The sequence below is a fragment of the Lolium rigidum genome, chromosome 1 (assembly GCF_022539505.1).
Source record: "Lolium rigidum isolate FL_2022 chromosome 1, APGP_CSIRO_Lrig_0.1, whole genome shotgun sequence".
NCBI lineage: Eukaryota > Viridiplantae > Streptophyta > Magnoliopsida > Poales > Poaceae > Lolium > Lolium rigidum.
The window spans coordinates 330,646,988-330,719,076 of NC_061508.1; the positions used below are offsets into that span (position 1 = coordinate 330,646,988).

Consider the following 72,089-nt stretch of genomic DNA (forward strand, 5'->3'; position numbering starts at 1 on the left):
AATGTTCATGGCGAAGGTTGAAACTGCTTCGTTCATTGTTATATGGTTGGAAATGGAAAATGCTACATGTAGTAATTGGTAAAATGTCTTGGATAATGTGATACTTGGCAATTGTTGTGCTCATGTTTAAGCTCTTGCATCATATACTTTGCACCTATTAATGAAGAAATACATAGAGCTTGCTAAAATTTGGTTTGCATAATTGGTCTCTCTAAGGTCTAGATAATTTCTAGTAAAGAGTTTGAACAACAAGGAAGACGGTGTAGAGTCTTATAATGTTTACAATATGTCTTTTATGTGAGTTTTGCTGCACCGGTTCATCCTTGTGTTTGTTTCAAATAACCTTGCTAGCCTAAGCCTTGTATCGAGAGGGAATACTTCTCATGCATCCAAAATCCTTGAGCCAACCACTATGCCATTTGTGTCCACCATACCTACCTACTACATGGTATTTCTCCGCCATTCCAAAGTAAATTGCTTGAGTGCTACCTTTAAAATTTCCATTCTTTACCTTTGCAATATATAGCTCATGGGACAAATAGCTTAAAAACTATTGTGGTATTGAATATGTACTTATGCACTTTATCTCTTATTAAGTTGTTTGTTGTGCGATAACCATGTTCCTGGGGACGCCATCAACTACTCTTTGTTGAATATCATGTGAGTTGCTATGCATGTCCGTCTTGTCTGAAGTAAGGGAGATTTACCACTCATTTAATGGTTAGAGCATGCATAATGTTAGAGAAGAACATTGGGCCGCTAACTAAAGTCATGAATCATGGTGGAAGTTTCAGTTTTGGACATACATCCTCAATCTCATATGAGAACAATAATTGTTGCTACATGCTTATGCATTAAAGAGGAGTCCATTATCCGTTGTCTATGTTGTCCCGGTATGGATGTCTAAGTTGAGAATAATCAAAAGCGAGAAATCCAAATGCGAGTTTTCTCCTTAGACCTTTGTACGAGCGGCATAGAGGTACCCCTTTGTGACACTTGGTTAAAACATGTGTATTGCGATGATAATCCCGGTAATCCAAGCTAATTAGGACAAGGTGCGGGCACTATTAGTACACTATGCATGAGGCTTGCAACTTGTAAGATATAATTTACATAACACATATGCTTTATTACTACCGTTGACAAAATTGTTTCTTGTTTTCAAAACCAAAGCTCTAGCACAAATATAGCAATCAATGCTTCCCTCTGCGAAGGGCCTTTCTTTTACTTTTATGTTGAGTCAGTTCACCTATTTCTCTCCATCTCAAGAAGCAAACACTTGTGTGAACTGTGCATTGATTCCTACATACTTGCATATTGCACTTGTTATATTACTTTGCATTGACAACTATCCAAGAGATATACATGTTATAAGTTGAAAGCAACCGCTGAAACTTAATCTTCCTTTGTGTTGCTTCAATACCTTTACTTTGATTTATTGCTTTATGAGTTAACTCTTATGCAAGACTTATTGATGCTTGTCTTGAAAGTACTATTCATGAAAAGTCTTTGCTTTATGATTCATTTGTTTACTCATGTCATTACCATTGCTTTGAATCGTTGCATTCATCTCATATGCTTTACAATAGTATTAATCAAGATTATGATAGCATGTCACTTAAGAAATTATCTTTGTTATCGTTTACCTACTCGAGGGCGAGTAGGAACTAAGCTTGGGGATGCTTGATACGTCTCAAACGTATCTATAATTTCTTATGTTCCATGCTTGTTTTATGACAATACCTACATGTTTTATACACACTTTATATCGTTTTGATGCATTTTCCGGAACTAACCTATTGACAAGATGCCGAATTGCCAGTTTCTGTTTTCTACTATTTTTGGTTTCAGCAATCCTAGTAAGGAAATATTCTCGGAATTGGACGAAATCAACGCCCAACATCTTAGAATCACACGAAGCTTCCAGAACACCCGAGAGCCGCGCAGGAGGGCCCTGTGGGCCCCAGATGATAGGCTGGCGCGGCCAGGGGGTGGGCCGCGCCCCCCTACTGTGTCGTCGCCTCGTCAGCCCTCCGACTCCGCCTCTTTGCCTATTTAAAGGTCCTCGACCTAAAACCTCGAGACGGAAAAGCCACGGTACGAGAAACCTTCCAGAGCCGCCGCCATCGCGAAGCCAAGATCTGGGGGACAGGAGTCTCTGTTCCGACACGCCGCCGGGACGGGGAAGTGCCCCCGGAAGGCTTCTCCATCGACACCACCGCCATCTTCACCAACGCTGCTGTCTCCCATGAGGAGGGAGTAGTTCTCCATCGAGGCTCGGGGCTATACCGGTAGCTATGTGGTTCATCTCTCTCCTATGTACTTCAATACAATAATCTCATGAGCTGCCTTACATGATTGAGATTCATATGATGATGCTTGTAATCTAGATGTCATTATGCTAGTCAAGTGGATTTTACTTATGTGATCTCCGGAGATTCCTTGTCCCACGTGTGTAAAGGTGACAGTGTGTGCACCGTGTGGGTCTCTTAGGCTATATTTCACGAGAATACTTATTCGACTGTTATGAATGGCATAGTGAAGTGCTTATTTATATCTCTTTATGATTGCAATGTGTTTTGTATCACAATTTATCCGTGTGCTACTCTAGTGATGTTATTAAAGTAGTTTATTCCTCCCGCGGTGTAATGGTGACAGTGTGTGCATCGTGTAGTACTTGGCGTAGGCTATGATTGTGATCTCTTGTAGATTATGAAGTTAACTATTGCTATGATAGTATTGATGTGATCTATTCCTCCTTTCGTAGTGTGAAGGTGACGGTGTGCATGCTATGTTAGTACTTGGTTTGGTTATGTTGATCTCGTTATGCACTCTAAGGTTATTTAAATATGAACATTGAATATTGTGGAGCTTGTTAACTCCGGCATTGAGGGTTCGTGTAATCCTACACGCTTAGTGGTGTTCATCATCCAACAAGAGGGTGTAGAGTCTAGCATCTATTTATTTATTCTGTTATGTGATCAATGTTGAGAGTGTCCACTAGTGAAAGTATGATCCCTAGGCCTTGTTCCTAAATATCGCTATCGCTGCTTGTTTCTTGTTTTACTGCATTTATCTTCACCTGCAATATTACCACCATCAACCACACGCCGATCTCGGACAGACAAAGCACTTTTCAGTGCCGTTGCTACTGCTCGCATTTATTCATACCGCCTGTATTTCACTATCTCTTCGCCGAACTAGTGCACCTATTAGGTGTGTTGGGGACACAAGAGACTTCTTGCTTTGTGGTTGCAGGGTTGCATGAGAGGGATATCTTTGACCTCTTCCTCCCTGAGTTCGATAAACCTTGGGTGATCCACTTAAGGGAAACTTGCTGCTGTTCTACAAACCTCTGCTCTTGGAGGCCCAACACTGTCTACAAGAATAGAAGTGCGCGTAGACATCAGTATTCTGGGAAAATAGGACCTTTCGCATAAATTCCGAGCATTTTCCTGAAAGTTGGATTTCTGCACAAAAATGAGACACCAGAGCTGTTCTGCTGAAAACAACGTTAGTCCGTGTTAGTTGCATCCAAAATACACAAATTAGAGGCAAAACAATAGCAAAAGTGTTCGGGAAAGTAGATACGTTTTGGACGTATCAGTCATCAACAACGTTACTGCTGCGACATCATCTGCTACACCTCCACCGCCACCTCCACCAGATCGGTACGTGTGACATATCTCGATCTGTTTAGCGATGGATGCTTTACCGTTTGTGCTGCTGCTACTCATGTTGATTAATGCATCTAGTATGTTTGAGTTTCACATGTTAGTAGTTGCTGCCATCATGTTTTATATTCCGGAATTAATCATAGAAATTGTGCCTAATTATCCAACAATCCAAAAACCTAATTGTAGGCAAGTTCCTGAGTTAACAATGGCTGGTTTTGCTGATGCACTGAGGCCGGATAAGTTCACCGGTGTGCACTTTAAGAGGTGGCAAGTTAAGGCCATGCTCTGGCTTACTCATCTGAAAGTGTTCAAAGTTAGTGATGGTTTACCTGAAGGAACTATATCTGACCAAGATCAGAACAAGTTCAAGGAAAACAATACTCTCTTCATCGGATGCGTTCTGAGTATTCTTGCTGATCGTCTGTGTGATGTGTACATGCACATAACGAGATGGTAAAGAGCTCGGGATGCACTCGAATGCTAAATTCGGTGCAACCGATGCGAGCAGAGGAACCGTACATCATGGAGAGCTTCCATGACATAAGGATGGTAAACAACCGTTCTGTAGTCGAACAAACTCATGAGATACAGTGCATTGCGAAAGAGCTTGAACTCCTTAAGTGTGCCTTACCTGACAAGTTTGTGGCTGGATGCATCATCGCTAAGTTGCCCCCTTCATGGAGGAACTTTGCCACAACTCTCAAACACAAGAGACATGAGATATCGGCTGAAAATCGATAGCGTCTCTTGATGTTGAGGAGAAAGCTCGGGCTAAGGATGATACCGAGAAAGGAGAGGGTCGGTCTAGCGCCAACATGGTGCGAAGAAACCCTACAAAGCAAGAACAAAGGGAATAACAAGCCCTCCTTCAATAAGCCTATGAAGACTACAACCTTCAAGAAGAAGAAGATGATAAACAAAGCGAGATCCGAGCTGCTTTACCGTGGAGAGGCTGGCCACTTTTCTAAGGACCTGTCCGGAGAGGGCAGACCGCAAGAAAAAGGGGAGGCAAGTCAACACGGTGACCGCTAGCAATGCTGATGGGTACGGTAATCTCTTTCTTGTTCTTTCGGTATTTCAATCTCCATGTTGGTGGATTGATACAGGTGCTAATGTTCATGTGTGTACTGACATATCCATGTTCACTTCTTACCAGGTCGCCCGAGATTCTTCCGTCTTGATGGGGAATGGGTCACATGCTTCTGTTCGTGGTGTTGGCACGGTAGATCTGAAGTTCACTTCGGGGAAGATCGTGCAGCTGAGGAACGTGCAACATGTCCCTACTATGAACAAGAATCTTGTTAGCGGCTCCCTTCTATGCAGAGGTGGGTTTAAGGTTGTTTTAGAGTCGAATAAAGTAGTTGTTTCCAAGTTTGGACAATTTATTGGTAAAGGCTATGAGTGCGGAGGCTTGTTCCGCTTTTCGCTTTCTGTTCAGTAATAAGTCTGTGAACCATATTTGTGGCAATGTTAGTGATGATACCAGTGTTTGGCATTCTCGTTTGTGTCACATTAATTTTGGTTTAATGTCTCAGCTATCCAGTTTAAGTTTAATTCCGAATTTCACCATTGCCAAAGGTTCTAAGTGCCATAGTTGTGTGCAATCAAAGCAACCTCGGAAGCCTCACAAGGCGGCCGAGGAGAGAAACTCGGCACCTCTAGAACTCATACAGTCTGATCTATGCGAGATGAATGGTGTGTTAACAAAAGGTGGAAAGAGATATTTCATGACATTGATTGATGATGCGACTAGATTCTGCTATGTTTATTTGTTGCGAACTAAAGATGAAGCTTTAGACTACTTTAAAATTTATAAGGCCGAAGTTGAAAATCAACTAGAGAGAAAGATCAAGCGTCTTAGGTCGGATCGTGGTTGAGGAACATGGCATTATTCATGAGAGGACGCCTCCCTATTCACCCCAATCAAACGGGGTTGCCGAGAGGAAAAACCGCACGCTGATTGACTTGGTGAATTCCATGTTAACCACTGCTGGTTTATCAAAGGCATGGTGGGGGGAGGCTTTGTTGACTTCATGTCATGTCCTGAATAGAGTTCCTAACAAGAATAAAGATAAAACCCCTTACGAGGAGTGGGCTGGGAGAAAACCATCACTTTCGTATTTGCGCACATGGGGATGTTTGGCGAAAGTCAATATTCCAATTACTAAGAAGCGCAAACTTGGACCAAAGATCGTGGATTGTATCTTTCTAGGTTATGCTCCGTGAGTGTAGGATATAGATTTTTAGTAGTTCAATCCGAGGTACTCGATATGCATGTTGATACTATTATGGAATCTCGTGATGCAACATTTTTTTGAGAATATGTTTCCTATGAAAGATATGCATAGCATTGCTAGAATTTCTACTGAGATAATTCCTGAGTCTAGAACATCTAATGAGCATTTTGAACAATCACATGAGAATGTTACTGAGAAGGATGACAATGAAGCTCCTAAACGGAGCAAGAGACGAAGGATTGAAAAAACCTTTGGTGATGATTTCATTGTGTACCTTGTGGATGATACTCCCACATCCATTGCAGAGGCATATGCATCTCCAGATGCAGATGACTGGAAAGAAGCTGTTCATAATGAGATGGACTCGATTCTTTCTAATGGAACTTGGGAGTTGTCGAACGACCCCATGGATGCAAGCCGATAGAGGCTGCAAATGGGTGTTCAAGAAGAAGCTAAGACCCGATGGTACTATTGAAAAGTACAAGGCACGGCTTGTAGCGAAAGGCTACACACGAGAGAAGGCGAAGATTACTTCGACACCTATTCACCTCGTCGCTAGACTTACCACCATTCGAGTACTACTATCCATGGCTGCCTCCTATGGTCTTATCGTTCATCAAATGGACGTAAAGACAGCTTTCCTTAATGGAGAGTTGGAAGAGGAAATCTATATGGATCAGCCTGATGGGTTTGTAGTAAAAGGTGAAGAAAGAAAGGTGTGCAAGTTGTCGAAATCTTTATATGGCCTCAAACAAGCACCTAAGCAATGGCATGAGAAGTTTGACAGAACTTTAACTTCTGTAGGCTTTGTTGTCAATGAGGCTGACAAGTGCGTTTACTATCGCCATGGTGGGGGCGAAGGTGTTATACTATGTGTTGTATGTGGATGATATTCTGATCTTTGGTATAAACATGAAAGTAATACACGAGGTCAAGTCTTTCTTGTCAAAGAGCTTTGATATGAAAGATCTGGGAGAAGCTGATGTGATTCTGAACATCAAGCTGATTAAGAACGAGAGTGGGATTACTCTAACGCAATCCCATTATGTGAGCCGGTTCGGCTATATTGATAGCAAGCCTTCTTCAACACCTTATGATCCCAGTGTGACACTACGCAAGAACCGGAGGATTGCCATAGATCAATTGAGATATTCTCAGATCGTTGGCTCACTCATGTACTTAGCGAGCGCGACTAGACCCGACATCTCTTTTGCTGTTAGCAAGTTGAGTAGGTTCATGTCAAACCCGGTACTCGATCATTGGCATGCACTTGATAGGGTCATGCGCTACCTATGTGGTACAGTGAGTTATGGGATTCACTATGCAGGGCAGCCAGCTGTGCTTGAAGGATATAGTGATTCGAATTGGATCTCGGATGTAGCTGATCCGTACGCCACAAGTGGGTATGTATTTACCTTTGGAGGTGGCGCAAGTATCATGGAGATCTTGCAAGCAATATTGACGAGGTCAACTATGGAAGCAGAACTTATCGCTTTAGACACAACCACTGTTGAATCGGAATGGTTGTGTGAGCTCTTCATGGACTTGCCTCGTGGTTGAAAAACCTGTTCCGGCAATCCTTTTGAATTGTGACAATCAAACCGTAATTGTCAAAGTGAACAATTCTAAGGATAACGCGAAGTCATCAAGACACGTCAAGAGACGTTTGAAGTCCGTCGTGAAATTGCGAAACTCCGGAGTAATAACTGTTACATATATTCAAACAGACAAAAACCTGGCAGATCCCTTTACAAAGGGACTATCACGTAATGTGATAGAAAGTGCATCGAGGGAGATGGGTTTGAGACCTGTTGTGGGTATACTTTATGGGTATATCAACGGCATGGCCTAGATCCGGCAAGCCCGGGTGGCCCATAGATGGTGGTGAGGCGTGTGGCCCATCGGGCGGCCCAGTTGCTGTAGATCCTGAAGGATGAAGTCCAGCCCGAGAACAGGAAGCCGGATCTCTACCGACCTACGAAGGAGGCCGGATCCGTGACGGCCCATGAAGTATCCGGATCCAAGCACGTACTTGGAGGAAGGCGGATCCTTGACGTACACGGCAAGACATTGTACCGTAGTTAGGCAACTTGTATTCCGGCTAGGACTCTCCATGTAAACCCTAGATCCGTGCGCCTTTATAAGCCGGATCCTGGGAGCCCTAGAGGCACAACCACAACTCATTGTAACAACGCGAAAGCGCCCAGATAATTCCAGACAAGCAGCAGTAGGCCCTGTCATCGTGCGGGTGTTCCGAAGCCGGGTAACTCGCGTACCACCGTCCCGTGTGCACTCCGCCCTATGGCCCCTACTTCTTCTCCCCTCGTGAGGATCCCTCCTCCGAGGTACCGTCGATTAGGCAACGACGGCTGGCGCCCACCGTGGGGCTCGCGGCGTCCGGAGGCCGGAATCGGGAGGGTTCCGCCATGGGAAGCTACGACGACACCATCGCCGTGGGGCGTGTCCTTTACGCCGGAAATCTGCCGATCGTCCCTCCGGATGAGTGTTGGATTCCGGCTAAAACCGACCCCGTCAAGCTCTCCATCGTCCCGGCTTGGCGGCATACACATCTTCATCGGGGAAACCGTCGATTCCGACGGAAACCCACTGGTAAGTAGCGCTGACGCGACCGCCGCTGAGCAGGACGCAGTCGCAAAGATCCGATCTGAGACGCAGGAACTTCCTGGCGAAGATTCCGCCTTAGATCTGAAAAAATCAAATCCCACCCAATCCGCCCCTGAGCAGGAAATAACGGTGGAAGACCAATGCAGATCCGCCTGGGTCTCCCAGGTGTTAGAAAAGCAAAGGTGTCACTTCGTGCACTTCTTGGCCCATACCGCCGGAACCGCCCCTCAAGAAGCCGGAGCTGGTCCCGAGCAGGTCGAGGCCCCGGAAAACAACGCTGCTCCGGATCAGCAAGAGGCTGTCGGAGAAAGCGGAACTCCGGTCGAAGAGTCAATTTTGGGAAACCTAAGCCCAATTTCCGGAGACACCCAATCCATGGACACCGAAGAGTTCGATCGCAAGGTGAGGGAATATGGATACGGTGATCAGCCCGAAGTTGATTCCGCCCAACCAAAGCGGTACTTGCAACCGTAGCGGCGCCGGGAGAAAACGGATCGAAGAGGCAGGCACCCAATCCGACCCCCGGCCATCCCATCGTGGATCTCCAATGTCGCGGGAGCGACCCCGTAGGGATTCTTCCTCGGAGAGCCTCATGTCGCCCGAAGAGATGGTCGCACAAGCAGGCATGGATGCGGTTTATCGCTCGGATATTCTTAACAAACCCATCACTCCCGAAGACGTAGAAGCTTTAGAAGCTAAGAGAGTGGAGCTGCCGGCCACAGCCAAGAAATTTAAGGACACCGCAGCCGCCATGCTGGAGGAGCGGAAGCACGCCGCAGTTTTTGTGGAAGACTTCATCCAGCGTGAGCAGGAAGTGGACGAAGGACTCGCAAAGGTCAAGGAACTCCGTAAGCATTGGGAGGACAAGATCGTTGAAGCTCATCACGAGGTCGAAAGGGTCCGGCGTGACTTGATAGCTCCCCGCAGGATCACCTTCGCAACTCCAACGGAGCTACAGCCGTTCGCCACCCCAAAGGACAATATGACGAAAGCTGCAGAGATCTTGAAGAAAAGTAACGAGGAGATTGACATCGACTACGTTCGCACGCTCGTCGCTTCAGCGGTCAAACAGCAGAGCAAGGCAGACACTTCGCGCAAGTTGGAATCTAACCCGGAGCATTGCGTCTCCACTGCGCGAAGGACGCCCACGACAATCGCCATCGAGATGACGAATCGCGAACCGGATCCTCGGAACGCGGAAGGAAAGCCGGGGAACACCCAAATCCGATCCCCGTACCATCAAAGACGCCACCGTCGGATCCGAGAAAGGGAAAGGATGCAATGTACTCCGGACGAGACAAGTACCGCAACCCCTCTCCTCCACCTAATGGTTACCCGCGTCCCCTCGCCGCCGTAGTCCAGCTCGGAAACACCAGGCCTCGGGGGCATGGTGGAATCGTTATCCGCGACAACGTGCTGCCCTCAAGAAACGAAACGAGGAGCGCACGCCGGAACCTCGCCGGAATCGGAACAACGATCGTGAGCCCGAGCCTAGGAGGAGCCGGAATGAGGAGCGCGACCCGGAGCCCCGCCGGAGCCGGAACGACCGGGGCAGCCAGCGCCACGGCGAAGGCAGCCACGAGGCCGGAGCCAGCACCGGGAGGGCCGGGGAGAATCCGAAGGCGGAAGCAAGAGGTCGGATCGGCCCCCTCGCAGATCTCCCTCACCACCACCTAGCGGTGGCGGCGGAGGTGGAGGCGGAGGCGGCGGCCGGAGATCTCGCTCTCGCTCACAGTCTCCCCGCCACGGCTCGCGCGACGCGCGGGAACGCCTCAACGAATACAGAACCGACTACATCGGACCGAAGTGCTTTGGCAGGATGATTCGAGAGGAACCAAAGCCAAGGATGAACCTCAAGCTACCCGGAAACCTGAAGCATTATGATGGCACCGAAAGGCCGGATACCTGGATTGAGGATTACTATAATGCAGTAACCTTTGCCGGAGGAACCCCTAATATCGCTTACCGCATGCTCCAGCTTGTACCTTGTAGGTCCAGCCCGGATCCGGCTCGGCGACCTCGAGAAGAACTCCATCTTTTGTTGGTTTGACCTCGAAGACCGCTTTCGAGAAACACTTCAGAGGCACCTACAAAAGACCTGCCACGGCAAGCGACTTACAAGCTTGTATCCAGAAGAAAGGAGAATCCTCAAGAAACTTCCTCACACGATGGTTGGCATGCAGAAACGAGTGTGAAAACGTTGACCACACCACAGCCATGTACGCCTTCATTGGTGGACTGCAGAGAGGAGGATTGCTGAGGCATAAGCTCACTTGTTTGGCTAACGCAAATAAACTGACTTTGGATGAGATGATCTCCATTGCCAGCGACCATACTGCCGCCGATGATGACGCAGGCGGTGATATCGCAGCTACAAGCAATCCCCCTACACCAACAAAAGAAGAACCGTGATAACGGCAACAACAGCGGCCATAAACGCAAAAACCCTGATGACCAAAAGAGTGGCGGATCCGACAAGGTCGCCATGGCGTTCCAACGCGGAGGTTCAGGAGGCGGAAGAGGACGCGGCCGTGGAGGCGGAGCCGGCAGGGGTCAGAAGCATGGCACTGAGGTCACGGCTGGCGGATCCCGCGCCCCGCAAACCTACGAAGAGTATAGAGACATGCCCTGCCTGGCCCACTTGGATCCGGTTACAGGGAAGTCCACTCACACCAACCGCAACTGCAAGTGGGTCAACGATCTAAAGAACGACCCGGAAGCAGGATACAAGCGAGCCCGGAAGCACCGCCCTCGTGGCAAAGGAGGCAAGGGCAAGAACAAAGACAAGGAGGAGGACAGTTCCGAGGCGATGGACGAGGATGATAACTCGCCGGATCCCAAAGCCGGATCCGCAGGAAATCCAACCCCTTCGAGAAAAAGAGCGTGGGGGCTTACCACACCTTCCTCGGAACCCCAACAGTCCGCGCTACAAAGTCAGCTACCCGGATCCCGAACGCCACAGCTTCCGGCCGTGCCGCAGTATGTCGGTGGTCGGAAGTTCCATGCACATTTGACAGGGAGGATCATCCCGCCATTGTGCCAAAAGAATACTACGCCTTGGTTGTAAGTCCCCGCATAGACGGGTATGACTTCTCCAAGTGCCTCATGGATGGTGGAGCCAGCTTGAACATCATGTACCTGGAGACTCGGAGCGGATGAACCTCACCAAGGAACAGCTCAAACACAAGCAACACTGAGTTTCACGGCGTGGTTCCGGGTAAGAAGGCGAACTCCCTCGGCAGCATCACACTTCCCGTGGCCTTCGGCGATGTTCACAATTTCCGCGAAGAAAAGATCACGTTTGAAGTTGTGCCCTTCAAGAGCTCCTACCACGTCATCTTCGGCAGGCCCACCTACCACAAGTTCCACGCAAGAGCGTGCTACATCTACAACAAGCTCAAGATTCCGGGTCCTAACGGTATGATCACCATAACCGGAGACTACAAAAAGGCTCACGAGTGCGAGTTAGGCGAAGCCGCCTTCGCAGAGTCTGTGATATCCGGAGAAGAGCTGAAAGGCTACAGAGCCGCGGTGGATCCGACTGAAATGCAGACCACCAAGAAGCAGATCTCCGAACGTAAAACTCCTTCAGGGCCGCGATAGAGACCAAGAAAGTCAACTTCAAGGAAGGCGACGATTCCAAGCAAGTCTCGATCGGAGCCAACATGGACCCCAAATAGGAAGACACGCTCGTCGAGTTCCTCCGCGCTAACATGGATATCTTCGCATGGCAACCTTCTGACATGTACGGAGTACCAAGGGAACTCGACGAGCACTACCTCAACATAAACCCGGGGCTAAACCGGTGAAGCAAGCTATGCGACGCTTTGGAGATAAGAAGCGCCGCGCCATAGGAATGGAATTAGCAAAGTTACTAGAGGCAGGTTTTGTAATAGAAGTAATCCATACCGATTGGGTCGCAAATCCCGTCCTTGTACCCAAAAAGAACACCGAAATACTAAGAATGTGCATCGATTACTCCGGCTTGAACAAACATTGCCCGAAAGATCCGTTTCCCCGCCGCGCATTGACCAAGTCATTGATTCGACTGCAGGGGCGGAACTTCTGTGTTTTCTTGATGCGTATTCCGGTATCACCGGATCCGGATGAAGGAGTCCGACCAAAAGGCGACCTCATTCATCACCCCATTTGGCACTTACCGCTATGTTACTATGCCCTTTGGCTTGAAAAACGCAGGTGCCACCTACCAACGTACGATGCAGACGGTGCTTGAAGGACCAGATTGGCCGGAACGTACACGCCTACGTCGACGACATCGCGGTCATGACTCGGAAAGGATCCGACTTGATCAGCGACCTCACATAAACCTTTGAGAATCTCCGTCGGTACAAGATGATGTTGAATCCGCTGAAGTGCGTCTTTGGCGTACCAGCCGGAAAACTCCTTGGCTTCATTGTCTCTAACAGGGGCATTGAAGTGAACCCGGAAAAGATCAAGGCAATTTTGTGCATCAAAAGGCCAACTTGTCTCAAAGATGTGCAACGACTCACTGGTTGTGTCGCAGCAATCAGCAGGTTTGTTAGCCGTCTTGGCGAGAAGGCACTTCCCCTGTACAAGCTATTGAAGAAAACAGACAAGTTTGTCTGGGACGAGGCAGCGGATGCAGCACTACAAGGGTTGAAGGAGATACTTACCTCCCCACCTATCCTAGCAGCTCCAGGAGAGTCAGAGCCTATGCTCCTTTACCTGGCAGCCACCAACAGGGTCATCAGCCTCGTCATCGTGGTGGAACGACAGGAAGAAGGTCACGAATATGGAGTCCAAAGGCCAGCTTACTATATTAGCGAGATCCTTACGGAATCCAAACAGCGCTACCCTCACTTTCAGAAGTTAGCCTACGGAGTATTCCTGGGCAGCAGGAAGCTGAGACATTACTTCCAAGAACATCCAAGAATGGCCGTGAGCAAAGCTCCGCTGTCAACGATTCTCAACAACGCTGACGCAACAGGACGCACAGCAAAATGGGGCATTGAATTATCCGCCTTCGATATCGGCTACAAAGCCAGGACCGCGGTCAAATCACAGGTCTTGGCGGATTTCGTTGCAGATTGGACAGAAGCTCCGGATGCTAGTCTGGAGCCGGAACCAGAGACATGGGTTATGCACTTCGATGGATCCAAGCAGCATCAAGGCTCGGGAGCCGGAGTCACCCCGAAGTCCCCTACCGGAGAAGAACCGCAAGACGCTTTGCGGATCCACTTCGAAGCTACAAACAACATGGCGGAGTACGAGGCTCTACTACACGGACCGCGCATCGCTAAGGAAATAGGGATCAAGCACATTATCCGCTGCGGAGATTCCGACCCGGTGGCACAAGCAAGTAGCCGGAACCTGGAACGCCAGAAATTCCGTCATGGCGGCTTACCGAGACGAAGTTGACGAGATCGCCAAATGCTTTCTAGGATACGAAGTCAAGTATGTCCGGAGAGACGACAACGCAGCGGCAGACATGCTATCCAAGCTCGGATCCGGCAGGAAGCCAATTCCGCCCGGAATTTTCCTGGAGCATCTCCGGATACCCTCGGTGAAGGGCGCTAACCCGGAAAACCCAGAGGTGGCAGTGTCTCCGGCCAAAGAGGTGATGGCTATCATTCCGGCTTGGACACAGCCTTTCCTGGACTACCTCATCGATCAGAAGTTGCCGGAGGACGAGGTCCTCGCGCGACAGATCATCAGACGAGCAAGATCCTACACAATTGTTGATGGACAGCTCTACAAACGAAGCGCAACAGGGGTATTTCTCAAATGCGTCTCCAATCAAGATGGCATTGAAATCCTCGAGAGATCCACGCAGGGGCTGCGGGCATCATGCCGCTCCCGTGTCACTCGTTGCAAAAGCTTTTCGGCTAGGCTTTTACCGGCTCACAGCCTAAAGAAGATGCCGACAAGATAGTCAAGACCCGCCGAGGTTGTCGATACTACGCTACTCAACCAAATGCTCCAGCCCAAGAGCCGAAGACCATACCTATCACCTGGCCATTTGCGGTCTGGGGGCTCGATATGGTTGGTAAGTTAAAAAGATCATCTCCTGGCGGTTTTGAATACCTCTTGGTCGCTGTTGACAAATTCAGCAAGTGGATCGAGGCAAAGCCAGTGAGAAAAGCCGACGGTGCTACGGCACTAAAATTTGTCTGCAGCCTCGTGATGAGATTCGGCATCCCACACAGCATAATCACGGATAATGGCACAAACTTCGCTCAGTGGAGAATTGAAGGATTATTGTGAGACAATGGGGATTCGATTGGACCTTGCATCCGTGGCTCACCCACAATCCAATGGTCAAGTTGAAAGGGCTAACGGTCTAATATTATCGTGAATCAAGCCACGCCTTGAAGAACCGCCGCGACGAGCAGCCGGAGCTTGGGCCGACGAACTGGACGCTGTCTTGTGGAGTTTGCGAACTACCCCTAACAGGTCAACAGGGTTTACCCCATTTTTCCCGGTATACGGATCCGAAGCCGTGATTCCCTCCGACATCATCCACGATTCGCCGCGAGTTTCCGCCTATAATGAAGAAACAACCGACGAGGCCGCACAGCTATCTCGTGGACCTCGATCGAAGAAGCTCGGAATTTAGCTGACCAGCGCTCCGCCATCTACCAGCAGAAGCTCCGACGTTATCACAGTCGTCGAGTCCGGAATCGCTCGTTCATGGCCGGAGACCTGGTTCTCCGCCTTCGCCATGTGAAAGATCACAAGTTGCAATCTCCATGGGAAGGACCCTTCGTCGTTAGCAAAGTGCTTCATAACGGATCGTACTACCTTGTTGATTTCCGAGAGCTGAGGGACAGACCTGCTAATTGGCGCCGGAAACGCAAGCGTGAGGATCCGGATGACATCTACGACGAGACAGATCGCCCTTGGAACATTGCACAGCTACGTCCTTTCCACACTTAGCATAGAATTGCATACCTTGTAACAATATTATACATGATCAATGAAATAAAGCTTTTGGTTCACTCTATGAGTCATTTACCTCCTTTACTTGTTCATTTTTAGATCGTGTATGTTTTCCGACTAAAACCGCAGAGCTGGATATTTCCGCCTAGGCGTGTATGAAAGTTGTGATTTTCAAAAATCGTCCCTCAAGACGTAAGCTTAAGTTTTCTGGTCGAAATGTTTTCTCGTTGCGAACTCGTGGATTCCTAGTAGCGATTTCCGGCACCTTGGCTCGGGGGCTTGTTTCCGCGGTTATTGACGGATTGCCACTGGGTTTCGTCGCCGCTGGCGAGCGTTTCCGGCTAAAGGTCTTCCGGCTCGCGGAAGGTCAAGCGAGTAAGCCGGAAAACATCAACATCAGCACTTGCTTTCCAACAAAAACGAAACATGCAGAATAATATTAAGGGATAGCAGGATAAGTTGTTTCCGCCCATGCATAGTTGTTTCGTCCCTAGCTACTTAAGAATTTAAAGTCTTATTACAAACCCTCGCTGGGGCCAAAATGATGCATTGTTTTTCCGCAGGACTAAGTTTTTACTTCCCCTTAACCGGAGAAGTTTCCACATTGGCATCAGCTCCTGCGGCATCAGTTGGAGCTTCCTTCTCCGCGTCTTTGGCAGGCGAAGAGACATCTTCATCTTCTTCCGCTCCAGTTGCAGCCGGAGAAGCAGCGCCACCTTGGTTCTTTGAGCTCGTCCAAGTATACTGGCTTCCGGATTGGGCAGGCCTGGTTTCCGCTTCGCGATCCTTCAAAAGCTCAGCTTCGAGAGGCTCGTCAGCAGGAAGAACCACCTTCTCATAGAATTCATCGTGGCGGATCCTCCGAGCAATGCGTGTATCATAGCCGCTAACCGCGTCAAGCAGTGCATTGACATCAGCATCCGGAGGAACGCCAGAAGTCACCCGGTCTAGGTCCAAACTCGGATTATGCGCTAAGCACATAGCCAAGGACATGGCAGCTGCACCCCGTGCCGAAGAAGATTGCAGATCCACAACCAGCTCCGGAGCAAATCCATCCTCTTGATGAGCTTACGCACTTCGCAGGTTCGGCTCTTCTTGATGTTGAGGTTGTGACAGATTTTCCTGGAGGCGGAGATGAGATCCTTGCAGTCTTCTCCGGCCAGCTGTAGCAGGTCATCGCGGGAACTGGCTCCGACGTTCCTCATCATATCCAAGCGGATCTGAAAAATACAAGTTTTGTTAAAAACAACAAGTTACACGTCTGCTGCCATATGAGTTTCGAGGACGTACCCATGACGTCGGAATTGAGCAGGTCCCAGCAGCTCTCTGCTGTCTTCATATATTTGCGAAGACCTCCAATTTCTTTTTGCCGCTTCCGGATGATGTCGCCGTCGGTCTGTCTTTTCAGCTCAAACTCACCAGCTTTTGCGAGCAAGCTCCGAGTTCTTCTCGTAAATTTTCTCGTTCTCGCTCTCGCGAGCTTCGCCTCAAGATTTTTCTCGTGAAGCACGTAGAGTTTCCAACTCGAGGAAGCCGCAGCGAGAGAAGAGGAGGCACCTGCTCATAGTTACATAAAGCGTCAAGTTCGGAAAAATGCGGAACATACCCACAATCGTCGCAATCGGAAACCAACCTTGGGCTTCGATAGTTGTTTCTTCAAATCCGCATTCTCTCGCTTGGAAGCGCTGGATTTTCTCCGCCCGGCTGATGGTCACACGACGTTGCAGCGCAATGTTTTTATGCAACTCGTAGTGCAAGGCTTTTTGCTCCTGCAAACACAGCCAGAAACGGAGTAAGTTCCGCCATCATGGTTTAAGTCTTTCTAAAGCATTGTGGCTGGAAATTTTTTCCGCCATCATGCTTGGGGGCTACCACGACTTTTAAAATTTCCTTTCGGATTGTTCTCTAAAAGTATTCGGACGCTAACTAATAAAGTTTCCGCCTAAATACTTGGGGGCTACCGGGGAGTTACCTTTTGCTTGCAAACAAGCTTGTCGAAGAATTGGCCAATGTTTTTCTTGGCGTCCCGGATCTCCGACGTTTCAACGTCCGGTTTGCCCTGTGCGTTGTTCAAGCATAGCATTGAGCAAATCTTGCTCCAGCTCCCACTTCTCTCGCCTCCGTCGGTTTGTTAAAAAACTTTGTGGCATAGGCTTTTGGGGTGGAGGTAAGATCAGCCGGATCTCCAAAGTTCTTGGGAAAAACGACCATATCGCCTGTGGCGGCTTCAGCTTTGCCGGAGGAGATTTCTTCTGCTTCCCCTTGGCTTCGTCCTTCAAATTCATCATTGATGGGACCCTTGTCGTTGGAATCATCTCCGCCCGCTCTGTCGCTACTAACCGGAATTACTTCCGGTGGAGTGGGAGCGGCAGGAGCTGGAGACTGGTTCGCGGGAGGAGGAGAAGGCTGCAGGGGGCTTGTGGAGCGCTCGGCGGAGTTGGCGTCAAAGGACCAACGGCGGGAGATTTCTTCTGCATATACTTAGTGATATGCTCCTGAACGTTGGTCCGCGCGATGGGAGGGTTCGGATTCCTGTGAGCAAGTGAAAGGAAAATATGCATAACACAGCTCACCAATATAGATAACGCACATTACTCGGAAACTTACGTTGCACCCGGAATGTTGGGACGTGAGGGTTTTCCTGCTGTCGAAAGCATCTTCAGGCGTTGGCGCTCCGCCTTCCTGGAGTCAAGCGGAGGTGGTTTGACCACCCTGGGTTTCTTGGCGGAAGCCTCGCCGCTGCCTCCGGCGTCGGAGCCGGAGACTTTGGCGCGGGAACGCTTTGTAGGTCGAGGAGCAGCCTTTCGAGGTGCTTGTTCCTCTTCCTCCTCGTGGTCCTCCGGATCCTCTTCCACCGAGTCACCGCTAACGGGAACTCGGAGTATGGTGCGCAGGTTTTCCTCCGCCAAAGAGTCAAGCTGCGAAAAGAGTGAGCAGAACAAGTTAAACACTTAGAAAATTGTGAAAGGATAAAGGAATGCGAAGGTATAAGCGCTTACCGGAGGACATTTATCGTGTGTGCCGATATCCTTAATCAGCTCCGGACCTGTTGGCCTCTAGCAATCTTCACCAACGTTTTGAACCTCCTCTTGAGGGAGTCGGCCGGAAGATCGTGGCGGGTGACTCGGAGGAGATCGTCCGCCCCAGTGTACGCGCACATCAGACGTGCGTTGTAGCGCAAAGGTTGGATCCTCCGCGTGAACCAGCTGAGGGTGAGCTGGGCTCCGGTTAGTCCATCATGAACTAACCAGGAAATCCTCCGCGCGGCCTTCTCCAATATGGGCGTTTGGGCAAGTGTGGGGATGAAGCTCCAGCTCGCCAATTCTTCCGGAGGCGTGTTGCTGAAGGGCGGGAGTCCGTCGTGGACGCTTGGAACTGGCGCGTTCTTCACATAAAACCATCCGGCGTTCCAATACCGGACGGATTCGTGGGAGTCGTGAGGAGGATACATCCGACCGGAGCGGAGCATGAACGTCATACTTCCGCAGCTTAGCATGGCCTTGTCCTTCGTCTCCTTCTTCACTCGGAAAAGAATTGCCATAGTTTGATGTCGGGTCGAATTCCGAGATGCCCCTCGCAAAGAGTTGCGAAGTTTGAGAGCAGGAGGTAGGAGTTGGGGCAGATGTTGTGGGGCTGGAGCCCGTACGTGTCGAGGACGGAAAGGAAGAACTCCGAGCAAGGGAGCGATAATCCGCGCTCGACCCACGCCTTTGTCATGACACGTTCATCTATGTCGGGCTTGGGAACGTCGGAGTCGCGCGTGAAACTCCAGTGTTCGGAGATCATGCCTTCATTTTGAAGTTCCCGGAGCTCCGCGTCTGTTGTCTCGCAGGGCCACCATTGACCCCGCACCCCTTCACGGCTCCGGGCCTTGGAAGCTTTTTTGTTTTCCACCTCTTGTACCTTGGCTGCCATTCTAGCTTGGCCTTGTAGCTCCTCTTCGAGCTCCTGGGCTGTTGGGATCCGGCCTAATAAAGTACTGGAAGAGGCGGAGAACGGTTGAGCAAGCCTAACGTCGGAAACATATGGTGGTAGGTACGCAATGGGATCCGGGCAAATCGGTTCCACGGCACCGGGATCCGGGTTACTCGGAGAACTACCAAGTACCGTGAGGAGAACCGTGAGGCATGCTTCCGGCTGCACCCATGCGAGCTAAGTTGAGTAACCGGAAAATCTATACTACAGCTACTTCTTCTTCTACAAGTCCGGTGCACGTACCGGCAATGGCGCGACGGTCCGGCGAAGTTCCGGCGAAGTAGAGGTCAACAAACTGGCGGCTTCGAGCCTCCGATGACCACGAATCGGCGGCGGAGTTGATTTCTTGGTCAACCGTAGCGATCTTGGTTGGAGGAGAGGCTTGAGGCGGCGGCGCGTGAAGCTCCCGCGTGGAAGGTTCGCCGGAGTTGAGATCTGTCGGGCGGCGCGGCGCGAGGAAGAAGATGAAGTGGTGAGGTGCGGTGAAAGAATGAAGAGTTACCGAGCCGCGGGGTATTTATAGGCCACGCGCGGAGATTCGGGATTCGGATCCGACGGTGGAAACGGAACGGTCGCACCGTTGGATGGATGACACGTGTCTTAGGTCAAGTGCGGTAAAACGACGTGGAGGTAACTTAACCATGCACTCCCGAAATTTCCGGCTAAAGATTTGCATCTGCGAAAATTTAGCGCGGGAAAAAAGGAGGTTGTGCGCGGGAAAAGCGGAATCTCCGTTGCGATACCTAATCTGAAGACGAAGGATTTCCGAGTGAATGAACCCGGAATCAAGTAAAAGTTTTGAAGCTCTTCAAGATTCTCTTCGGATCCGAGCTGAATGAAGTCGGAGGAATGATGAATCTCGGAGAACTTCGGGGCTACTCGTTGTGGGTATACTTTATGGGTATATCAACGGCATGGCCTAGATCCGGCAAGCCCGGGTGGCCCATAGTTGGTGGTGAGGCATGTGGCCCATCGGGCGGCCCAGTTGCTGTAGATCCTGAAGGATGAAGTCCAGCCCAGAACAGGAAGCCGGATCTCTACCGACCTACAAAGGAGGCCGGATCCGTGACGGCCCATGAAGTATCCGGATCCAAGCACGTACTTGGAGGAAGGCGGATCCTTGACGTACACGGCAAGACATTGTACCGTAGTTAGGCAACTTGTATTCCGGCTAGGACTCTCCATGTAAACCCTAGATCCGTGCGCCTTTATAAGCCGGATCCCGGGAGCCCTAGAGGCACAACCACAACTCATTGTAACAACGCGAAAGCGCCCGCATAATTCCGGACAAGCAGCAGTAGGGCCCCGTCATCGTGCGGTGTTCCGAAGCTGGGTAACTCGCGTACCACCGTCCCGTGTGCACTCCGCCCTATGGCCCCTACTTCTTCTCCCCCTCGTGAGGATCCCTCCTCCGAGGTACCGTCGATTAGGCAACGACAAGACCCGTTGATGTTACGCCATAGTGGTAACCCAACCTTTGTGATCGGAGATCCCGTGAATTAGGACCTGGGAAGAACAAACTAGTGGTTTAATTGAGGAGAGTATTAAGTAACCCTCTCTATGTGAAGATGCACAACTCTCAATTGTCTGTAAGGCAGGTTGGCAACAAGCCTTAATGTGTTTATGTTGGCTATTTTAGCAAAGATGCTTTGTCCTACAGAGCATTCTTGAAATAACACACCTATATGAGTCCGATTGTTAAACGTCGCAATCTATGAGATTTGGGTGATCTCTAGTAAACTCATGAAGAGACCATGAAGTATGACGCATATGCTTCACCCGCGGGGTAGGCTACTGGCAACCATGTACTGGTCATGACTTTGAATGAAACCCTGTTCACGCAAAACTTGCAATTCAAGGCTTAGTCCATTGTTCAAGTGTGAATGGATGTAGCTTAATGTTCTAGGCGGAAGTTCAACTTAACAGTCTCCGCTGAAACACTGGTATATAAACAAGCAGCGAGTATTGGTAAATCTCTAAATGGGGATTTGAGATCTGGTGGGGGATTGTTGAAATATTGGGCCCACATTTGGTGGCCCATACTAGATTTCAGATTTTCCCTATAAATCTCAAATCCCACTTAGTGGCAGCCTTGTGAGTTTGAGCCCGAGTGGCAAGAGGTGGGAAGTTTAGTCCCACATGGAAAGTTGAGAGGAAGTTAGACCACCTTATAAGGTGGGTTGTTCCACCACTAGTAAGTGAGTGAGAATAGGAGTGCTACACGCGCGCTCCTCCTCCTCCTCCTCGCTCGCTCGTCTCGACTCGACTCGACACGACACGTCACATCACGACGCGCGCCGCGCTCGTGGTGAGTGGATTGAGCCTCGAGCCGAGACTTTCCTTACTTTTTGCAGCTCAGGAAAACGAACAGAGTCCTAGACGGACGCTGTCGCGATTGAGTCGGTTCGGGTCGCTCCCGGATCGTGGGCTATCCGTAACCGACTCGAAACGTTCGTGCGACGTGGGCGTGGCCCACGTTGCCTAGGGTTTCCCGAGCCTATATAATCTCCCTGCCCGGCTACCGCGTAAACACATCCAATACACGAGTTAGAGTTTCCATCTCTCTCTGCTTGCGCCGCCATCGTAGCCTACTCCATCCCGCGAGCCGACGTACATCGGCGAACGGGAGAGCAGGTCTCCGGAACCTCTCGTCCTTGCTATCCTGTACGGGAGAGGGCGAATTAGGTTTTTGGGAAGCGCTCTGCGCTACTGCTCAAGCTCTTCATCACGGGTCGCCTTCCGTCCAAGTCGGGCGGTGCTGCCTACCGTCGTCTTCAACGCCGTCTACTTCGACCCGTCGTCCCCGTCGTCAACAACGTTGTCATCAACAACGTTACTGCTGCGACATCATCTGCTACACCTCCACCGCCACCTCCACCAGATCGGTACGTGCGACATATCTCGATCTGTTTAGCGATGGATGCTTTACCGTTTGTGCTGCTGCTACTCATGTTGATTAATGCATCTAGTATGTTTGAGTTTCACATGTTAGTAGTTGCTGCCATCATGTTTTATATTCTAGAATTAATCATGGAAATTGTGCCTAATTATCCAACAGTTCCCGCCCTCGGCGGTTGCGCGCCATTGATGTTTCCCACAAACAAGTCTGGTTGCACGGGTGGCCATCGACTGGGATGGCCTCGACGGCGGGGAGGAGTAGACCTGTTGGGGCCAACGTACTCGCAGCCGTCTTCATTTATTTTTGGTTAAATTAGATGCGAGCCTTTTTGTAACTGAGATCCTAATGAATCATGAACTAGTATACTATGACACTTACGAGCCAGGCCCATCGACCGATGAGTAGACACTCGCGATGTCCGCGCGCTGTTCGATCCGTTCCCCAAATTTGGTAACAAATGGGTCACGTTGGACATGTCGATATGTTTGGATTGCGTGGCTAGAGCGTGCGTCGGCTGTTAGACTGTCTGTGCATACCGGCCATGACATGCGTCGGCCCGCTGAAGATGTTCTAAGCCCCTCCAAGAAATTATTATGATCCACGATAATGCTGGTAACGAATGGGTCGCGTCGGAGAGGTCGATATGTTTGGATCGCGTCGCTAGAGCGCGCGTCGGCTTTTAGACTGTCTGCGCATACCGATTCAGACATGCTATGACATGCGTCGGCCCGCTGAAGATGTCCTAAGCCCCTCCAAGAAATCATTATGATCCACGATAATGGACAATGTCTTCACTTTTCTTACAACCATCATTGCAACTATATGAGCATCATTCTCAATTAGACATAGGCCATCTGTCATGTCATATCATAAACACATCAAAAGAATTTTGTTTTATCTACAATCTCATTCCCTCCTCGCTAACAAAATCTCAAGCCACAAAATTGAGAACGTATCAGTGCTGCAATTGTCAAAAAAAAAAATCCAGAGTCCCACTAACATACTCTAGATGCTCCTTCGGACCACAAAAAAACAATTGTGATCAAACTCCACTGTAAACCCGTCAGGATCATCTGAAAATATGTAAAATCATGCCATAAAATGTCTTGTGTAAGAAACCTTGAAACTTTATTAAATACATTTCATTACCCATGTACTATACATGCTAATTCATCCTACAAATGTACAACATACCGTTCAAATTCAGTTCACACTGCAACCGTGAAAATTCAATTAACACTCGAAACTTGATATTCAGTTAACTTGTGCATCTTCAATTTCTTTTTTTTTGCGGGAATAGAAAATGGCATTAAAGCTTGAGTCTTACAAAGAGGAACAGAAGAAAGCAAAAAATTACACATAGGTCCCTCCAGACCCCGATGTCAACGCCGACAAGGACGAGCCGGTGGCGCGCCGGATCCGCCGCTGCTCCTCTAACGCCTTGGAATGGAAGCAGCCCCCACGCGGCCGGGAAGTCGCCGGACAATGGCCCCTGAGGACCTACATCCAAAGCCGTCGTCTTCATCGCCAAGCTCCACGCCATCTTCATCTTCAAGATCGGCCGGTACCGGATCGGCCGCCTCCGATCCGCACGGGGAAGAAGAACTCGGCCGATCCGCGAACGCCGAGCTCGAGGAAGACACACGCACGCCGCCGGAGCTCCAGGGAACACCACCGACGAAGGAGAGAGGCGCCGTCTTCAAAACCCGCATCGCCGGCGTCTCCTCCTCCACAACACCGACGAGCGGAACCCTAGGAGAGCCTACACTATGTACAAACGGGGAATCGGCGATTCGCCGTCCTCCCGCCGCCGGAGCGGCCGCCGGAGGGCGGAGAATCACCGACCCCTTGCTCGCGAGGTGGAACCCCTGGTGGATCTCAAGAAATCGCCCTGCTCACTGTAGCGGGAGAGGGGAACGGTCCAAGCTCCGTTCATCTTCAATTTCGACCTAAACTGTAAAACTAATCCTCCATTACTACAACATTGTTGCAAACACAATATCAGCAATGGAATAGAAGCATTGCAAGATTCCACTGGTAGAAAATTGGCCTATGGTTCCATTCTTGTTATTGCTGGAGGTTGAGTAATGGTTGCCTAAGCACTACATTGAAGTTTCTGACTGATTTGGCACATCTAGTCATTTGCAGATGACCTAGAACTTGAGGGCGACATCAATAGCCACGGCGCTCGCTTGATGGAGAGAACACAACAAGGAGAGAATAAGGGCGTACCATGGTGCAGACGTTCTTCGCGCCACTGTCGCTGGCGAGGATCATCGGCCATCAGCCAGAACTCCGCTGGCGCCTACGAAATAACGCCTTCCTTCCTCGCCAACGTCTTGTCTACGTTTTGTACCACCAGACCGCATTTTGTAGCATATTGTATGAAATTGCGTCCACATAACAAGCTTTTTTTATAAAAAAAATACGTCCACATAACAAGCTGGTGTAGTACATTACCTCAAAAGAAATCGCATCCAAATCCAGCATCTATCTTGCGCAGTTGCGCGCACACAGACACAGTCACAGCAGCGCCGGACCGGGACGTCACATCTCGAACCACTCCTAGACTAGAAAAGTCACCCTGGGAAATAATTTCCGAGCCAGAAACCGCGGCGCCGTGACGTCACCCCCGCAGCGCAGCCCGAGACCGCCGGCCGGTGACCCACCACCCACCCGCAATCGCAATCCCCATTCCGCACCCCAGTCAAGCCCACCGTGCTCGCAGGACACTCCAACCCCAATCCTTCCTTCCTCCGTCCCTCACGCCTCCTCCAGGCGCGGTCGCACTTCGCCGCGATCCCCACCTCCGTGCCCGCCCGTCCGCTCTCGGATCTCCCCGCCCGCCGCCGAAGCGCCAAGGTAACCTCCGCCGACACCACTCTCGCCGTGCCTCTTCCGAATTTCGTGCGGAGGGACGAGATCCACCCCTGGCTGCGCTAAGGTAACATACTCTAGATGCTCCTTCGGACCACAAAAAAACAATTGTGATCAAACTCCACTGTAAACCCGTCAGGATCATCTGAAAATATGTAAAATCATGCCATAAAATGTCTTGTGTAAGAAACCTTGAAACTTTATTAAATACATTTCATTACCATGTAGTATACATGCTAATTTATCCTACAAATGTACAACATACCATTCAAATTCAGTTCACACTGCAACCGTGAAAATTCAATTAACACTCGAAACTTGATATTCAGTTAACTTGTGCATCTTCAATTTCGACCTAAACTGTAAAACTAATCCTCCATTACTACAACATTGTTGCAAACACAATATCAGCAATGGAATAGAAGCATTGCAAGATTCCACTGGTAGAAAATTGGCCTATGGTTCCATTCTTGTTATTGCTGGAGGTACACATACCTCTTCTCGGTGTGGTGGAGCGATATACGAAAAATAAATGTTAAGCATGCGCTCTCCAATAACAATCAAAGCTTCAAAGCTTTTCTGAGCAACTTTAATTATTGCCGAAATAGAGCACCAACCAAATCAATCTCAACCTAGGGAAAATGGTTGCCTAAGCACTAGAATGAAGTTTCTGACTGATTTGGCGCATCTAGTCGTTTGCAGATGACCTAGAACTTGAGGGCGACGTCAATAGCCACGACGCTCGCTTGATGGAGAGAACACAACAAGTAGAGAATAAGGGCGTACCATGGTGCGTACGTTCTTCGTGCCACTATCGATCGCTGGCGAGGATGGATCATCGACCATCGGCCAGAACTCTGCTGCCGCACACAGATACACTCACAGCAGCGCCGGAGCGGGACGTCACATCTCGAACCACTCCTAGACTAGAAAAGTCACCCTGGGAAATAATTTCCGAGCCAGAAACCGCGGCGCGGTGACGTCACCCCCCGCAGCGCAGGCAGCGCCGGCCGGTGACCCACCACCCACCCGCTATCGCAATCCCCATTCCCATTCCCATTCCGCACAGCACAGGGAGACCCAACCCCAGTCAAGCCCACCGTGGTCGCATCAGCAGCACACTCCAACCCCAATCCTCCCTCCCTCGCGCTCCTCCTCCTGCCGGCGCCGTCGCAATTCGCCGCGATCCCCACCTCCGTGCCCGCCCGCCCGCCCGCTCCCCGATCTAGCGCCAAGGTAACCGCCGCCGACCCCCCCTCTCGCCGTTCATCTTCCGAATTTCGTGCGGAGGAACGAGATCCACCCCCGCTGCGCACAAGGGCGTGTTCCCCTTTCGAAAAAAGAATACGGTTATTCGTATGGATCACTTGGACTTTCCATTAGCATCACATGGTTATTTGTACAAGGTCGCTTACCACTGGACCGAATATTCCAGGGTGGGAAGTTCTCCATGTAACGTTAGTCGTAGAGCTTGATTTGCCGTTTGCAGAGGTTTGTTGGTACTGCTTTTGACTAGTCTTGCTCTGTAGTCTGTACTACTGTAGCTTGTTCACGCCTTCAGGAATCTGCTGCTGCCCGGTGAAGCTCGAGCGGATAAAGGAAACAGGCGGATGTTGTCTTGTACCTTGTTTCAATCCAGTGGCGCACGCTTTAAGGAAACCTGTGGTTGGCTGTAGTGGGGTGGGCCTTTTTTTTTTCGAGACATTTCTGTTTGTGTTTTTCATACCCATCCATATATGATGATCGTTAGCTTAATCCACGTGATCGTTATGTGTTTCCATGGGATTGGACTAGTTGTGTTTTTCTGTGAGTAGGAAAGGAGCTGATGTTGTGTAGTTGTTTCAATTCCGGTGGCGCACACTATAAGGAGACCTGTGGTTGGCTGCAGTAGGGTGGGCCTCTTTCCGTGCGTAGGTTACATTCGAGATATTTTTCTCTCTGTTTTTCATACCCATATATGAAGATTGTTACTAGCTTATACCACATGATCGTTATGTGTTTCTATGGGATGTGACTAGTTTTGTTACATGTCCGTCGCTTTTTTCCTTTTGTCACCACAAAACCATCATACAGACTTGCACTTTCCTTATGCCTATTTGTTTGGAAGATTTCTGGTGCTCTACTTATATACGGAAATCAGAAAACTATATATATGGACTGAGTGGGCAAGTTTTGGGAACATCACCTTCTCTGCTGATATGCTCTCACTTTTTCCTCATTTTCATGCTGCGCAGGGACTTTCGAGACATTATTGTCTCTGTTTTTTTCGTACACATCTATATATGATGACTAGCTTTACCCACATGACCGATATGTGTTTCGATGGGGTTGGACTAGCTGCTACATGGCCGAGGTTCCGCGCTTCCCTCTTGCGATCAGAAAAGCATCGTACGCTTATTAAGATGCTGTATGCATCAATCCACGCAGAGGCCGGGGCGTCTTCCCCTTTTCGAAAAAAGAATACGGTGTACTTGGATTTTCCATTAGCATCACATGGTTATTTGTACAAGGTCGCTTACCATTGGACCGAATATTTCAGGGTGGGAAGTTCTCTGCGTAACCTTAGTCGTAGAGCTTGATTTGGCGTTTGCAGAGATTTTGCTGCTGCTTTTAACTAGTCTAGCCGTGGGAGGAGTTTTCGGTGAAGCTCGAGCTGATAAAGGAAACATGCGGATGTTGTCTAGTAGTGGCGCACGCTTGAAGGAAACCTGTGGTTGGCTGCAGTGGGGTGGGCCTTTTTCTGTGAGTAGGTTACGTTCGAGACATTTTTGTCTGTGTTTTTCATACCCATCCATAGGTGATGACCGTTAGCTTAATCCACGTGATCGTTATGTGTTTCCATGGGATTGGACTAGTTGTCTTCTTCTGTGAATAGGAAAGGAGCGGATGTTGTGTAGTTGTTTCGATTCCGGTGGCGCACGCTATAAGCCTAATAAGGAGATCTGTGGTTGGCTGCAGTAGGGTGGGCCTCTTTCCATGCGTAGGTTACATTCAAGACATTTTTGTCTCTGTTTTTCATAACCATATATGAAGATTGTTAGCTTAATCCACATGATCGTTATGTGTTTCTATGGGATGGGACTAGTTTTGTTACATGGCCATCGCTTTTTTCCTTTTGTGACAAGAAAAGCATCATACAGACTTGTACTTTCCTTATGGCTATTTGTGTGGAAGGTTTCTGCTGCTCTAGTTATGTTGGAAGATTGGCAAACTATATATGTACTGAATAGCAAGTTTTGGGAACATCACCTTCTCTACTGAATTTGCAAGTCTTGGGAGATTGGCAAACTATATATGTACTGATTTTGTGCTTTCCTTTTCGTGATCAGAAGAGCATCATACGGTTATTTGGTTGCACTTTCCATTAGCATCGAATGGTTATTTGTATGGAAGGTTTCTGATGCTCTAGTTATATGCGGAGCTTGAAAAACTATATATGTATACTGGATGGGCAAGTTTTGGGAACATTGCCTTCTCTGCTGATATGTTCTCACTTATTTTTCTTCCATTTTCATGTTGTGCAGGGACTTTGGAGCACAGAACATATTGGCCAAAGAACTTTGAGCGATCCATTGGCATGTTAAGAAGAAACACTGAAGCTACTTGCTGTAGCTATTATCAGATGTGCACATTCCCAGTTTTATGAGCTTATGAGGTACTTCCTATCAATCATAGCGCATAGTAGTTCACTATGACAATCTTAATTGGTTACGTAATAGATCTTGCTTGTCTGCCAGCTATTTGCTCCACTGGTGAATGCTATCCTGTCCACATTTACGTTAATTGCTGCCATACTTAATTTGATGAAACCAAACACCGAATTACATCACTGTATGTCTAAGGTCAAAGAAACTTACGGCGGTTACACGTGAATCGCTATCCATAACCGTGCTAACAACCTGTTTCCCTATTTGATGCAGGAGTTACTGAAGTTACGTGCGTAATCTGTCTCCAACCTTACTGGTTTTGGGCCTGGTATGTTATCGATCCGTTAAAACCCTGGAAGGCTGTTACTCAGCTGAAAGCTGTGGATTTACTTTCCTATTGACATGTTCTTTTATCAGGTATATATATTTTCAAAAATGGGAGTTTACCTTAGTACCCCCAAAACTGAGAAACTATCTGAAGATGGTGAGAATGATCAACTTAAATTTGGACTTTCATCTATGCAAGGGTGGCGTGCAAGTATGGAAGATGCTGTAAGTTTCTGTTGATCACTGTTCGATGTAGTTTAATGAAAACTTGCAGAAAGTTTTGGAAATGCAGAGATATAAAATGAGCAACATACACAAAGTGAGTGTATTATGCTTCATTCAGTAGTAAAAATGCCATTAAGGTACTTGGGGGACTGTGGACAGGAATACTAGGAATACATATCTGAATGTTTATTCGTGAGTTAACGGTATATTTGGCAAAGCTGTGCACATCAGAGCTTTTGGTGTCTTATGTCTTGCTAATTTTCTGGACTTCCAAAACCATGAGTTGAATGGTGATGTTTGATGAGTTGTTTGATTGTTTCTCTTCTTGCAAACTAGACCTGGTGTTAGATGACTGCTAAAAAATGGTTAACTGTACTTGTGGCATTATACCGAAATATCTTTTGAAGAATACGTTTGGTTTTGTTATTTCAATAGAGCCTGCATTATGCCCCTATTTGTAAAAGAAAAGCTTTGAAGAATATTAAATGAAAAGCTAGCGTATGCTGGAACCAACTGATTGAACAGAATGGAAAATATCAACAACTTAGAAGCGATGATCCTCAGTGACTTGAAGCTTTAGCATAGTACTAATAAAATCTAGGCGATTGAATTTCATCAAATATTATTTTGCTATAGTTCCAGTCTTTGTTCTTTGTGAAATCTCTAACCCATTCAGCAATCTTCCAGCATTCAGCTTTGCTAGATCTTGACAAGGACACATCATTCTTCGGTGTTTTCGATGGACATGGAGGTAAGGTTAATTGAGAAGACCAACACCTTTTCTTTGCCCACGATGTTCTCCACATGATACCAAAATGGTCATTTACATCGTCATACCATTACCCCCTTCTTGCCTCAGGAAAAGTGGTTGCCAAATTCTGCTCAAAATATCTACACAGAGAAGTTCTCAAAAGTGAAGGCTATGCAGCTGGTGACCTGGGCACTGCTGTCCATAGAGCTTTCTTCAGGTATTGCAAACCGCTAGGTAGCCAGCTTGAGGGTTTCTCCATCTATTATTTATTGATAATTCTCTTTGCAAGATGATATTAGTAGCAATTATTATTTTGTTGATACAGAATGGATGAGATGATGCGGGGTCAAAGAGGCTGGCGGGAACTACAGGCACTTGGAGATAAGATGAACCAGTTTACTGGCATGATAGAAGGATTGATCTGGTCTCCAAGAGGCAGCGATTCAAATGTTCAACATGATGATTGGGCTTTTGAGGAGGTAATTATGCAACTGACATGAAATGCAGTACTGCACGATCGATCATTCCTTATAGGATAAGTAATCTGCATTGCACAATTATTTTTTTCTTCTTTGGTCCTTTTGCCCAGCGTTGTCATTATTGACACGTTTTGCTATCCTGTTTTTGAGATCCTCAATGACTATTGGTATAGCTCTTAAAATGTTTCATGAACTCCGGGCCACTGGGTTGGTTTTTAGTAATTTTTCAAGTTGCAAAAGAGGTGCATATGAAGAAAATTTAAACCATTAAAACTCAACTGAGAGGTTTTGTTGCCAACAATTAGAACTCTTGGAAAATTAATTCAATTTCAAAGAATACAATCTTGTAGTTGTATGGCCATTAAATTTTGTTATTTCGGCACTATTCTATAGTTTATTGCAGTTTAACATTGGTGCAACTCAGGGAGTCTTACAGGATAATCTTACCAGGGACCTCACTCGGATTTTAGCGGGCCAACCTGTGGGTGCACAGCCTGTGTTGCAATACTAAGAAATAGTAAACTTGTGGTGGCAAATGCCGGAGATTCCCGCTGTGTTATCTCAAGGAACGGCCAGGTCTGTTTTGCTTGTCCTTGTTTTTTGTTTGAGATGAGAAGATATATGCAGAGCATCTCATTCTGTAGTTGAATATATAGGCATACAATTTGTCAAGAGACCACAAACCAGAGCTTGAAGCGGAGAGAGAACGAATACTAAAAGCAGGGGGTTACATCCAAATGGGACGAGTAAATGGAACAATAAACTTGTCAAGAGCAATTGGTATGCATTTTACCCTATCTTCGGTCCATATCATCCACCTTAGATGATTTCTCACGAATGCCAATTCGCTTGTAGGAGATATGGAATTCAAACAGAATAAATTCTTGTCTCCTGATAAGCAAATGTTGACAGCAAACCCTGACATAAACACTGTAAGCAGTTCGGCTTCGACCATTGCTTTAACTCCTACAGCTAACCAATGGCTATCATTTTCCTTGCTCCTGGCAGTTCTTATGATTTAAATATTCTTGTAGGTGGAGCTTTGTGAGGATGACGACTTTCTTGTTTTAGCATGTGATGGCATTTGGTAAATTCCTCTCTTAACAGGGTTCCATAATTGTATGTGTTTTATTTGTTTGCTTCGTTCAAACATTCAATGAAAGCTACCTTTTCTGATAGCCTAATTTCCTACTTTCTTTAAGTTATTACCTTGAGCCTTCAACATGATAATTGCTTTCATAAGAAGTAATGACCATATGCTCTGATGATAAACAGGGACTGCATGTCTAGCCAACAGCTGGTCGATTTCATCCACGAACACATAAACACAGTGAGTTACTTTTGCAATGCTATACTTGTATGGATTTCATGGTCTTCAGAAGCACTTAAGGGATGAAACAAATGCAGGAGAGCAGCCTTTCTGCAGTGTGTGAAAAGGTGCTCGATAGATGCCTGGCTCCATCAACATTAGGTGGAGAAGGATGCGACAACATGACAATGATCCTAGTGCAGTTCAAGAAGCCAATTTACCATGGCAACGATGGCAGTGCTGGTGAACAGTCAGCGGACAAGAATGCCAATGCTGATGAACAATCAGCTACCGAGGATAAGAATGCCGGTGCTAGAGGACAGTCACCTGGTGACATGGAAGGGTTGTGAGCCAACTGATCAACTCCATGGTTGTTGCCATTCTTTTTTATTTCCTTCGTCATCGATCTGCATATTCCACTCAACTCTGTCATTGTATTCAACACGCTAACATGTGCTTCTGTGATCAGCGCGAACGGGGAGAAGAACCTGTGCTGTCGTGGCCTGGTAAACATAAAGAACGATTTCTGAATCCCAGTGTGATACACTGATGCTGCAGTGGGTTAAACCATGCATGCATGGCGAAAAATTCCCGTGTAAATATCGCTTGTGTGTTGAATTGTTGATACAGCCAGGGAATAACACTACACATAAGCGGCTAGTCCATGCTGTTTTTAGTGTTTTTTCTCTCTCTGGCCAATCGATCCGCGCTTCCCTTTTCTTTTGGTTGTGATGATTTGGTGTTGTTGGACATAACCTGACTGTACCTTTGAGTGGAGATGAATATATTTAGTTCCCTTGCCAAATTTATATTTGCTCTGCAAGTCCAATAGCACTTTCAATTGTTTCTTTTAAAATGGTATTATACTGATATTCTCAAGAAGGGTTTTTCTCTGTCATAGCTCCTGGACGTGAGTTTTCTTTTGATATGGTCGCAAATCTTACTTTGGGGTTGATTAATACGGCCAGCTTCATGATGGTGTTTGTTGTTTCTGTGATAAATCGTTAGAAATGAATAATCATTTAATTTTGGACTGCTGCATGCAAATAATGTTTCGCTTCTTTGTCAACCTTTATTATTCCTTATATTTCCGACAGCATAGCATAACTACAATAACTACCATCAAAGAATGGTGGGCTAGAAATCTAGACTGGAAAAGGGCTGATGAGCAAATCTGCAGAAAGAACTGAAGAAAATTTTGCCACGTATGTGCCTGGTGTATATGGAAAGAAAGATGTCGATTTTCAGAAAACAATATGATATATAGTCCATTGGCATCTTTTTTGCAGCCGAGAGGCATGTTGCCTAATCGGACTTTTTCTTTTTATGCATTGCAAAGGCAAAGCTCCTGCTCTTCACCTAAAAATCAATAAATCTGGACCGTGGAAAGAACGACAGAAAAGATCTCACATTTTCTATATTCCCTTTAGAAACATGGAGTTTAAGAAGAAATAAGAAACATCAAATATGAAGTGTAAGCCCTAGGCAATCATCCATGATGAACAAAAAACATGACTCATCGGATAGAAATACTATTTTACATTTCCCATGTACCTTCAAACATTCTCTCAATCTCTCTAGCAAACTGAGACTCCTCATTTTCTTCTTGCGTACGACTGGATGGAATTGCCAAAATGCTCTCTTGGCGGCCATGGCTAGTAAGCTCCATACAATATTGTCTTTTATTACAGAAGATATCACCATCTGTAAGAACTTTCCCTCAATGTTACAATGTAAAACATATTCGCTATTAAATCTGATCAGTAGCTCGCTCTCATTCAGCACAAATATAAGATCTCACCACTGGTGTTACCTTCAAGAGAAGTTAAACCAAGTGTTCGTGATGCCTCTATCATTGACACGTCAATCCGATACTTGAAAGACCAGATTTCAGCCTCGTAGTCATAAATCACCCAAAGATCGATGACGGTAAAATCGGTGACGGAGCAACTGGCAAAGACAAGAGTCCCATTCATGCCCAATACTTTCTCACAAAATTCCACATGGGGACCGCCCATCCATCAGAATGACTCATCCATTGTGTCGAACACAACAATGTTTCCACTTCTGTCGGTCCTATCGTCAAAACGACAATGACTCCAGTGCAGGTCAGCACGATGGTGCACTGGTGGATAGCGGTTGGAACGGCACATTTCATCAGATAGCTCAAACGCCTGTTCCACAGAAGGTGGTGACATAGTTTGTGGTCCGACACTGATGCACCTTGGCTGGTTGGATCCCACTGTGAGGATGTATGGCTTGACTTCGGACAAGTAACTATTCCACTTATTCTCATATAAGGTCGCAACGGCAGCAGGAAGGAGCGCCCTCGCTGCCAGATATGCGACTACTGGGGGCATGAATCGGGCTACTGTCGCAACCACTACAACCTTGAGTTCCAGCTGAACACACATTGCTCAGAAAACGTCGCGTCGACAAGCTCCAGCGACACCCCTCCCCCCTGGCTGATGGACACAGGGGCGACGGATCACCTCACGAGCCATCTTGAACGCCTCCACGTTCATGATCGCTACGACGGGAAGGATCAAGTGCAAGTGGCCAATGGTGCAGGTTTGTCAATTTCACATATTGGTCATTCAATTTTAGCCGGTTCTTCCCTTCGCTTGAACAATATTCTTCATGTTCCTCATCTTCGATAACATCTTTTGTTAGTTTACCGCCTTGTTTGTGATAATGACCTGTTTGTTGAGTTTCAACGTCGTTTTTTCTGTGTCAAGGACAAGGTCACGAAGCGAATACTTCTTGAAGGTAGAAGCTGCGGAGGTCTCTACCCAATTCCTTTTAGCCGAGCCACATCATCTCGCCATGCTCTCTCCGCCGGCAAAGCAAACTTGACGCAGTGGCACCAACGTCTAGGTCATCCTACGAATAAAGTAGTTCAGTCAATTGTTAGCCAAAATAATCTTTCGTGTTCTTCCGAGTCAGGCAATCATGTTTCAGTCTGTGATGCTTGTCACTGTGGCAAAAGTCGTCAGTAATCGTATACTGCTTCAAACCGTGTGTCTACTATGCCTCCGATGTTTGGCGTCCTGCTATTGTCGCCTCTGGAGGTTTCAAATATTACCAGATCAGTTTTATCAATGATTACACACATTTTTGTTAGATTTATCTTCTTAAACACATGTTTGATGTTGAGCATGTGTTTTATGCCTTCCAGGCCTATGTTGAGCGCCTTTTGAGTTCAAAAATCAACGCAGTTCAGTTCGATTGAGGTGGTGAATATCACAAACTCCATCGATATTTTTCAGCGCACGGTCATTGTTCATCATGTGTCCTGCCCTCATACGTGGCAACAAAACGGTGTTGCAAAACATAAACATCGGCATCTTGTCGAAACCGGACTGGCCCTCCTCGCGCATGCCTCCCTTCCGCTTCGGTATTGGGATGAGGCCTTCCTGACCGCCTGCTACCTCATAAATCGCATACCTACTCCTATTCTTCAACAGGAAGCACCCATCACCCGCCTATTCAAAGTTCCCCCAATTACTCCTTCCTTCACATTTTCGGCTGTGCCCGCTGGCCTAGTCTCCGTAAATACAACACACATAAGTTAGCTTTCCGTTCCAAAATGTGTGTCTTCCTAGGCTACAATCCGATGCATAAGGGGTACAAGTGTCTGGATAGGTCCATGGGGCGCATCTATATTTCTCGGGACGTCGTCTTCCATGAATCTGTTTTTCCCTTTGCGACCCCTAGTGTCACGGTGGATGTCTCCACTCTCAAACACGTCATCACTTTTCCGTCTTCTGAACCGGCTACGAGTGATCATGTGCGAAATTACGATTTGTCCTATCTGTCTACTGATGTTTCCTCTCCAGTTGTCTCTCCGATCTTGCAGGTTCCGGAGCATGTCACGTCGCCAATCGAAGTGCATGGGCATGGTGCTGCCCCCGAGGACGTGGCTAGCGAGCCGCCCTCTCCCTCGCGCGACGCGGGCTCTGCCTCAGCCCCTGCCGCGGCAGCGGTTTTTCGTACCGTGGCTGCATGGCAGCCTGCCGCGCTACCGCGGAAGCCCCTGCTGCCCCATCTGTCGAGGATCCTGCCGCGGGCGTGCGGCAGCCTGCCGCGGTTGTTTCCCCTGCTGTGGGCGTGCAACAGCCTGCCGAGGAGGCGCCTTCTGCCGCGGCACCCCTGGTCACATCATGACCACCCGTCTTCGTGATGCTACTAGTCGCGAGAAGAAGTACACCGACAACACCATCCGCTACGACACTCGAGTGCGAGCCTTCTTCATTGTTCCACTCTTTCATTGAGAGGATCTTCGCGAACCTGCATGGTGTGACGCCATATCTGCCTCTCAGATCGGCACCTGGACTTTGGTGCCTTGGCCTCGTGATGTCAACTTGGTCAGCTGCAAGTGGATCTTCAAGACCAAACACCGTCCTGATGGCTCCATTGACAAGCATAAAGCTCGTCTTGTTGCTCGCGACTTCTCTCAGAAACACGGCACTGACTGAGGAGGTCTATATGCAGCAGCCCCCGGGGTTCGAAGATTCTCAGTTCCCCACTCATGTCTACAAATTGCAACGTGCCCTCTATGGACTGATGTAGTCCCCGCGAGATTTGTATGCTCGTCTCAGTGAGCGTCTCGGCCGACACCTCCTTGTTCTTGTTCCCCAAGGTGGTGTTCAGCTCTATATGCTTGTGTATGTTGACGATATCGCCATCGTTGGTTCTACTCCTGTTGATCGGCTTGTGGCCTCCCTCTCGAACAGCTTCCCCATCAAAGACCTTGGTGCTCTAGACTATTTTCTTGCCTAGAAGCGTCCTGCAATTCCGGGGGCATGAGTCTTACCCAACGCAAGTATGCGCTAGACCTTCTACACCGGGTTAATATGGAGAATTGCAACTCGGCTTCAACTCCACTGGCCACCGGCGAGAAGCTTGCACGTGACAGTGGACACATACTGGGTACCGATGATGCTTTCCGGTACCGCAGTATAGTTGGAGGACTCCAGTACTTGACTCTCACTCGGCCAAATATTTCGTTTGAAGTCAACAAGGTGTGTCAGTTTCTCTCACAACCAACAGAGGTACATTGGGAAGCCGTGAAGCGCATCTTGCGATATGTGAAGGGCACTATTAACACTGGACTACGCTTTCGGATGTCCTCGTCTACCGGCATCAGTATTTTCACGGATGTGGATTGGGCTAGATGCGTTGATGATCGACGATCCACATGAGGTTTTGCCATCTTTGTAGGTCTAAACTTGATCTCTTGGAGTTCGAAGAAGCAACCTACTATCTCGAGGTCCAGTACTGAGTACAAAGAATTGACAAACGGCGCTGCTGAGGCCATATGGGTAGAATCTTTGCTCAAGGAACTTGGCATTGAACAGCATCGTACTCCTATTTTGTAGTGCGATAACCTTGGGGCCCCATAACTGACAGCAAACCCAGTGTTTCATGCTCGTACGAACTCTTCAAGTCAGGTTCATCCTCCGATGATCACTTAGCTGATGTATTTACTAAGCCAGCTACCCAGCAGATGTTGAACCGTTTTAGAGCCAATCTGAATTTAGTTTGTAGAAGTTCAGATTGAGGAGGTGCGTTGGAAACGGTTTGTATTAGGTAACCGTGCGGGGTATTGTATCCTGCTGAAGTCTATTTAAACTAATCACCGTGGAGGCTAGACCCACCCCAGAAACCCTAAACACCTGTTCAACTGTAAGGACGTGCACCACCCATGAAAACCACCCAACGTCTGTCATCATCGAGAAACAATCAGCTGCTGCCCCCCTAGCTGAGCTGATGAGCACCCAGCCACCAGTACATACCCAATGCGCGGGTGCCAAAATTCTGCCTCTATAATTATAGTTCAGGTGCCAAGACGTTGCCTCCATAATTATATCGCCTTTAGTACCCTGTCATTCCATGGATATCGCCGTAGTAGGTTCCGGCAAACACAAAAGGTAGAGCTTTCACTACACGACAGAAGCAGACCATATAAGGCCCTCCTGTACAGCCAAAGCAGGTAACAAGCATCAAAGTAGGTAACTACTAGTATTCAGTCTTCTTTTTGCTTACTCCAAAATTGGTACAGCCATAAGATCATTTTTTTGCCAACTAACCAAACTGCGACCGCAGAATAATGCAACCACAGTTCATATCAGCATTTTTTTAGGGGAGGAGAAAGATGATAGTTCTTCTATCAGTATTAGTAACTTGCTCATCACTAGGGAAATTCTAGTACTACTTGTAGAGTCAAGCAGTGTCCTTGAGTAGAAAAGACTAAAGATCATCCAGTTTGTGCCGACAAAAGCAGAGGATGATACACCAGTCTGCACTGTGACTATATTCCTAAAACAAAGATTGAAGCTGAACTGCTTCCACAATATATATTTCGCAAAGCCAGCCCATGATTAAATGCCCGGCTACAATCAATTCAACCAGCTGCGGCATATAATGGATACAATGAACTTAAATAAGAACCCGGATCAGTGGACTTATTCTCGGGGAAAGAATTATTCATCTATGAAGATGTACAATGCTTCGATGAAGAGGGAACCAATTCATGATCAGTTCAAATATATATGGAAGAACACCTGGCAGCTGAAACATAAAGTGTTTATATGGCTTCTAATGCATAATTTTTTTAATCCTATAAGCTTATTGCAGCGAAACATATTTTTGCAAAGCTAGCCCATGATTAAATGCCCAGAGAAACACAAGGAAAGTTTCTGGATTTTAAATTGAAGGTTTGATCCACATGAACAAGATTAGGTAAAGTTAGAACTCTTTGTCCAGCCAAACATCACTAAAATGGCAGGTCACCACACGAGCCACATGAAAATACTTTTGGTTTGTCTTAAATTGGCCATACTTTAACCATCACGAATCTCAGTCTAGATAGAGATGAACCAAAAAGCAGACAAAAGCACATTTAACTGGACCCAAGAGAGCATTCCCGAAATATTTGTACTCAAAAAACAACATTTCCTTGACACGAAGAACAACACGAAACAAAGAACTTGGCGAGAATCACGAGGTACATTTCTCCAAACAAAATCTTTTGTTGTTATAGCACATTATCCTCCAAAAGAAGAACCAAATCATTTGCCCAAAATGTCAAGATGGCCGTTACTAAGTAACAACCGACAATAAAGAAGTGCTAATTAAGTTATTACATTTTGGAACGGAGGTAATACCAAATACAAACAACACAAGGTTAGCATGATCCACAAAAATGTAACGGCGCAAAAGAGCCGGAGCCACAGGGTATAACATACTAACTGTGAAGATAAAACTATCAGCCATTTACACAACAAAAATGCGATTACCACAAAAAAAATGCAATTTTTCGTTTCTAAGAGCAGAGAGTATCCCTCTCTGACAAAGTATTCAACCAAAATAGATGATGACTGTGACTGAATATTTCCATGTTTTCTTATTGCCTCTTATTCCCACACCATGTTCTTAGCAAACATGTTTGAACAGTTTGATGGCATGCCATTTTGTTAGGAAGCATGGCATTTAAAATAGTAACAATGGCACTCACAGGTGTTCAAATATGCGATTGGGTTTAACACGTGAAAATCGGCAAATCATAATTGAACCAGCGACGTAGTCTCCGCTCCATTCAGGCCTGATCAGTTAGTTTAAAATATAGTGAGAGAAGCAATCCGGTTTTCAACGGCATGACTGGCAATTGCGGATGTTCATCAACGGCTTGGGAAACTGTTACTTTAAAATATTGTGATTCATAACAATGCAAACTGAACATAAATTTGGGGTTGGGCAAAACCATTTGGAAGTTACGATAGCACTGATACTACATGTTTATATTTCTAAATATTAATACTTATTCAAGAATCATAATTAGCACCACAACATGATAGCATGAAGTGCTACCGCGACCATCCAAAAGGCTTCCATTTTAAAAATAAAAAAATTATCCTCCAAAAGAAGAACCAAATCACTTGCCCAAAAATGTCAACATGGCCGTTACTGAAGTAACAATCAGACAAAAAGAAGTGATAATTGAGTACCAAATACAAACAACAACGCAAGGTAAGTATTCTTCACAAAAGTGTAACGGCGCAAAAGAGCAAGAGCCACGGGGCATGACATACTAACAATGAAGATAAAACTATCCTCCATTTACACAAAAATGCAACAACCACAAAAAGAAAATGCAATTCTTAGTTTCTAAGAGCAGAGCTCTCTGACAAAGTATTCATCCAAATAGCATGATGACAAAGACTGTATATTTCCATATTTTCTTGATGCCTTTTGTTCCCACACTATTTTCTTAGCAAACATGGTTGATGGCATGCTATCTTTTAGGAAGCATGGAATTTAAAATAGTAACCACGGGACTCACACCTGTTCAAATGTTGAGTGCAACCCTTGAAAACCGACAAATCAGAACTGAACTAGCGGGCCATAGTCTCCACTCCACTCAGGCCTGGTCGGTTATTTTAAAATATAGTAAGAGAAAAAAATCCGGATTTCAACGACACAACTGGCATTACGGGTGTTCATCAACGGTTTTTGGAGAAACCGTTGTTGAACACCATTACTGCCGCTCGTGTTTCATAGCAATGCATACTGAAGGTAAATTTGGAGTTGGGCAAGAACATTGGAAAGTTATAATAGAACTGACACTACATGTTCATGTTTCTGATCATTAAAACATAATGTTCAACACATCATAATAAGCACCACAGCATGATAGCATGAAGTGCAACCGCGACAATCCAAAATAGCATGTTCTATTAGCACTACTAATAAATAGGAAGAGCTAAGCACAAAAGGCATGGCTCACATAGGATAGATAAGTAGATATTCCAAGGACAAGAGAAAGCTTGAACCTTCCATACATGCTCGGGGGAGAATGGGAACTTTTCATCTTTCTTCTTGCATCTTGCACGGCGGATAATGGGAACTTTTCATCTTTCTTCTTGCATCTTGCTCGACGGAATCGGAATAATGCTCTCTTTGAAGCGATGGCGAGTAAGCTCCATAATATATTGTCCCCTTTCAATGTTGGTCGCTCCTAAGAGCTTGCCATCAATGTTGCAGCGCAACACGTGTTTATCGTTATAGCCGAACAACAGCTCATGCTCGTTGAGCATACACATCTCGCTGATAATTCTCGCCATTGGATTAATGGCTACTACCGTTCTATTTCTCTTTTCCTTTTTGGGAGAAGTTAAATGAAGAGAGCGTGATGCCTCTATTGATGCCATGTCAATCCGGTACTTGAACTCCCACATTTCGGCCTCGTAGTCCTCCATCACCCAAACATCCATATATTTGAAGCGGGCATCCGGGCTGTACAAACCAAGCTTCCCATGCACGTCGAACAACTTCTCCGGAGAGCCCGAGTGGGTGGCGCCACGCATACACCGGAACAACTCGGTGGCGGTGTCGAAAACAATGATCTCACGTTCTGGCTTCCAGTGCAGGTTGCCACGGTGGCGGACCGGTGGATTATATGCAGAGTAACGGTCTCGGGGCAGCGCCTCGAGTAAGGCTCGTTCTCTTGAAGGCGACGACGCTGCTGTCGACATTCGAACCCCGATGTTCCTGGACTGGTTGCTTCCCACTGTGGTGACATGTAGCGTCCTTTCGTTCTGTGTCCGATCAACCACTGAAGACCAGAGCACCCTGTACTCCCCGGTTGCATCGTGGCTGTAGAGGCCGAGTATGGTGTTTGTGTGCTGAAATTCAGGCTGCGGCAGGGGAGCAATCTGGTTGATGACCGGGTTGTAGATGTAGAACCGGGATGGTACAGACATCACGAGGAAGCCATCGCCGGCGGCGTGGAGCGAGACGTTGTGACCCCTGGGACAGAGCGGTTGGAGGTATGCTGTGCCGCTGCTGCGGGAGGCTCGGAAGACGCCGAGCCTGTACTCTCGCTCGACGATGGGGAAGGACGGCTGGCGGCGGTGGTGGGCGAGCATGAACTCGGGCGTCGAGGTGGCGCTGCGCCATGACGCCCGGACGGCACGGCAGCGGCCGACGTCCTTGGGCGGCAGCAGCATGAGTATCTTGTCGGTGACGATCTCCTCGGGCAGGTCATCCAGCTCGGTGTCGGCGCCTCTGCCGTCGACCGGCATCATCATCGCTGGTGCTCCGTCCGTGGTCATGGAGTCCTGGCCGTCAGCTAAAACCAAACAGCAGGTGTTAATTAGTACCCAGGGGAAGACAGCGGAAGAAGATAAGATACTCGTTCCGATCTATATTAGTTGCCACTAAAATGGACGATCTAGACATATTTTAGTTCTAGATACATTCGTACTAGTGGCAAGTAATATGAATCGGAGGAAGTAATATTATTTCCAAGAGAGAAAAGCAGACGGGCCGCCGACGGCTGAGTGTCCGCCGCAAGCAAAGAGGAACGTGGAAAGAAAGGAAAAGAAGACGGGCGGCGCGTTGCTCACCGGCGCGGGGGGGTGGGGATGGCTCCGGCGAGATGGAGGTAAGGGGAACGGAAGCCTTGCTTGTGTCAGGAAACTGGAGCGTGGCGAGTTGTACGTATTTCAGGAGAAAAAAAGACTCTCGCCCAGGGGAATAATCGTCAACGGAGTCGCCACGCACGCACGCACGCCGGGGTCAGCCGGAAGGGACGCGGCACTCAATCTCTGCCTTTGCTCTGCACTCTGCACTCAATCTCTGCCGCCGCTCGCAAATTCGCACCGCACGGACTTAATTTTCCGTCACGCCTCTCTCTCTCTCCATTTCGTCCCAACCAACCAAACCCTAACCCCTACCCAACCCCGACAGCGGCGGCGGCGACGGAACCAGGATGGCGTCGCGACGGGCTTACTCGCCGGCGCGCGCGTGCATCCATCCGTGCGCGCCGCTCCGTCGAGCATGCCCGGCCGCGATCCCCGGACCACCATCCGCAGCCAGGAGCAGGTGCCCGCCACATCCGCCGGGGGTGCCTACCTCCACGACGCACGGCGCTGCACCTGCCGGCTCGCCTCGCCGTCCACGACCACGCCGCTCCCGCGCCGCCGGACGATGCACCACCAGCACAATCAACCGCCGCCGCATCGACCCGTCCTTGCAGAGGTCGATCGCCGTCTGGACCGTCGAGCGGCCGGAACTCCGACTGGACGCAACGCGACGACCGGGACGGCCTCTCCATTACGACCTCCTGCCACGCGGAAGGTGCTCCTCTTTTTTTAACCCCCCCAATCTTCCTATGATTCTACCTGCGCCTAGTCGCAAATCTGCTTTGCTCCACCACGGTTAAGTTTCTTGTTCGATTACGGACTCATTGTTACAACTAGATCCATCCACTATGCTCGATTCTTCCTTCCTTCCTTCTTCGTTCGTGGGATCCAATTATTAGCTACTGTATATCTCTACTACTGCACACTGACTCAACTGAATGCTACCAGCGTGTACACTTGCACATTGCCAGTACTAACCTGCCACCACCACACACACAAGCTCTCATTATTTTGTTTCCTAGGGTCTACTTTCTTCCTTCTTCAGGTTTACTAAATGGGACAAGCCCACCTGAAAATCCAGACTTTAATTTGCAAACCATGTACACTGCTCACATGACAGGTATAACATACACAGGACCAAGCACACATACATTTTCCTTGCTGCTGCTGCTGCTCTACTACACACCAAACGTTCCTCCTTGTGTGTTACTGCATCTGCTCAATTTCTGCCTAGCAGCACCAGCATATTATCTACTTAAATCCTTGTGTATTTATGCAGCATCCGAGTCCAGGCCGCCTACAGCTGCTACAACCCGTCGCCCACTCCTCGGCCCGCCTCTGCAAGGTGTTCAAGGGGTCGGAGTGGAAGTAGGTCACCATCAAGACGGCCACGATGTTCCTCCCCCAGGATCGTGCGCGCCACCTTTTTTGTCCTGAACGCGCTCATCTGGGGCGAGAGGTCGTCCGGTGCCGTGCCGTTCACCACCATGCATCTCCGCGCTGGTGCTCCTCTTGTTCGGCATATTGGACCAAGGTAATTGCTGTCCGAAGCTGCTTGTTTGATGTTTATTATTGAACATTCCTCAATGATGTTAAACTTGCTTGTTTCACTTTTACTTCTCCTCACAGGGTGATGCGGACTCTGGGTACGGTGAGATAATTGGCCAAGTTAGAGGAAGGTTGGATACCTGGTCTCTTTGATTCCGCACTTTTCTGAATGGGAGACCACCAAACATGTCCTCATGGTTGTTACCCAATCCTCTTTGCAGGGGCTCTAGACACGAGAAGACCAAGATGAAGCGTGTTGGTGGTGCTGTCCAGTGGAGCTGCTGCCGGCGTCCACTAAGGCCTGAGGCTATTGCCTTCTTCGACTGTGACCTCTCCTACCGTGATGGCCTTCTTCTTCGACTATGTGTTTAGGTGGTAAGTTCCTGGTTCCAATCGAGCCAATGACGGTCACTGTTTGGGTCCAGCTGTGTTGGCTGTTCAATTAGTACTTGGTCATGGCACTAATAGGTGCTGTCTAAAGTTAATTCTTTGGTTGATGTCCAGGATTAACGAGTAAATCAAATAACAGCATGTTTTCCTTTGCACCTGTACATGTCCATCAGCATGTTTATATTAGTTACTTTGATGCAATTGTGACATCTTTGGTTATCTTTGCTGTTGCAAGCATTTGATTCACATGTCCATGTCCATGTTCATTTCTAGCAAATGTATACGTGAAGTGCATTGTATGTATGAGATAAATTCTACTCCTTCCGTCCATAAAAGGCTGTCGGAGATTTATCTAAATTTGGATGTATCATGCATCCAAATTTAGATAAACTTGCGACATCCTTTTATGGACAGAGGTAGTAGCAAAGAGTGGTTAGAACTATCATTTATCTTGCTTTCTTTGAATTCACTTGCACTTGTGATAAAATTCCTTTCCTGTAGTACAACTGATTGTTATTGATGTTTCTCAGATGCAAGTTTTACAAGGCTGGTAGCATCGTAGGCATGACTGGAGGGTGGAAGGACAGGAAGCGAAAGCTGAACTCCTCTTCTTGCGAAACCAATTGAATACCTGAGTTGTATTGGTTGTGGAATGTTATTTGAGTCCAGATCTGGAATGTTGTGTTGTAGTCGACAAAGTAACATCGTTCTTGTGATGCTCCAGAGTTGTGGTGTAGTTGGCTTGTCATGTTGCACTTTTATTGATTATTGTTTGGATTGTGATCTGATTATCCCCAAAATAGGGTAGGTTATGCCGAATTTTTCTGAGAATTTGACAAATTAACTACCACTTTTCCCTCCAAATGGGCCAGAATCGATCAGACTAATGGGCTAAGCATAAAGTGGCCATCTATCGGCCTGCATATGCACGTCATGTGCTAGCAGTCCACGCTCTGTGTGGCGTGTAGCTAACTACGTGCTCCCTCCGTCTTAGAGGATGTGGTGAAGCAGAAACTTCTCGTTGGCTAAGAAGGCAGGTGAGATTTGTGTGCAACTTGCGGATGATTTTTATTTGTGTTTGGTTTCATTGCTAGCAGATGTTTTGGATAGCAGTTCGGTCGAGGAAGACGATGATTCTGACACGAACGAAGATGCTGGAGGTGCGGGAGAGGGGCATGTAGAAGTTGGCGACACCCTCGTTAGAACATGGCATGATAGACAAAACATAATTATATTCTCTTTGTTTCTCACCAATTTACACATGAGCAAGAACAGGGGTCTATTTATTTCTTAAACCATATCTGCAGAAAGGATGAACATGGGACTAGATAATTTCTTAGAACAACGCTTACTGTCATGATCAAGTCCAAGGTACACAACTACCAAAACTGATCCTAAACCAGCATCTGCATCGACGGCTTCATGGCCGGATCACACTTTAAAGCAGCATTGTGTTTGTTCAATCACAAAAAAAGCAACTAACTTTCATCAACTACAGATCAGCTTTATTAAGCAAAAACAGACACGTCATAGCAATACCAAAACCATCTTAAATAAGAAAACTCAAAATCAAGATGAAGCCCACACCATACAAAAAAAAAACTGGTTTAAGGTTGACACTGAAAGCCAACTAAACCAAGCCCACAAATAGATGATGCCATTAGGATCTTCTGGTTTAAAGGAGGAACCCAGAACTCATAAAAACTTCCCTCGCTAGCTTAAGCAGACTCCTTCACCAGAAGCACCGCCGCTGGCTTGGGAACGCCGGCAGGGTTATGCCAAAGCAGCCAGAGGCAAGCTGCACCGATTAGGCCTGCACCAAACCAAGATGATCATCGCCGCCATAATTCAAATAGGGCTCGATGGCTTTAGCAGCACAGAAAAATAATTAAAACGCTATAATATACCATGAGACCTCACTTACTTACTCTGAAAATAACATTAAAAAATATGTCACTGTGTGTGAGTAGAAAGAAAACACATCTCCAGTCAATACCAAACTTGCTCAAGATCAAACCCCCGTATACAAAAAGGTCATATATTATTATCATGCACTAACTGATACTAACAAAGACAATACTTATGCATCAGCTTGCTCCATGTAAATTCATGTCAGTTGAGTCCAAATGCAGCAGAAAAAATACACATTTTGCAAAATTCATGTCAGTTGACCCACAATTGACATTGCTTTGCTTGGCCAAAATAGACATGTTCATGGAATCAAGGGCCGTAAGAAATTGTAGTGGCTAATCCTAAACATCAACCAAAGAATTACTTAGAACAACGCTTACTGTCATGACCAAGGCCTAGTTACACAACTATCAAAACTGAACCTATCACACTTTATACACACAGCTCTAGATGGCCACTGTATATCACAGCAGACACATAGACGAGAAAAATGGATACTCACCTAAGCCACCGAGAATTAGAGGAAGAAGGCCACCACCATTACCACCTGTGGCCAGCATCAGCTACACTTCTCCGTCCTGCAAATAGAATGTGAATGCTTAATCAGCGCCAGCAATCACATGTTCACAGGCATGCTAATGAAATACCAAGAAATAGTCAGAGCAACAGCTAGCGACGAAAATGTGATGTTGAATATTCTGGGAAGGCAAATAAATTGTAGATGATGGCAACTGTCAACTTGGCCAAACAAAAGGTAGTGGCGCACTACAAAGTAACTTAATGGTTGCTGTCATGTTTTATTAAATATATGATCAAATCACGTGACATTAAAGCAAAGAAAAATTAATCTTTGAATCCATCTGGCACTTTAGCTACGGATTTAAAATACAATCTGAATTCTGCAAAGTACAAGGAGCATGGTAGCTAAATTACATACATAGCCCAGGTTATTTTTACATCAATGTCTATAGGCAATTAAATTCAAAATTGCAAGATAACATCAAATCCACGCAAACTGTAGAAAATCCAGTAGCAATTTCTAAATTGGGATTTCATACGCACCAACTCAAACATAGCACATTGCTTAGCAGATCCAACAAAGATAAATTCACACTCGACTATATTCATTATCTTGCCACTATTGACCAAAGAAAAGAGAAGAAACCTTGCATGGTTCTTGATTTGTTGGCTGTGAATTAGAGATTGGATCTAAACAGTTTGTGTCTGCAACTGTACGAAGTACGAAAGCCCTCCTTTACCAACCTGCAGGTTGCCAGTTCGAGTGAGGAATCAGAAACAATGGTTCAATCTGCAATCATGCTAGATCTAGTTGAGGATCAAGATATTGTTAAAAGTAAATCTGTCCTTGCTGCACACTTATACCAGTTGAGGATCAAGTCTCCCTCAAATGGGTTCTTGAATCCTCACTGGATACAACTATTGCCGCAGCTAATGCCAACTACTAATCAAGATACAGGCCAATGTACAGGTATAAATCAAAATTGATCCAACAGGGCAAACTTGATGAAACAATTTGCATCAAAATTGATCAGCGTTGATGAACACGCACAGTTTCTCAAGTACTAGCACATCCAACACAATGCAAAGATTCAACTGCCATGCATCCATAGGTTAGGAGATTGGGACTGAATCTAACCACAGCAAATCAGTAAAACAAGAAAGCATTGGAGTAAAACAGGGGCCTCGTTCTGCTACTGCCCATGATGAACAGCTGCACAAGACTAGAAACGTCCATGGTCTCCCTCAAATGTGTTATTGATTCCTCACTGGATACACCTATTGGCGCTGCTAGTGTCAACTACTAATCAAGATACAGGTGTACAGGTATAAATCAGAATTGATCCAGCAGAGCAAACTTGATGAAATAATTTGCATCGAATTTGTGGCACATGGATGAACGCACGGTTTCTCAAGAGCTAGCACATCCGACACAATACAAAGATTCAATTTTTTTGGCAAGAGTAGAGGGAGGATGAGGAGAGGGGCCTCACCGGCAGCAGGTGGCCGGCAGCAGGTGCTCGGGGACGTGCTCGCCGGCAGTAGCACAGGGGAGACGCCGGTAGCAGCACCACGGGCAGGAGAGCACCCCCGTCAGCTCGGGGAGGCAGGGGCTGCAGAACGAGGCGCCGGCGAGCTCGCATCATCGAGGAGCGAGGTCGTGGACGCGTCCCATCGGGCGCTCACGCCCGCTCGCCCGCACCCATGGCGTGGGGCGGCCCTGGGAAGACGCTGGCGAGGAGCTGGCTCGCGACCTTGGAGACGCGGTTGTCCGGCGGAAGAGCAGCGGCTCCCACGGCCGGCAAATCGACGGCGAGGGACAGCCACACCGCGTGGGCTGGCCCCGTCGTGCTCGATGCCGCTAGGGTTTGCAGCAGGTCCGGGCGGGGAGGGATCAGGCTTCAACTAGGGAGGCGACCAGCAATCCGTCCTCCGCGCCTCCCGGACTTCCTTCGCCGGCCGCCCTCGAGGATAGCCGCGGCCGTGCCCACGACAGAAGAGTAGCAGCTAGGGTTTGCGCGGCGGCGTGATTGGGGGCGCGGGATGGCTGCATTCCTGGGGCAGAGCGAGCGAGGAGTCCGCGCCGGAGCTTGGCCGGCGAGCGGCGGGGGCATGGGAGGGCTCTTGTCCTGAGAGAAAAGGGGAATGGAGAGGTGAGTTGAGGATTTCCATCTTTTTCTTTCTCTTTAATTTTGGTTGACATGCGTCCGGTGTGACCCCTAAAATTCGTCCAAGATTAATTAATTACTCACCTCTGCGTGCCGCACGAAAATTGTGCCGCCGCCCACAACCCCTTGTTTAAAGCGATTCTCATGCATTTTGTTAATTTGGCGGCATCTCGCTCGAGATTTGATCTGCATCAAATTATAGCTCAAGATTATCCATGGTTGCCTTTTTTTTAGATCCTAAATCACAGCCTTACATTTTTTACATTTATTTTACCGTCTACTACTGCATGTATAGTAGGTATAGTTATACATACACATTACTTATGATATCTTTTTTTTTGCGGGTAGAGGTTTCACCTAAAATCTCACATAAACCGCAATCTAAGGGTAGCGTCAGTGGTTGCATGGTGAAAGAACGGAGTTAGTGCATAGGTGAGAGGGCGGGAAACCCGGTCTCACAGGAATCCCTTCGTTCCCACCGTCGCCGGCGACGACGGTGATGTCACCGCCGAGCGAAAGTTTTGTTTGTTTTCACGACCTGCTTTTGTGCCTCTATTTTGTAAACTTTTTCCCGGCATCCCTTATTGCCATTTTCCTCCACCATTATTTCTTGTTCTTATTCTTCTAGAGCTTTCTCCTTTACCAACCCAACTCTTGTAAGCACTTGGCATTTTTTGGGGTTTTTTATGTTACTATGATCTACACTAACAAAAACAAAAGAAGAGTCACATGGAATCACCTTGAACCGGGAGAGGAAGGGTCGAAACCCACACCCCTCTTTCATGGGTCTAATATGGGTATATAAGTGTGGTATGACGAAGAAATACTGATGTACATCTTTCAAGTGGCACCTCCTTCGCAAACAAGACTAGTCCGGAGAAATATTTCACACTTATAGCAGTGCAAACTCCCACTTCCAAGCCACCGACCCAACTAATGTAACCTCTTAGCCTCCTTTTGGGGTTTTTATGTTCATATGCTAGTATGATGCACACCGACACTAACAAGGAGAAGATTCACATGAAATATCCATTTTTGGAAGGAAAGATAGGGGTAGACGTCACAGGGCCCAGGAAACAAGGTTTAGCGTGAAACTGGGTGATGAAAGGTTGAGAACTATTCTCTCTTGCATTCGATCATAATATATATGGGTATATAAGTGTGGTAGGAAGAGTGAAAATCAATATACAACTCAAGTGGCACCTCCCTCGTAAGCATGACTTCTCAAGATGGATATTTCACATTTTGTGTTGAATCCCCATTTCGAAGCAACCAACCCTCTTAAACATGACTTCTCAAGATGGATATTTCACATTTTGTGTTGAAGTCCCACTTTGAAGAAACCAGCCCAAATTTTGTATAATTTGGCAACTTTTATGATTTGTCATGTTCCTAGGACATACGCTAACACAAAAAAATAGAGTACTCACATGTAATCACCACTTTTGAAGGAAAGCTAGGGATAGATGTTGTTAGGCACATGAAACAGGGTTTCACCTAAAACTAGGAAAGGAAAGATCGGAAACTAATCCGCTCTTGAATGAGGTCCTATATGGGTATATATGTGTATTGTGAAAAGTAAAATCAAATACAAAACTCTTTAATTACACTTCCTTCGCAAAATAGGACAACCTGGGAGGAAAATTTTAGAATTATAGTGCAAAACTCCAACTTTGAGGCCACCGACCCAACTCTTGTAAGAACTTGGCCTCTTTGGGGTGTTTTATGCTCATAGGACCTACACTAATACAAACTAAGATAAGAGTCACATGGAATCACCATTTTGGATGGAAAACTGGGGATAGATGTCTCGCGGGGCTCACGGAACAAGGTGTCACATGAAACTGGGAGAGGAAGGGTCAGACCCATGCATGCATGGAACCTCCTTCGCAAACATGTATACCCTAGAGGAAGATTAAGACTCATGGTGCAAAACTTCGACTTCAAGGTCACAAATCCAAAATCTTGTAAGCACTTGGCCTCCTTTTGGGTTTTCGTCTAGTACTTACAAACCCACATAATGAGAAGAGTCACTAGGAATCACCACTTGGAAGGAAAGTTGGGGGTAGATGTTGTGGGGCCCATGAAACAAGTTCGTGTGGAACCAGTAGAGGAAAGGTCATAAATCTTCCCTGTCCTGCATGGGGTCCTAATATGGGTATATAAGTGCGACAATGAGTGAAAAACAATCTACATCGATGTATTGCCACCTCGTTCGCAAATATGGCTACCTAGAGGAGGATATCAGACTCATAGTGTAAAACTCCCACTTCGAGGCCACCGACCGAACTCTTTTAAGCACACATATTTTGGGGTTTTTGATGTTCCTAGGATCTACACTAACAAATACAATGTGAAAAGTCACATGGAATACCCACTTCAGAAGCGAAGGTAGGGGTAGACATTGTGGGGCCCATGAAATAGAGTTCACCTGAAACCCACAGAGGAAGGGTAGGAAACAACCCCAGATGCATAGGGTTCTAATATGGGTATGTAAGTGTGTTGTGAAGATAAAGAAAACCAATAAACATCTTTGAAGCGGCACCTCCTTCGCAAACACTACTACCCACACCCACGGGGAATAATTCACACTTGTAGTGCAAAACTAACTCCCACTTCGAGGCCACTGGCCCAACTTTTGTAAGCACATGCATGGTCTTCTTTTTAGTTTTTCATGTTCTAGGGACTTATACTAACACAAAAAAGGGAAGAGCCACATGGAATCACCACTTTGGAAAGAAAGTTTGGTCGGTGACCCCGATGTGGGAGTTTCACACTAAGTCCTTAACCTTTCGAGGGATAGTTATGTTCTGAAGCAAGATCCACTTCACCATAAGTGTATTGGCTATTCCACTTATTCTACTTACAGCACAAGTGTATGTACATATATATATATACATATACGCGTGAGGGTATTCTTTACCCCCCTCACGTGGTTTCAGGTGAATCCCTAATCTATGGACCCGACACTGTCTACCCATGTATCTCATTTAAAAGTGGCGAACCTACGTGACTTTAATCTTCGATGGTGTGAGGATAGGTCATATGTTCGTGATCAACCCCATAAAGATTCCTAGTTCTTGTACGAGTTGTGAACGTGGCCTTGGGTATCCTAGTGTTGCATGATAAGTCCCCTAGTTAGTCAACACGGAAAGCCTACCCTTTGTCCACTAGTGAGTAATAATAGTAATTCACATGATTTATCCTCTTTCCATCTACAATGGTAGCGATGTGTCGGCCCCCAACACCAAAGTAATCATCGGGGTGTGGGAGTGTGCCCATGCACGTCTCTCGTTTGCCCCATCCCCTTGTCGTCACAAGGCGCCATCGTCGGGTGGCAAGCTAGACGATGCACACCTAGTGGCCACTTTATCCAAGATGGAGTCTCCTGCGTTAGCTAAGAAATAATTTACCGTCCTTGGTGGCACATGGGTCATGGCACATCCACGATGAATGACATCCCTTGGACCCCGATATACTACGGATGTAAATTGAGTGCAGCCCGTGACAGCGAGGACTCAGGTCATTGGACCACTTTCATTGGTGGCGGTGGCGACGCATGTGCACCTATCATGTCATGTGTCTAATAGTGGGCGATTTGATTACGAAAACATCTTCTCGGCAAGGGTTTTACTTGTTTTGTTTTTCATAAATCATTCCACTACTTTTTTAATATATATATATTTTAGCTTGTAATGTGCTCGGGTGGTTAGCTATTACTAGATTCGGCAATAAAAATAGGCCGATAGAACATGGTCACATTTTTTTTCATATTCATGAAATTAGTGTGTGAATGGGCGAATATATATACGCGGGCTAATGGCCAGAATACCCCATGAAAATTGATCGTGTAGTACCGATGATAGTATACAAGTTACTACCTAGATAAACAATAGTACTACTACTAGATGAATGCATCACTTAGTGCAAATTGCGGAGCATCATGCTGCATACTGAATTTCACATGCCAGTGGATTTAATACTACGGCGGGAAACGAGTGGATTTATTAGGCACGAGCCAACCGCCGCGTATAGTTTCGAGGCAATTGATACTACTCGCCGGAGGGCCAAGACGTTGGCTGGGAAATCGAGGAGACCCTCGGGGAGCTGGACGCTTAATTGCTCCTTAATTGTCTCCACGGAATAGACTTTCCTCTTCTTGTAATCCTCGTTCCTTTTTCATCGCACCTCATAAACGGAAGTCCATCCGCGAGAGTGGTTACTTGCCCAATCCATGGCGAGAAAAATGGGTAGGGATTGGGCAGTTGTATTTGCCACGGATCGTCCCGCCCCCTTCCTCCTCTGAATGCCATGGCCGTCACATGCTCCACCCATATAAATCGCCGATGCTACCCATCCTTCTTCTAAACTTCTACCAGAGGAAGAAGTAGAGGAGGGAGGATGAGCACTTCAGCTCGCCACGGCGGACTCACCCTCCCATCTACTAATACTGCACTTCAGCTCGCTCGCGATCCCCATTGCGCCGCCACATTCACAGCCCGATTCCGGCCGTGTCCGGCGAGGCCTCACGCAGCGGACCTCCGTCCCAACACCAGCCCCTAATCCTCCACCGAACCCGCGGCGCGCGTGGAGCATTCGATTTGTATCGCCGCGACGAATCCCGAGCAGCATCCCGTCTCACCGGCGCCGCCGCGTGGTTCCCTCCCCTCCCGTCTCCTGGCCGGCCACCCACGGTAGCAAGCTCTCCACGGCACTGGGTTGGCGGCCGGGAGGCTCACACTAAGAGGTGGTGGCCGCCTGCAAGAAGCTGCTGCTCCCTGCGGCCACCGGCGACGTTCCCGAGCTCCTGCCGCACGCGCGGTGGCCACCTCTCCGGCGGTCACCTCCCCTCCCCGGCGGTCTTCTGCCCGGTGAGCATGCACCATCGCCCCCTTTTGTGTGCTGCATCTAATTCAGTTCTGCAAACGAAAAAAAAGTCTCTGTTTTGTTGTGAAAAAGAACTAAACCGTGTGCACAGTGAGCTGATTCATTTATTTCTGCTTCTAATCTGTGAAAGAGAGAATGGATAGTGAACTGATACGTTTCTGCATTCTTTGTATTCAAAATAGATTCTGAAACTGCATGCGAAATAGAATGAATAACGAATTTGAACGAATTTGCATCTAATTTGGGGATTCTGACACTGTCAAAAATAGATTTTGAACTCTTCATGTGTTTCACTTGCTTCCAGTTGGGGGCTGTGTTTGCATGTTTGTACCTGTCGCAGTTATCCGTCCTAAATATAACTTGCATTAGGCTTCAAGTTAACAGCATGTGGCACATTTCAGACTTAAAAGTTTTATGTTGTTTATGAAAGGGGGATTAGCTTGAAACCAAGCTCTTACTCACAAACTTGGTCTGCATTGAGTGCATAAGTTTGTTGGTACAACGGAAAGGGGTGGTCGGCTTTTGCTATTTTCCTTTCAATTACTGTATGAGAAAAAGAAAGAATTAGTAGCTGTTTCCTCACATGATTTATCCGTTCTTGCATTTCCCTGTAGGCACGGTTGTCGCCTCCATCTCCTTTCTGTTGGTGGTTGCCACCGTTGCTGTGGTAAAGCTCCAAGTAAATCCAGTTTATGTACGATGAATACAACCGATATATACAGTAGAAAACCCTGCTGCGTGGTTGATGGATTCCACGGGAATTATATTAACCCACTGAACTTTCCCATCTTGCTTCGTGAGCATCATCCATCCACCAATTAGATGAGTTAAGAATGTTCACCATTTTGTGTTTTGTTAGATATAGGCAACAACCAAGTGCTGCATCTATGCTGGCCATTTCTACCAATGTTAGGTGCGGTTAGACCGTTAAGAGTGATTAATCCATAGCATGCAACTTAGACTACTAACTACTAAATCCGTGTTGCACTAATATACCCAGTAATTTGCACTACTATGCATTATCTAGTCTGCAAAACTAGTTAAATGTTTACTATTGTGTACTTACTTTTTTACCGTCTTATGGTTGGATCCTTTGTAGCTGCAGTTTGAGGTGTACTCAATTTAGTGCAATTGTTGTATAGCTTAGTTCAGATTGACATACTACTACTGCTGACCTCATATCTTTGTAGCTGCATGTTCAAGGTACTCAATTTAGTGGAGGACTAGTACTAGATTTTAGATCCTACTTATCATGTGTTTCTCAGCTTGCAATAACTCACAGTGCATATTAGTTAATGTTCTGTAATTCGGAGCTACATGAGAAGTGTAGTTTAGCTTATGTTCAATATCAATTGTTCTATTGTTTAGCATATTTAACCAAAAACTATCAGTTGGATGTACCTAATTAGTATTTAATACTCGATGGCTTGTTAGGTTGGTGAAAATAGATCAAAATGTTTAATTGTGAGGTGGACGGTGCAGTGCTATCTGCCTGACTTCTTTGAAGAGAATGGCAGAAGCTACTTCATTAGCTTGATTTTTCTCATCTTACAAAGTTCACCGTTTGCTATTGATTCTTTTTTGGCAGCTGGAGGAGTGGATGGATCAGACAAATCGGTGGAGAAGGTGTTGGAGTAGTACACTTGCTGGTATAACTCTTTATTCTACTTTGTCACTGATGTTGTTGTCAAGATTATTTTCATGTTTTGATGCCTCTTGTGCGCGCCTAGGATTGTAGTCTCATGTACATCTCTAGCTGCAACATCGCTGATTTTTTTGAAATAAATAGACCCATTAAAAAGTTCTTATTATTCTTGTGCCTGTTCTTTGTGAGCTGAAGTGCAACAAACAAGTACCTGTTATTGGTTTATTTTTTTGTTATCCTGTAAATTCATTAACTTGCTATATAATCTCATATGGATGAATGCTAAAGTGTGCAAACTAGTACTTGGTCATGGTGAGCTGAAGTGCAGTAAACTAGTACACTTGTTATTGGATTAGGGCTGCCATATTCTCATATGTGTTGCTGAATTACTCTAAATATTGTCAGAAAACACTATCTAACTACATACTATATTTTTGTTGGGCTGCAGGTTTTCTGTAATTGCGAAAACTCTCATGTTCGAATCTTCCATTAATAATAGGAACTGGGGCTGAAATGCCGGAAATTGACTTGTACATTCTATTTCAGAGCGTATAGTAGGTTGATCGTGGTGTGTAGGTCTGATATTTTCTCCTGACACATGTGGATCTTATTGGTGGAGCCAACACATAGGCATATTGTCCCTGTTATATCAACAATGATTTTTTCAGATAAAAGCCTTCAAATTGTTGGTGATATTTCCCTTGGGTACGCATCAATCATTATTGATATGTTGGAAAAGGATGTGAATATTCATTAGTTTACGAATTTCTGTCTTGTGTCCTTTAGACTGCTCAAATTGCGGCGTCTGTGCATTTCACAGATGGGATAAAGTGACCTCACGGGTCGCAAAAGGATGATGACATTCATTTGGTGTTGCTTACTACTAATAGATGAGATGAGTGTACTCCACTACTTGTTATTTGCATGGCAACTAGTTCACACTAGTACATGTATAATACATGTATATTTCCCTTTTTAAAGTTGCACATGTACAAAAAAGAAGGTCAAGCTGCCTGCATAATATTTGAAATTAAGGTCAAGCAGCATGCTCAAACTGTGGCAACTTTGCATTTTGCAGATGGGACTGAAGTGACCTTCAGGGTCGCAAAAGGCAAATCAATGTCGTTCAGTAGAGGTGCTCTTGTTCCCCACTCTGTTTGTCCGGATAATAATAACTTTTGTCTCATTTTGTAATCCATGTTCCTGTCTTCTCTTTTTGCTAGGGAAACTTGGAGAAGTCGTGGGGACGGGTGAATCTGAACTCAACAACCATGTATTTGTTTTTGGTATTATGGCGGTGGTTTGAACAATGTTGTCGGTGAGACCAAAGCCTCAAATGCTTGCTTACTATGCCATTTTACCCATAGGTTACTATAATCTTCAAAAAAAAAACAGCTTCAGCTCCAAGATAGCGCATTGTTTTATCATTTCTTGAATTTGGGAAAGTAATAAATGGCACCATTGCACTTTGCGAAAAATAGTCTAGGAGGTTTAGCCAAGTTGACCATGGTCCTTATAGCTGCACACTTCCATCGTGAGATAGTAATCTGTTTTTGTTAATTTCCACTTCATCTAGCATATAAGCAATACTCGTATATCTAGTGGTCATATAAGATTTTCTATTTATTACTCATTCCCTTGATATCCAGTAATTTGCACTACTATGCATTATCTAGTCTGCAAAACTAGTTAAATGTTTACTATTGTGTACTTAGTTTTTTACCGTCTTATGGTTGGATCCTTGATATCTATATGCATTTGGTACTTTCATGTAGTTCAAGGGCTACCTTATTCCGAGGCATATTTTTCTTCATCTGGAGGTAGTATTATTATTGTGTTTGCTTTTCTTTTTATGTGTGCTTATAATTACTATTTCTTTTTCATGTAATTTGTAGGAGCAGTCAGTCCTGATATTCATGTGAGTAGCTATCGTGAAATGATAACATAATTATTATTTTGATTACTTCCGGTTGAATAGAAAAAAAATGAATATTCCAATCCAAGTTCTGGTGTTGTCAATGTGGAGACAGCAAAAATAAGCTTGGAACTAGTATTGTTAGAGTCTGGAATCAGCATATTCAAGACATGCCTTGAAATAAAATATATTTTTGTAGCTAGGATATTGTAGCTCATGATGTGTATGACATAAGTACATTCTAGTGTGCACAAGTGTTGTTTTTGACATGTTGTGTTAAACCAACAAGCAATCTCCAGGCAGTAATAAAACTCGCAGCTATTTCCTCTAAAAAAAGCTTCCAAACCCGCAAACTCTCCGCTCCATTCATCAAACCAACAATCAACAATCTATATGCGTTTGTTTTATAGATTTCAAACCCATTCTCAATGGTGGTTCTCTTTTTACAGGACGAGAAGGTGCTCCGCCGGACTCCCTTGCTGACAGAACTATGTGGCCGCTTTGGAGTATAGAGGGACCTAGGAAGTTGTGCAGCTCCGGCGTTGCCATGCTGGCCAAGACGGCATGTGTGTGATTTAAGTTGCTTGTAATGCTGACTGGTGGTTGACGTTTGTTTCATCCAATTTTTTTTTTGTAGCGGGTGTGTGTTTGGTTAGACCAACGGTTCTGTTTGATCTTTCACATGAGCTGTTTGCATTATACTGTAACACCTATTAGATATGTGACTGAATGTCTGAATGTCCAAAGAATGGGAGAACCTTGACAAAGCACGCTTATGGTTCTAATGTATATGATAGTTTAGGAATCTTGATCTCCATGCACGGCACCCTTCGTCATGTGCCTGCTTTAATTTCTTGGACATGATTGATGAGTAAAGCCGATGCTGGCCTGGTCGATTCTTGGACCAAAGAATGTTTTATTCTTGAACAAGTTTTTCGTTTCTTGATTATTTGTTGATTTGTGTTTGCCGGAAGGTGAGAATGACATTTGGGCATATATCAAGGTTAACATGTAGGTGTGCATATATCCATTTTCGTTGCAAATATTGTACCTATGCTCTGGCTACTTGTATTTTCTTCCAGTATATTGAAACTACATAGGCAGAGAATGTGATCAGAAGATCAGTCAATCCGGTTCACTTGCACATGCACGTGTTTCAGCAACTAGTCTTGCTAGTTTCGTACTTCTAATTCATGTGTGCACTATAGGGAGTTGACAGTTCAACTACTAGTTTTGCTAGTTTTGTACTTCTAGTTCCTGTGTGAACCGACAATACTAGTGTGGCTGGTGGCTGGAGAGTAGATGAAAGACCATGCTCGTTAGCTTCCTCCAGTGTGCCGGGCAAAGAAGTGTTCTCTGTGTTCGACTTTGTTGGAGGGAGGCTCGAGCCGATGAAGACAATAAAAGGGAGGATGTCAATGACTGGTAATTCTGGTGTTCGTTTTCGCTGGTGCAGTGACTCAACGGATGATGGAGTCGATGCCATCCTTCACAACGCCAGAGCCATGCCACCAAGTTTGGTGAGCTCTTGTGGTGTTGAGACAGAAGGGGGGAAAAGAACTCAAAACGTGTAGCCAGCATGAAGAAATTACAGTAAAAGGGAGGATGTCAATGACTCTGGTAATTCCAGTGTTCGTTTTTGCTGGTGCTGCCGCTCAACATGAAGAATTTACTTACTTACACCGGTGTTTCCGCTCGACCGGAAGAGAGAGCACAAACTCCAAGTCAGTCGGACTGATGGACAATGGACTTGTGGAGTCTATGGAATCGGCGAAGGAAGTCGCCACCGGCTTGCTACTTGTTGCCTTGCCCTCCGTCGTCGAGGCGGTCTAGAGTGGCATGCCCTCTACACAAACTCGAAATCAGTCGGACTGATGGACAAGGGACTTGTGGAGTCTCTGGGATCGGTGAAGGAGGTCGCCGCCGGCCTGCTACTTGTTGCCTTTCCTCCGTCGTCAAGGCGGTCCAGACTGATGGACAAGGGACGTGCGGAGTCTATGGAATCGGCGAAGGAGGTCGCCGCCGGCCTGCTACTAGTTGCCTTGCCCTCCGTCGTCGAGGCGGTCCAGAGTGATATTCCCTCTCCTCTCCTCTCCTCTCCTCGCCAAAGTCCAAAGTCATAAGTCACGGCACGCGCCGCCGCCCGCGGCGGCATCCATGGCCTTCTTTTATAGATGGAGCAAGGTTGACGATTTGTGAGAGGGGGAGCGGGAAACTGCAGATTGATCTGGGTTCTGCTCGATAATCTTCAGCCAGGTGGAGGGCCGTGATGTTTGAGGCCACGGATCGGTGACATGGTCTGAAATTGTTGGCGAATCGGTAGAATGCGTGTGACGCCGCCGGAGACGAGGGGGTAGATCGCGCCGCGCGACGATTAATAAATGGCATGCATGGTTTCCACGGGGTTTGTTATGGACTCTAAGCATCCACGCGCGCGTTAATTCTGGAGGGCGTTCCTTTCCCAATTAATTATGTCACATCGGACTAGTATTTGTCCGTACGATTAGAATCAGCGTGGCCGCTGGATTTTCACTCAGGCCATGCACGGCTCTTTCCGTGATTCCAGCCGCTAATTGCATGCTTCCGATTAAACTGATCCCATAATACGTATGCGATCTATCTAAAATCATTCCTTAATTTTAGAAAAATATATTTGGAAAATTATGAGTTGTTTCCCACTAATAAAACTAGCAAATTAATTACGTTTTTCCAAAAATCATATCAACAAGTTTTGTGTTTCCAGAGAAGCATTATTTTTCATCGATGAAGCATCGTTTTAGCCGGTTCTTCCCTTCGCTTGAACAATATTCTTCATGTTCCTCATCTTCGACAACATCTTTTGTCAGTTTACCGCCTTGTTTGTGATAATGACGTGTTTGTTGAGTTTCACTGTCGTTTTTTCTGTGTCAAGGACAAGGTCACGAAGCGAATACTTCTTCAAGGTAGAAGCTGCGAAAGTCTCTACCCAATTCCTTTTAGCCGAGCCACATCATCTCGCCATGCTCTCTACGCCGGCAAAGCAAACTTGACGCAGTGGCACCAACGTCTAGGTCATCCTACGAATAAAGTAGTTCAGTCAATTGTTAGCCAAAATAATCTTTCATGCTCTTCTGAGTCAGACAATCATGTTTCAGTCTGTGATGCTTGTCACTGTGGCAAAAGTCGTCAGTTGTCGTATACGGCTTCAAATCGTGTGTCCACTATGCCTCTTGAGTTAATTCATTTCGATGTTTGGGGTCCTGCTATTGCCTCCTCTCCTCTAGAGGTTTCAAATATTACGTCAGTTTTCTCGATGATTACACACATTTTTGTTGAATTTATCTTCTTAAACACAAATTTGATGTTGAGCATGTGTTTTATGCCTTCCAGGCCTATGTTGAGCGCCTTTTGAGTTCGAAAATCAACGCAGTTCAGTTCGATTGGGGTGGTGAATATCACAAACTCCATCGATATTTTTCAGCGCACGGTCATTGTTCATCGTGTGTCCTGCCCTCATACGTGGCAACAAAACGGTGTTGCAGAACGTAAACATGGCATCTTGTCGAAACGGGACTGGCCCTCCTCGCGCATGCCTCCCTTCCGCTTCGGTATTGGGATGAGGCCTTCCTGACCGCCTGCTACCTCATAAATCCATGCAGGGCCTCCACGGTCTACACCACACCTTTCTTTGATACAAAATTAAGGGGTTTTGGCAAAAAAAAAAAAAAAAGGAACATGGCCTGGAAATGAAGTGTAGATATGAGGTTTCTCGACTTCTGAACTGAACGGCGTCCATGGATATCGCCATAGTAGGTTCCAAGTCAGTCGGACTGATGGACAATGGACTTGTGGAGTCTATGGAATCGGCGAAGGAAGTCGCCACCGGCTTGCTACTTGTTGCCTTGCCCTCCGTCGTCGAGGCGGTCTAGAGTGGCATGCCCTCTACACAAACTCGAAATCAGTCGGACCGATGGACAAGGGACTTGTGGAGTCTCCGGGATCGGTGAAGGAGGTCGCCGCCGGCCTGCTACTTGTTGCCTTTCCTCCGTCGTCAAGGCGGTCCAGACCGATGGACAAGGGACGTGCGGAGTCTATGGAATCGGCGAAGGAGGTCGCCGCCGGCCTGCTACTAGTTGCCTTGCCCTCCGTCGTCGAGGCGGTCCAGAGTGATATTCCCTCTCCTCTCCTCTCCTCTCCTCGCCAAAGTCCAAAGTCATAAGTCACGGCACGCGCTGCCGCCCGCGGCGGCATCCATGGCCTTCTTTTATAGATGGAGCAAGGTTGACGATTTGTGAGAGGGGGAGCGGGAAACTGCAGATTGATCTGGGTTCTGCTCGATAATCTTCAGCCAGGTGGAGGGCCGTGATGTTTGAGGCCACGGATCGGTGACATGGTCTGAAATTGTTGGCGAATCGGTAGAATGCGTGTGACGCCGCCGGAGACGAGGGGGTAGATCGCGCCGCGCGACGATTAATAAATGGCATGCATGGTTTCCACGGGGTTTGTTATGGACTCTAAGCATCCACGCGCGTTAATTCTGGAGGGCGTTCCTTTCCCAATTAATTATGTCACATCGGACTAGTATTTGTCCGTACGATTAGAATCAGCGTGGCCGCTGGATTTTCACTCAGGCCATGCACGGCTCACAAAGAGGCGCGCGGGATCGTCGCCCGTCTCCCGCCGCCCATCTCCTGTCGCCCGTGGGAGAACGCCCGTATCCCGCTGCCCATCTCCTGCCGCCCATGGGAGAACGCCCGTATCCCTTCCTGGCGCCGGCGAAGCTTGATGGGGAGGGGTGACGCAGAGTAGAAAACACGAGGGAGGGGCGGAGCAGGCCCAAGAGGCCGGCGGCGGAGCTCTCGACGGGGGCCGGCGGCGGTGCTCCCGACGGGCGGCGGCGGGAATCTAGGAGGCGCGGCCAGGATGGAGCGGCGGGGCCGGTTCCTATGGGGTGGCGCTCACGGGAAGATGAAGACCGGAACGATAAGGTGGGCCATCCCACGTTTTCTCTCCGCGTGAAGGGACACGCGGCATGCGCACGAGGTGGGGGATCGGAGCGCCGTTCCCCCGGGGGAACACCAGCGTTTTCCTAATTATATCCCCTTTAGTACCCTTCATTCCAGGAGGGGATTGAATTGTGCATGCAGGGCCTCCACGGTCTACACCACACCTTTCTTTGATACAAAATTAAGGGGTTTTGGCAAAAAAAAAAAAAAGGAACATGGCCTGGAAATGAAGTGTAGATATGAGGTTTCTCGACTTCTGAACTGAACGGCGTCCATGGATATCGCCATAGTAGGTTCCGGCAAACACAAAAGGTAGAGCTTTCACTACACGACAGAAGCAGACCATATAAGGCCCTCCTGTACCCTGCCTGGCCCGCCTCAGGAATGGTTCACCATAACAAGCATCAAAGTAGGTAACTACTAGTATTCAGTCTTCTTTTTTGCTTACTCCAAAATTGGTACAGCCATAAGATCATTTTTTTGCCAACTAACCAAACTGCGACCGTAGAATAATGCAACCACAGTTCATATCAGCATTTTTTTTTAGGGGAGGAGAAAGATGATAGTTCTTCTATCAGTATTAGTAACTTGCTCATCACTAGGGAAATTATAGTACTACTTGTAGAGTCAAGCAGTGTCCTTGAGCAGAAAAGACTAAAGATCATCCAGTTTGTGCTGACAAAAGCAGAGGATGATACACCAGCCTGCACTGTGACCCATGCCAACAGGCCAAAAGTCATCAATTGCCTTATCCCACCTCCACTAGTATTTCTACCGTCCCATTGGAACAAATTTTCTCCGATGTATGGGGGCCGGCACCTACCTCTGTTGGAAAACATTCGTACTATGTAAGCTTTATTGATGATTTTAGCAAATTCACATGGTTCTATTTGCTCAAGAAACGTTGTGATGTTTTTCAAGCCTTTCTCAATTTCCAACAATTAGTTGAACACAAATTTAATTGTAAAATCATCACTATGCAAACTGATTGGGGTGGTGTGAATATGAAAAACTCAACTCTTTTTTGCAAAAAGTTGGCATTACTCACCATGTTTCGTGTCCTCATGCACACCAACAAAATGGCTCCACGGAACGCAAGCATCGCCACATTGTTGAAGTAGGCCTATCCTTACTTGCAAATGCATCAATGCCTCTCAAATTTTGGGATGAAGCATTCCTCACGGCGACATTTCTTATCAATTTATTACCCACCAAAGTTCTCAACTTTGCTACACCCACGGAAAAACTTCTCAATATCACACCCAATTATACATCTCTTCGCATTTTTGGCTGCGCTTGCTGGCCTAATCTTCGCCCCTACAACAAGCGCAAACTTTCTTTCCGCTCCAAACAATGCGTTTTTCTCGGCTATAGTCCTCTTCACAAAGGCGTCAAGTGTCTCGACATTTCCACTGGGCGAGTCTACATTTCTCGTGACGTCGTTTTTGATGAAAATATATTCCCTTTTGCTTCACTCAATCCAAATTCCGGCGCTAGACTTCGCGAAGAAATCTTACTTGTTCCACAAAATAATTCATCCCCATCGTCTCCTAGTGCGGGTGTGCCTAATCATGATCATATGTACATTGTGCCCTCTACTGAACCCTATGCAGGACATGCCAACCCGAGGAGCCGCTCCAGCACCAAATTCCAGACCTACAGGTGAAGATTTCACCGAAAACGGAGCTACAACGGACTCAAACGGTGCAAATGCGGAAACTGCAACGGAAAACATCTGCACAGATCACGGGGCTGATTTTTCCGCGTGCGAATCTGCCTCGGATCACGCAACCGCCTCGGATCACGCGCCATCAGATCACCTGGACGCGCGGCAGTCTCGCTCGGCGCGCCCAACGGTCACCACGCGTGATTCGCGCCTGGGTGATCCCGCGTTCGCCACGTCGCCGCCCCCAGCTCGAGTGGTGGCCCAGCCCGCCTCGGATCCCGCCCGCGTCGATCACGCCCAGCGAATCACGGAGGAGGACGCGGTCCCCGCTCGGTCTCCGCGCCAACGACTCGACCTGGAGGTCCACGCGGAGGATTCGTCGAGATTCTGTGCGGCCTCCATCGCCTCCCCAACGGCCGCATCAAGGACTCCAGGATCTTCTGCGGCAACTGCGGCAAACACTACGGGATCTTCTGCGGCAACCTCTTCTACGCCAACAACCACACAGACGGATCTTCTGTGCAGCCGGATCCTGCACCACCTTCTGCACCCGGACCTCGTACACGACTACAAAAAGGTATATCTAATCCGAAAATTTACACCGATGGTACTATTCGCTATGGCCTGCTAACCTCTACAGGAGAACCAAGAAATATCTCAGAAGCATTGGGTGATACAAAATGGCACAATGCAATGCAAGAAGAGTATGACGCATTAATCCAAAACAAGACATGGCATCTTGTACCCCCTAGCTCCAACAAAAATTTGATCTATTGCAAGTGGGTCTACCGCATCAAGAAAAATGCATATGGCACCATTGAACGGTATAAAGCACGTCTTGTTGCAAAAGGCTTCAAACAACGGTATGGTATTGACTATGAAGACACCTTCAGTCCCGTTGTCAAAGCCGCTACTATTCGCCTTGTCTTGGCGCTCTCGGTATCTCGTGGGTGGAGTCTTCACCAATTGGATGTCAAGAACGCGTTTCTTCATGGCGTTCATGGCGTTCTGGAAGAGGAAGTTTATATGAAGCAACCACCTGGGTTTGAAAATCCCACTTTTCCGCACCACATTTGCAAACTTGACAAGGCGCTCTATGGCCTAAAACAAGCTCCGCGTGCATGGTTCTCGAAGCTCGGTTCTAAGCTGCATGATCTTGGCTTTATTCCCTCAAAGGTCGACACCTCTCTCTTCATCTACAAGAAGTCAGGTATAACCATTTTTGTCTTAATTTATGTTGATGATATAATTGTTGCTAGCTCTGCAGATCAGGCTGATTCGGCACTACTACGTGATTTGAGTGGGGATTTCGCTCTCAAAGACCTCGGTGATCTCCATTTCTTCTTGGGCATTGAAGTCAAGAAAACATATGAAGGCTTACATTTATCTCAGCAAAAATATGCAACTGATTTACTCTCTCGTGTTGGCATGAACAAATGCACTACATGTCCCACACCCCTCTCAGTCTCTCACCGATGGTACACCTCTTGGAGCCGAGGATATAGCACGCAGTACCGGAGTATTGTCGGGGCCCTTCAATATTTGACCCTTACACGTCCAGACTTGTGCTTCGCGGTCAACAATATTTGCCAATTTCTTCATGCCCCCACTACCACTCACTGGACAGCAGCAAAACGGATACTGCGCTATGTTCAAGGTACTCTCAAAGTTGGTATTACATTTCAAAAATCTAATGCTAATCTCCTTGGTGCCTTTTCAGATGCAGATTGGGCCGGCTGTCTTGATGATAGACGCTCCACAGGTGGCTTTGCAATATTTTTCAGCCCCAACCTCATTTCTTGGAGTGCTCGCAAACAAGCCACCGTCTCTCGCTCCAGCACCGAAGCTGAATATAAGGCTATGGCCAATGCCACCGCTGAATTAATTTGGGTCGAAGCTCTCCTCCGTGAGCTTGGAATATCTCTCCGTGTCGCTCCATGCCTATGGTGTGACAACCTTGGAGCCACCTACCTATCTGCAAATCCAGTTTTCCATGCTCGCACTAAACATATTGAAATTGATTTTCATTTCGTTCGAGAAAGAGTTGCACGAAAGTTACTTGAGATCAAATTTATATCCAGCAAAGATCAGTTGGCAGATGGCTTTACAAAAGCCCTTCCCGTGAAGACCTTTGAGGAGTTCAAGCGTAATCTCAACCTCTCCATTTCTTCCGCGGTTTAAATTAAGGGGGGGTGTTAGATCAAACAATGTACACATTATGTATGGACCAGGTACAACGTATGGTGTAGTACACCAACGGCTATATTCCAACGGTCACATACATGATTGTCTCCTTTCCTTCCTTTACCTTTCCATATGTAATCACCTTCCTTGTATATGCCACAGATGGGGCTTTTCCTTCTCCTATATAACATGCAACCGATGCCCCCAAAGGGGTATGATCGTTTCCTCCAAACGTTAACAACAATGACGTGTTTGTTGAGTTTCACCGTCGTTTTTTCTGTGTCAAGGACAAGGTCACGAAGCGAATACTTCTTGAAGGTAGAAGCTGCGGAGATCTCTACCCAATTCCTTTTAGCCGAGCCACATCATCTCGCCATGCTCTCTCCGCCGGCAAAGCAAACTTGACGCAGTGGCACCAACGTCTAGGTCATCCTACGAATAAAATAATTCAGTCAATTGTTAGCTAAAATAATCTTTCGTGTTCTTCCGAGTCAGACAATCATGTTTCAGTCTGTGATGCTTGTCACTGTGGCAAAAGTCGTCAGTAGTAGTCGTATACTGCTTCAAACCGTGTGTCTACTATGCCTCCGATGTTTGGCGTCCTGCTATTGTCGCCTCTGGAGGTTTCAAATATTACGAGATCAGTTTTATCAATGATTACACACATTTATGTTGGATTTATCTTCTTAAACACATGATTGATGTTGAGCATGTGTTTTATGCCTTCCAGGCCTATGTTGAGCGCCTTTTGAGTTCGAAAATCAAGGTAGTTCAGTCCGATTGGGGTGGTGAATATCACAAACTCCATCGATATTTTCAGCGCACGGGCATTGTTCATCGTGTGTCCTGCCCTCATACGTCGCAACAAAACGGTGTTGCAGAACGTAAACATTGGCATCTTGTCGAAACGGGACTGGCCCTCCTCGCGCATGCCTCCCTTCCACTTCGGTATTGGGATGAGGCCTTCCTGACCGCCTGCTACCTCATAAATCGCATACCTACTCCTATTCTTCAACAGGAAGCACCCATCACCCGCCTATTCAAAGTTCCCCCAATTACTCCTTCCTTCACATTTTCGGCTGTGCCCGCTGGTCTAGTCTCCGTAAGTACAACACACATAAGTTAGCTTTCCGTTCCAAAATGTGTGTCTTCCTAGGCTACAATCCGATGCATAAGGGGTAGAAGTGTCTGGATAGGTCCATGGGGCGCATCTATATTTCTCGGGACGTCGTCTTCCATGAATCCGTTTTTCCCTTTGCGACCCCTAGTGTCACGGTGGATGTCTCCACTCTCAAACACGTCATCACTTTTCCGTCTTTTGAACCGGCTACGAGTGATCATGTGCGAAATTACGATTTGTCCTATCTGTCTACTGATGTTTCCTCTCCAGTTGTCTCTCCGATCTTGCAGGTTCCGGAGCATGTCACGTCGCCAATCGAAGTGCATGGGCATGGCGCTGCCCCCGAGGACGTGGCTAGCGAGACGCCCTCTCCCTCGCGCGACGCGGGCTCTGCCTCAGCCCCTGCCGCGGCAGCGGTTTTTCCTACCGTGGCTGCATGGCAGCCTACCGCGCTACCGCGGAAGCCCCTGCTGCCCCATCTGTCGAGGATCCTGCCGCGGGCGTGCGGCAGCCTGCCGCGGTTGTTTCCCCTGCCGTGGGCGTGCAACAACCTGCCGAGGAGGCGCCTTCTGCCGCGGCACCCCTGGTCACATCATGACCACCCGTCTTCGTGATGCTACTAGCCGCGAGAAGAAGTACACCGACAACACCATCCGCTACGACACTCGACTGCGAGCCTTCTTCATTGTTCCACTCTTTCATTGAGAGGATCTTCGCGAACTTGCATGGTGTGATGCCATATCTTCCTCTCAGATCGGCACCTGGACTTTGGTGCCTTGGACTCGTGATGTCAACTTGGTCAGCTGCAAGTGGATCTTCAAGACCAAACGCAAGTGGATCTTCAAGACCAAACACCGTCCTGATGGCTCCATTGACAAGCATAAAGCTCGTCTTGTTGCTCGCAACTTCTCTCAGAAACACGACACTGAGGAGGTCTATATGCAGCAGCCCCCGGGGTTCGAAGATTCTCAGTTCCCCACTCATGTCTGCAAATTGCAACGTTCCCTCTATGGACTGAAGTAGTCCCCACGAGCTTTGTATGCTCGTCTCAGTGAGCGTCTCCCGCAGCTTGGTTTCACGGCCTCAAAGGCTGACACCTCCTTGTTCGTGTTCCCCAAGGCGGTGTTCAGCTCCATATGCTTGTGTATGTTGACGATATCATCATCGTTGGTTCTACTCCTGCTGCAGTTGATCGGCTTGTGGCCTCCCTCTCGAACAACTTCCCCATCAAGGACCTTGGTGCTCTAGACTATTTTCTTGGCCTAGAAGCGTCCTGCAATTCCGGGGGCATGAGTATCACCCAGCGCAAGTATGCGCTAGACCTTCTACACTGGGTTAATATGGAGAATTGTAACTCGGCTTCTACTCCACTGGCCACCGGCGAGAAGCTTGCACGTGACAGTGAACACATACTGGGTACCGATGATGCTTTCCGGTATCGCAGTATAGTTGGGGACTCCAGTACTTGACTCTCACTCGGCCAAATATTTCGTTTGCGGTCAACAAGGTGTGTCAGTTTCTCTCACAACCACCAGAGGTACATTGGGAAGCTGTGAAGCGCATCTTGCGATATGTGAAGGGCACTATCAACACTGGACTACGCTTTCGGAAGTCCTTGTCTACCGGCATCAGTATTTTCACGGATGCAGATTGGGCTGGATGCGTTGATTATCGACGATCCACAAGAAGTTTTGCCATTTTTGTAGGTCCGAACTTGATCTCTTGGAGTTCGAAGAAGCAACCTACCGTCTCGAGGTCCAGTACTGAGGCAGAATACAAAGCATTGGCAAACAGCGCTGCTGAGGCCATATGGGTAGAATCTTTGCTCAAGGAACTTGGCGTTGAACAACAGCGTACTCCTATTTTATAGTGCAATAACCTTAGGGATACATACCTGCAAGCCCAATGTTTCATGCTCGTACAAAGCACATAGAGATTGATTTTCATTTTGTGCGTGAGCGAGTAGCGGCTGGAGTTCTTCAAGTCAGGTTCATTTCCTCCGATGATCAGTTAGCTGATACCCAGCAGATGTTGAACCGTTTTGGAACCAATCTGACTTTAGTTTTTAGAAGTTCAGATTGAGGGGTGGGTTAGAAACGGTTTGTATTAGGTAACCGTACGGTTTATGTACGTGTACATACCATGTATTGTATCCTGCTGAAGTCTATTTAAAGTTTTATACCGCGATCACCGTGGGGTCAACCCCACGATACCCTAAACACCTGTTTCAACTGGAAGGACGTGCACCACCCATGAAAACCACCCAACGTCTGTCATCATCGAGAAAGAATCAGCTGCTGCCCCCCTAGCTGAGCTGATGAGCATTCAGCCACCAGTACATACCCAATGCGCGGGTGCCAAAATTCTGCCTCAATAATTATAGTTCAGGTGCCAAGACGTTGCCTCCATAATATCCCATTTATTAGTACCCTGTCATTCCAGGAGGGGATTGAATTGTGCAAGCAGGGCCTCTACGGTCTACACCACACCTTTCTTTGATACAAAATTAAGGGGTTTTGGCAAAAAAAAGAAGGAACATGGCCTGGAAATGAAGTGTAGATACGAGGTTTCTCGACTTCTGAACTGAACGGCGTCCATGAATATCTCTGTAGTAGGTTCCGGCAAACACAAAAGGTAGAGCTTTCACTACACGACAGAAGCAGACCATATAAGGCCGCTTCCACAATATATATTTTGCAAAGCCAGCCCATGATTAAATGCCCAGGCTACAATCAATTCAACCAGCTGGGGCATATAATGGATACAATGAACTTAAATAAGAACCCGGATCAGTGGACTTATTCTCGGGGAAAGAATTATTCATCTATGAAGATGTACAATGCTTCGATGAAGAGGGAACCAATTCATGATCAGTTCAAATATATATGGAAGAACACCTGCCAGCTGAAACATAAAGTGTTTATATGGCTTCTAATGCATAACAAAATTAATCCTATAAGCTTATTGCAGCGAAACATATTTTGCAAAGCCAGCCCATGATTAAATGCCCAGAGAAACACAAGGAAAGTTTCTGGATTTTAAATTGATGGCTTGATCCACATGAACAAGATTAGGTAAAGTTAGAACTCTTTGTCCAGCCAAACATCACTAAAATGGCAGGTCACCACACGAGCCACATGAAAATACTATTGGTTTGTCTTAAATTGGCCATACTTTAGCCATCACGAATCTCAGTCTAGATAGAGATGAACCAAAAAAGCAGACAAAAGCACATTTAACTGGACCCAAGAGAGCATTCCCGAAATATTTGTACTCAAAAAACAACATTTCCTTGACACGAAGAACAACACGAAACAAAGAACTTGGCGAGAATCACGAGGTACATTTCTCCAAACAAAATCTTTTGTTGTTATAGCACATTATCCTCCAAAAGAAGAACCAAATCATTTGCCCAAAATGTCAAGATGGCCGTTACTAAGTAACAACCGACAATAAAGAAGTGCTAATTAAGTTACTGTATTACATTTTGGAACGGAGGTAATACCAAATACAAACAACACAAGGTTAGCATGATCCACAAAAATGTAACGGCGCAAAAGAGCCGGAACCACAGGGTATAACATACTAACTGTGAAGATAAAACTATCAGCCATTTACACAACAAAAATGCGATTACCACAAAAAAAATGCAATTTTTCGTTTCTAAGAGCAGAGAGTATCCCTCTCTGACAAAGTATTCAACCAAAATAGATGATGACTGTGACTGAATATTTCCATGTTTTCTTATTGCCTCTTATTCCCACACCATGTTCTTAGCAAACATGTTTGAACAGTTTGATGGCATGCCATTTTGTTAGGAAGCATGGCATTTAAAATAGTAACAATGGCACTCACAGGTGTTCAAATATGTGATTGGGTTTAACACGCGAAAATCGGCAAATCATAATTGAACCAGCGATGTAGTCTCCGCTCCATTCAGGCCTGATCAGTTAGTTTAAAATATAGTGAGAGAAGCAATCCGGTTTTCAACGGCATGACTGGCAATTGCGGATGTTCATCAACGGCTTGGGAAACTGTTACTTTAAAATATTGTGATTCATAACAATGCAAACTGAACATAAATTTGGGGTTGGGCAAAACCATTTGGAAGTTACGATAGCACTGATACTACATGTTTATATTTCTAAATATGAATACTTATTCAAGAATCATAATTAGCACCACAACATGATAGCATGAAGTGCTACCGCGACCATCCAAAAGTCTTCCATTTTAAAAATAAAAAATTATCCTCCAAAAGAAGAACCAAATCACTTGCCCAAAAATGTCAACATGGCTGTTACTGAAGTAACAATCAGACAAAAAGAAGTGATAATTGAGTACCAAATACAAACAACAACGCAAGGTAAGTATTCTTCACAAAAGTGTAACGGCGCAAAAGAGCAAGAGCCACGGGGCATCACATACTCAATGAAGATAAAACTATCATCCATTTACACAAAAAATGCAACAACCACAAAAAGAAAATGCAATTCTTAGTTTCTAAGAGCAAGTATTCATCCAAATAGCATGATGACAAAGACTGTATATTTCCATATTTTCTTGATGCCTTTTGTTCCAACACTATTTTCTTAGCAAACATGGTTGATGGCATGCTATCTTTTAGGAAGCATGGAATTTAAAATAGTAACCACGGGACTCACACCTGTTCAAATATGGGTTGAGTGCAACCCTTGAAAACCGACAAATCAGAAATGAACTAGCGGCCATAGTCTCCACTCCACTCCACTCAGGCCTGGTCGGTTATTTTAAAA

The 72,089-nt window shown here is 46.8% G+C and overlaps 1 protein-coding gene and 1 long non-coding RNA gene across 2 annotated transcripts; both read left to right on the forward strand.

Moving 5' to 3' along the window:
- The first annotated feature begins 25,146 nt into the window (after window positions 1-25,146).
- On the forward strand, window positions 25,147-32,758 carry LOC124699662 (probable protein phosphatase 2C 58). Its single transcript, XM_047231927.1, has 14 exons — window positions 25,147-25,196; window positions 28,736-28,866; window positions 29,132-29,186; window positions 29,276-29,410; window positions 30,098-30,161; window positions 30,270-30,378; window positions 30,487-30,640; window positions 31,091-31,216; window positions 31,297-31,420; window positions 31,496-31,572; window positions 31,675-31,727; window positions 31,916-31,970; window positions 32,048-32,319; window positions 32,419-32,758. Exons 4-13 carry the CDS (start codon window positions 29,294-29,296, stop codon window positions 32,297-32,299), a joined length of 1,131 nt encoding a protein of 376 aa, XP_047087883.1. The 5' UTR covers window positions 25,147-25,196; window positions 28,736-28,866; window positions 29,132-29,186; window positions 29,276-29,293; the 3' UTR covers window positions 32,300-32,319; window positions 32,419-32,758.
- Window positions 32,759-44,149: 11,391 nt separating this feature from the next.
- LOC124684379 lies at window positions 44,150-45,158 on the forward strand. Its single transcript, XR_006996999.1, has 2 exons — window positions 44,150-44,299; window positions 44,845-45,158. It is a non-coding gene; the product is annotated as an uncharacterized LOC124684379 (long non-coding RNA).
- The last annotated feature ends 26,931 nt before the right edge of the window (window positions 45,159-72,089 follow it).

Excerpts from the sequence above, each read along its gene's own strand:
- LOC124699662 (XM_047231927.1), top strand. The coding sequence starts at position 29,294 with ATGGGAGTTTACCTTAGTACCCCCAAAACTGAGAAACTATCTGAAGAT. Across the intron at positions 31,421-31,495 it reads AAACTTGTCAAGAGCAATTG|GAGATATGGAATTCAAACAG; the intron begins GTATGCATTTTA and ends ATTCGCTTGTAG. Across the intron at positions 31,971-32,047 it reads TCCACGAACACATAAACACA|GAGAGCAGCCTTTCTGCAGT; the intron begins GTGAGTTACTTT and ends AAACAAATGCAG.